Source organism: Amblyraja radiata, chromosome 20 (genome assembly GCF_010909765.2).
Source record: "Amblyraja radiata isolate CabotCenter1 chromosome 20, sAmbRad1.1.pri, whole genome shotgun sequence".
NCBI lineage: Eukaryota > Metazoa > Chordata > Chondrichthyes > Rajiformes > Rajidae > Amblyraja > Amblyraja radiata.
The window spans coordinates 6,390,848-6,462,936 of NC_045975.1; the positions used below are offsets into that span (position 1 = coordinate 6,390,848).

The 72,089-nt window shown below is 45.6% G+C and overlaps 1 protein-coding gene and 1 long non-coding RNA gene across 2 annotated transcripts; both read left to right on the plus strand.

Annotated features, from left to right (window-relative positions):
- The first annotated feature begins 12,726 nt into the window (after window positions 1–12,726).
- On the plus strand, window positions 12,727–13,475 carry LOC116984433. Its single transcript, XR_004415013.1, has 2 exons — window positions 12,727–12,833; window positions 13,318–13,475. It is a non-coding gene; the product is annotated as an uncharacterized LOC116984433 (long non-coding RNA).
- A 1,216-nt stretch (window positions 13,476–14,691) lies between these two features.
- ccnd1 (cyclin D1) lies at window positions 14,692–43,014 on the plus strand. The gene is made up of 5 exons (XM_033038703.1): window positions 14,692–14,889; window positions 16,490–16,705; window positions 20,591–20,750; window positions 27,190–27,338; window positions 39,182–43,014. The coding sequence occupies exons 1-5, from the start codon at window positions 14,692–14,694 to the stop codon at window positions 39,335–39,337; spliced, it is 879 nt and encodes a 292-aa protein (XP_032894594.1). The 3' UTR covers window positions 39,338–43,014.
- The last annotated feature ends 29,075 nt before the right edge of the window (window positions 43,015–72,089 follow it).

Consider the following 72,089-nt stretch of genomic DNA (forward strand, 5'->3'; position numbering starts at 1 on the left):
AAGCTATAGTGGTATCCATTTCACCTCTATCTCATTACAGACCTTGGACTTGTCTTTGGAACAGTTGTGCTACAATGCTGAGAATTATCTTCTGCAATTTATCTTTTCCTTAGCCTGAACTATTGTTCTTGAGTTTGGCTCGATAGTATAGTATAGGATAGGATAGGATAGTATAGTATAGTATAGTCATAAAGTCATAAGAGCAGAATTAGGCCATTTAGCCCATCAAGTCTACTCCGCCATTCAATCATGGCTGATCTATCTCTACTTCCTAACCCTATTCTCCTGCCCTCTCCCCATAACCCCTGACATCCAGGAATCAAGAATCTATCTATCTCTGCCTTAAGGATATCCATTGACAGCCTCCACAGTCTTCTATGGCAAAGAATTTAACAGATTCACCACCCTCTGACTAAAAAAAATTCTGCTCATCTCCTTCCTAAAGGAAATTCCTTTAATTCCAATTCTGAGGTCCTAGTCCTTGACTTTCCCATTAGCGGAAACATCCACTAGTATAGTATAGTATAGCATAGTGTAGTATAGTATAGTATAATATGATTAATTAGATAGCATGCAAATCAAAGCTTTTCACTGTACCTCATTATACATAACTCAATAAACCTAAACCTAAACCTTGGTTAAGATTTGTATTTTTTTTACAGAAATAAATCAGGTTAAAAATAAAATAATTTTCAGTTTGTCCTCTGATTTTGTTTCCTTTCTCTCAGAGAGAAAAATACGTCATGTGGGGATTTGGTGTCTTGTGGTGATAAGTCTGGTCCCTTCTGGTGCAGGAGGGACTATGATCATTGTCATACAGGTTGCCAAGTCTACCTGGAAACACACCTGGAGACATGAACCACCATGGCCAGGTACACTGTCCCACGATACTCCCATTGGTGATTTAACACACCAAGCGGGATAGTGGCACAGCGGTAGAGTTGCCACCTCACAGCGCTTACAGCGCCGGAGACCTGGGTTCGATCCCGCCTACGGGTACTGTCTGTACGGAGTTTGCACGTTCTCCCCGTAACCTGCGTGGGTTTCCTCCAAGATCTTCGGTTTCCTCCCACACGCCAAAGACGTACAGCTTGGAAGGTTAATTGCCTTGATATAAAATGTAAATTGTCCCTAGTGTGCGTAGGATAGTGTTAATGAGGTGGAGATCGCTGGTTGATGCAGACTTGGTGGGCCGAAGCGCCTGTTTCTGCATAGTATCTCTAAACTAAACAAAACTGAATTAAGCTAAATTAACTTTGAATGAATTTGTCTTCCTAGAAAATCCTTTGTCACTGTTCGGACTTGTTTCCATTCCAGTTTTGTGCTTTCTGGATTGGGTGATGTCAGGTGGAGTAGATAAACAGAGTGAACAAGGTTTGTGCCAGTCTGAAGAAAGGTCTCGACCCAAAACATCACCTATTCCTTCCCTCCAGAGTCGTTGCCTGACCCGCTGAGTTACTCCAGCATTTTTTGCTATCTTCGGCGTAAACCAGCATCTGCAGTTCCTTCCTACCCATTTTGCCTGCTTGTTTTGGTGCTGAATTCCAAAACCAAACTAAACTAAACTCAAAGGTACACAAAAATGCTGGAGAAACTCAGCGGGTGCAGCAGCATCTATGGAGCGAAGGAAATAGGCAACGTTTCGGGCCGAAACCCTTCTTCAGGCTGATGCGGGGTGGCGGGGAGAAGAAAGGAAAAAGGAGGAGGAGGAGCCCGAGGTTCTTCTTGGTTTCTTGGTCCTCCAAAATATTCCAAATGGAATTTAAACTGGAGGTGGGCTGAGGGATGGGAGGAGACAACCCGAGGGCTGAGGGAGAGATAGGAAGGGGAGGAAACAGCAAGGGCTAACAAATTTGGGAGAATTCAATGTTCATGCCCCTAGGATGCAGACTCCCCAAGCGGAATATGAGGTGCTGTTCCTCCAATTTCCGGTGTTGCCCACTCTGGCCATGGAGGAGACCCAGGACAGAGAGGTCGGATTGGGAATGGGAGGGGGAGTTGAAGTGCTGAGCCACCGGGAGGTCAGGTAGGTTCTTGCGGAACGAGCGGAGGTGTTGGGCGAAACGATCGCCCAGCCTCCGCTTGGTCTCACCGCTGTGAGACTAAACTCATCCTCCCGACTATTTATACCAGTTCTGGATTAAGTATCTTCTCCAAAGTTTAAAACGATGCTGATTTTCTCCAATCTGGCCCTTTGCCAAAAATCAAAAATTGCAATGGTTTTAGTATCGACCCCTAGGGGACATCATTGCACATTTCCCTCCAGTGTGGGAAAAAAATCACTTCTGTTGTCTGTTCCTGTGCCAATTGTGTTTAGTTTAGTTCAGAGATAGAGGCCGTTCGGTCCACCGAGTCCGTGGCAACCAGCGATCACCCGTACATTAGTTCAACCCAACACACCAGGGACAACTTGCAGAAACATAGAAACATAGAAAATAGGTGCAGGAGGAGGCCATTTGGCCCTTCGAGCCTGCACCGCCATTCAATATGATCATGGCTGATCATCCAACTCAGTATCCCGTACCTGCCTTCTCTCCATACCCTCTGATCCCCTTAGCTACATGTTCCCAATGTTGGGGGAGTCCAGAACCAGGGGCCACAGTTTAAGAATAAGGGGTAAGCCATTTAGAATGGAGACGAGGAAACACTTTTTCACCCAGAGAGTTGAGAATCTGTGGAATTATCTGCACCAGAAGGCAGTGGAGGCCAATTATGACAATAGACAATAGGTGCAGGAGTAGGCCATTTGGCCCTTCGAGCCTGCACCGCCATTCAATATGAATGTGGCTGATCATCCTACTCAGTATCCTGTACCTGCCTTCTCTCCATACCCCCTGATACCTTTAGCCACAAGGGCCACATCTAACTCCCTCTTAAATATAGCCAATGAACTGGCCTCAACTACCTTCTGTGGCAGAGAATTCCAGAGATTCACCACTCTCTGTGTGAAAAATGTTCTAAAAGATTTCCACCTTATCCTTAAACTATGACCCCTTGTTCTAGACTTCCCCAACATCGGGAACAATCTTCCTGCATCTAGCCTGTCCAACCACTTAAGAATTTTGTAAGTTTCTATAAGATCCCCCCTCAATTTTCTAAATTCAATTTTCAGAAGCCATTTAACCTATAATTCCTGCATGTCTTTGGAGTGTAGGAGGAAGCCGGAGCACCCGGAGAAAACCCACGCGGTTACAGATAGAAGATACAAACTTCGTCCAGACAGCAACGGTAGTCGAAGATCGAACCCGGGTCTCTATCTCTTGCAGACCCTGCCCTATTGCAGATGCTGGTTTACAGAGTGCTGGAGTAACTCAGCAGGTCAGGCAACGTCTCTGGAGGGAAGGAATAGGTGATGTCTTTAGTTTAGTTAAGATTAGAGATACAGTGCGGAAACAAGTATATCGGCGCACCTAGGCCATTCTAACCAGGGATCCCCGCACACTAATGGCCCTGTCCCACGGTGCGATTCATTCCAAGAGCTCTCCCGAGTTTGCCCTGATTCGAACTCGGAGATTTATGGTAATGGCCGCACGTCGGTACTCGGGGCTCTCATGGACATTTTTCAACATGTTGAAAAATCTTCACGAGTCTTCCCGAGCTTACCTGCCGTTAGCGAGTCTTCCCGAGTACCTGCCGTTAGCGTTACGAGCTGCTAAGAGACGTCCCCGAGCTCCGACGTACCCGCTACGTTCATTCTCCGTGCTTACCACGAGTTTGATTTTTTTTAAACTCGGGAGAGCTCTTGGAATGAACTCTTACCGTGGGACAGGGCCATAACACTATCCTACAAACACTAGGGACAATTTATAATTTACAATTACGAGCCAATTTACCTACATACCTGTACGTCTTGTGAGGAAACTGAAGATCTCGGGGAAAGCCCACGCAGGTCACCTGAAGAACGTGCAAACTCCGAACAGACAGCACCAGTAGTCGGGATGGAACCCGGATCTCTGACGCTGCAAGCGCTGTAAGGCAGCAACTCTACCGCTGCGCCACCGTGCCGCTCTTTTTGAAGGGTTTCAACCCAGAACGTCACCGATCGTTGATGTTTCGGGTCAAAACCCTTCTTCAAACTCCAGAGATGCTGCCTGACCCACTGAGCTACTCCAACAATTTCCGTCTATCTCTGGAAAACATTGATAGGTAATGTTCTGGGTCGGAACCCTTCTTCACCCTGAAACCTTCTTCATTCACAAAAGGAGGTTTTGGCTTCAAAGACATTTGTAAAGAAAGAAGCATTAGTTGACTTAACAGAAGCTCTCATTATAATACTGAGTTCATTTGTCTACATTCATTTATTATTAGTATAGGAAGGAACTGCAGATGCTGGTTTACACTGAAGATAGACACTAATCAGTGTTATGATATGTAGGTTCGGCAGTTATTGAACAAAATGCTGGAATAACTCAGTGGGTCAAGCAGCATCTCTGGTGAAAAGGAATAGGTGACATTTCGGGTCGAGACCCTTGGAGTCATAGAGTCATAGACTTTGGCCAAACTTGCCCACACCGGCCAACATATCTCAGCTACACTAGTCCCACCTGCCTGCATTTGGTCCATATCCCTCTAATCCTGTCCTATCCACGTACCTTTCTAACTAATTCTTCAATGTTGGGATAGTCCCTGCCTCAACTACCTCCTCTGGCAGCTCATTCTATACACCCACCACCCTTTGTGTGAAAAAGTCACCCCTCAGATTCCTCATCAATCTTTTCCCCTTCACCTTAAACCCATGTCCTCTGGTCCTCAATTACCCTTCTCTGGGCAAGAGACTCAGTGCACCTACTCGATCTATTCCTCTCATGGTTTTATACCCATCCTCAGATTTTTTACGTAGGTCTATAGATGCAACGGCCATTTCACACTGTCTCTGTAAAGTCGACGGGATCCAAAAATTGTCTCTCGCGTCCTAACCTGTGCCAAGTTCCATACACCTCCCACACCTGCTTGCTCACATTTAGACTACCTAGAAAGGGATGCAGTGATCCTTGTCGGAGTTTGGCCGAGCAGCTGTGGAACACAGGGCTCTGTTCTTTGCCGACTGTTCCCAGGCAGACAGGCTGAGCCAAGCAGCGACTGGTGCTGGAAAAGAGTGAGCGACACGCCTTGGTCAGCGCAGGCCCAGTGGGTCGTACAGCGTGAGGAACACAAGTGCTGCCGACCACAACATCCCATGGTATAGGAGTACATGCTGAGGGACGTGTGTGTGTGTGTGTGGGTGTGTGTGTGTGTATTTATATGTGTGTGTGTTTATATGTGTGTGTGTGTCCACACACACACACACACACACACACACACACACACACACACACACACACACACACACACACACACACACACACACACACATATATATATATATATATATAACTAAAATTCTCATCTTGACCACTTCCTGTCTGCGCTGTATATTGATTTTAGAAAGAACGCTACCGTATACCGCTATGATTTTTGGCCATCTTATTCACAGTCCTCCGCTGCTGAGGCAGCCCAGAGGATTTTTCCGATCAATGAAAAATAAAAAAGTTATGAGTTAAAAAAATCTTGAGATCAGCTGATTGGTCCTCTCGCTTGTCAATCACCATGATGAATGTAACGCCCCTTCCGGCGGCGGGGGGGGGGGGGGGGGGGGGGTGGGGGGTGGGGGCAGGACTATAAAACCCCGGATGCCTGGACGTGAGTCAGTCACTCTGGAAGATCGCGACGGAGATGCCACAACTGTGATTCTAAGCTGTGAATCAACTGAACTGTGAGTCTGCAATTAGCCCTAAATGGAAATGTAATGAGTTGTTTGGCCTGCCCTGTGCTTGAAACTGCAATGGAAATGGAAATGAAATGAAAATGCAATGAGCTGTTTGGCTTGCCCTATGCTTGAAACTGCAATGGAAATGAAATGAAAATGCAATGAGCTGTTTGGCCCGCCCTGTGCTTGAAACTGCAATGGAAATGGAAATGAAAATAGAACAATGAAAGTAAGAACTTCATCGTTCTATCTGGGACACATGACAATAAAACTCTTGACTCTTGACTTTTGAATAGGGCGGCACGGTGGCGCAGCAGTGAAGCTTCTGCCTTACAACGCTAGTGACCCGGGGTCGATCTTGACTATGGGTGCATTCTGTAAGGAGTTTGCACGTTCTCCCTGTGGCCGTGTGGGTTCTCTCCGGGAGCTCTGGTTTCCTCAACTTTCTCACAGTTGCAGCATCTGCAATCTCCTGTGTCCCCCGTGACTTTATAAAATTTCGAATTAATATTTTGTAGAAGGGAACTGCAAATGCTGGATTTCACCGAAGATATATACAAAATGCTGGAGTAACTCAATGGAACAGTTTCGATGAGGGGGGACCTCATTGAAACGTACAGAATACTGAAAGGCTTGGATAGAGTGAATGTGGAGAGGATGTTTCCACTAGTGGGAGAGTCTAGGACTAGAAGAATTAAAGAGCGTTCTAGGCCTCAGAATTAAAGGGCGTTCTTTTAGAGAGATGAGGAGGAATCTCTTTCGTCAGAGGGTGGTGAATCTGTGGAATCTTTGCCACAGAAGGCTGTGGAGGCCAAGTCAATTGATATTTTCAAGGCGGAGATAGATAGATTCTAGATTAGTACGGATGTCAAGGGTTATGGGGAGTAGGCAGGAGAATGGGGTTAGGAGAGAGAGATAGATCAGCCATGATTGAATAGCGGAGTAGACTTGATGGGCCGAATGGCCTAATTCTGCTCCTATCACGTATGAACTTATGATCTTATGCCAGGCAGCAGTTCTGGATGGTAATCAGGAGACAGAAAAATGGCAAACTCCCTGTTTACAAGCACGATAGAGAGTTAACCCTGGATGTTAACTTGAATGATAGAGGTAGAACCTTGAGTGGTTTTACAACATAAAGGATGCAATATACTTGAAGCATGTACTGCTTTATTGTTGCACATAAAACCTAAAAGAGTGCCGCAATGTTAGAAGCGTAATCTTTTGGGTAAGACATTAAGATTTCAAAGGTTTTGGAATTGATACTGATATATTGGCACTATTTTAAAGAATAGGGGGATTTTCCAAGTGTTATGCCTGAAATCAACGCAATTAACAGCAGGTTATCTGGTCATTACCACCTTGTTATTTTTAAGACTTTTTTTCTCTGCACAAATTGACTGTTGCTTCTACCAGTGAGTACATTTCAACAATGAGTCATTGTCACAGTGGTTAAAGTGATAAGTGGCTTTAATAGAGCCCAGTTTAGAGATAAAGTATGGAAACCTTTGATGGTTCTTCAGCCCACTGTGTTAGGGCTGACCAGCGATCACCCCATACACTGGTTCTACCTTCCTCTTCTTGAGTTTGAGGCAGCAGAGGTTATGTGCAAAGATCCTATAGTGGAGCAAGATAGAACACTCTGCTAAATGCAATGGGCTGAGGTGTAGTACACAACGGAGCGGAACGTGGGCCATTTCCGTAACCCGACCCGACCCGACCCGACCCGACTCGCAGTGTAATCAACGTTGCGGGGGAACACTTTGTTTTATTAAATTTAAATTCTGAAAATGAGGAGAAGATTTATACCAAATAACTTTTATTTTTACGAGGATGTTTCCGTAACCGGTTTCCGTCTCCGCACTATTATCATTGCTCCGCTACGGGATCTTTGGTGCGGAGACGGAAGCCGGTTACGGAAATGGGGCCGAAAATTACCCACGAATCTGCCCATGACCGTACTACGTCTTTTTCGTCGAGTGATCTATCTTGTTTGCTATAGGATCTTTAGTTATGTGACGCCCTTCAGGCACTGTAGCCAGTTCAATGTGCTGCTGTTGAGGGCTGTGAGGTCTACCCCTCAGCCAAGGTTCTATCTTACACACTAAGGACAATTTACAGAAGCCAATTAAGCTACAAACCTGTACGTCTTTGGAGTGTGGGAGGAAATGGGAGCACCCGGAGAAAACCCACGCGGTCTCAGTGAGAATGTACAAACTCCGTACAGATAGCACCCGTAGTAAGAATCGAACCTGCGTCCTTTGGGAGTGGAACCAGATGGCGTTGTTCAAACAAAGGCAAGTGAGAATCGCCCAAATATACTTTATTTGTTACTCACACCTGGAGTATTGTGCGCAGTTTTAGTCCCCTAATTTAAGGAAGGACATTCTTGCTATTGAGGGAGTGCAGCGTAGGTTTACAAGGTTAATTCCCGGGATGGTGGGACTGTCATATGCTGAGAGAATGGAGCGGCTGGGCTTGTATGCTCTGGAATTTAGGATGAGAGGGGATCTTATTGAAACATATATTAAGGGTTTGGACACGCTGGAGGCAGGCAACATGTTCCCGATGTTTGGGGAGTCCAGAACCAGGGGCCACAGTTTAAGAATAAGGGGTAAGCCATTTAGAACGGAGATGAGGAAACGCTTTATCACACAGAGAGTTGTGAGTCTGCGGAATTCTCTGCCTCAGAGGGTGGTGGAGGCCGGTTCTCTGGATACTTTCAAGAGAGAGCTAGATAGGGCTGTTAAAGATAGCGGAATCAGGGGATATGGGGAGAAAGCAGGAACGGGATACTGATTGGGGATGATCAGCCTTGATCACATTGAATGGCGGTGCTGGCTCGAAGGGCCGAATGGCCTACTCCTGCACCTATTGTCTATTGTGTACCGAGGTACAGTGAAATTCATTTTTGTATACCGTTCAGTACAAGTACCACTGTACATAAACACTTAGATGGCCTTCTCAGTAGCACCAAGGTATCACTTGGCTGACATTTTGATGGGCCCCCCAGTCGGATCCTTCCCATACCATTAGAGTCTTGATGCATGTTGCCCTCGGGACGGCTGCAACAGAGAGGAGACAGTTGCCCACCTCTTCGCAGAGCGTGGATTTGCAAAGAGGGTCTGAAGAAGGATGCAATGATAGGCGTGAACAACACGGAGAATGACACCGTTGAATGTACAGACACTGAGAATGTACGAAGAGTTTTTGCAAATTTTTAAGCTTGTACATTTATTTTAATTCTGAATAAATTCATTTCCACTAAAAAATAACCGTGTTCTGGGTTCCAAGTAAAGGGCAGCACGGTGGCACAGCGGTAGAGTTGCAGCCTTACAGCACCAGAGATCTGGGTTCGATCCTGTCTGCCGGTGTTGTCTGTATGGAGTTTGTACAATCTCCCCGTGACCCGCGTGGGTTTTCTCCGGGTGCTATGGTTTCCTCCCACACTCCAAAGACGTGCAGGTTCGCAGGTAAATTGGCTTTGGTCAGATTATAAAATGTCCCTGGTGTGTGTAGAATAATGCTAATATGTGTGATCGCTGGTCGGCACGGACATGATGGGCCGAAGGGCCTGTTTCCACGCTGTATCTCTAAACTCAAGGTTTCTAGAAGTGTACAGGATCATTGCTGATTTAAATAGAATACAGAGGGTTGTGGGCAATTGTGATTGAAACGTACTTCATTCATCAACTATTAAAATGGCGACACTGTTCTTTTTATATTGTGTTTTAAAAATATCTTTGAAGTGGCACTTGTGGTTAAAACTGTCTCATTCCTCTCAGGTGTGAAATAAGACTGTGCTGGAAGCACATATAATATAAAGCACATCATAACTGAGTTTAGTTAATTTATCACATGTACCGAGATGCAGTGAAAAGCTTTTGTTGCTCGTGACATCCAGTCAGCGGAAAGAAAATTGTCTATTGTCTTTCGAGCTATAAATTCATTAGTTCTAGGAGGAGAATTAGGCCATTCGGCCCATTCAAAGGTAGACAAAATTGCTGGAGAAACTCAGCGGGTGCGGCAGCATCTATGGAGCGAAGGAAATAGTCAAGTCAAGTCAAGTCACATTTATTTATATAGCACATTTAAAAAAACAACTCTCGTTGGCCAAAGTGCTTTACATTTGTTATAAGAATAGTATAAACAAACAAACTACTTACATATATACATATAGCCCTCACTCAGTGGACGTCAGGAAAGGCTTAGGAATATAGCTAAGTTTTTAGTCTTGACTTAAAGGAGTTGATGGAGGGGGCAGTTCTGATGGGAAAGGGGATGCTGTTCCACAGTCTAGGCATCGTTTCAGGCAATGTTTCGGGCCGAAACCCTTCTTCAGATGTTTCGGCCCGAAACGTTGCCTATTTCCTTCGCTCCATAGATGCTGCCGCACCCGCTGAGTTTCTCCAGCAATTTTGTCTACCTTCGATTCTCCAGCATCTGCAGTTCCTTCTTGAACACTTTGCCAATCAATCATGGCTGATCTATCTTTCCCTCTCAACCTCATTCCCCTGCCTTCTCCCCATAACCCCTGCCTTCTCCCCATAACCCCTGACACCCCATACTAATCAAGAAACTGTCAGTCTCCACCTTAAAAATATCCATTGACTTGGTCTCCACCACTGTCTGTGGCAATGACTTCCGCAGATTCACCACCCTCTGACATTATAGGCTGCAACTCCGAAGAAAAGGAATCGGTGACGTTTCGGGTCGAGACCCTTTATGTCGAGACTGACAGTCTGGTGAAAGGGAAACAAGAAAGAGATCTAGACGGTGATATAGAACAATAGAACAAATAAATGAATGATATGCAAAAAGTATCGATGATCAAGGAAAGATTGAGCCCACAATGGTCCATTGTTGCCTGTGGGCTAGATGATAATGAACAATACAGACAGGCCCACCTGCCTGCGTTTGGTCCATATCCCTCTAAACCTGTCCTATCCATGTACCTGTCTAAATGTTTCTTAAACGTTGCAGTGGTCCTGAAACGCTGTAACTAGCTTTATTCCAATAATATTTGCTATCTTGAATCTGCAGGTTAGGTTCCTGAGCCGAAATATCCAAATTAATCTTTCCTCTTGGTATAAATATTCGCAAATGATGCTTGGAAGCGCTTCAGTTATTTTCCATTTACCTGGAGCTATCCCGACCTACCTGCCCGGCGCGCACACCCAGTACCGTATTGTCCCGAGTAGACCTCGCGACAAAGACTCGACCGCATTTCTCCTGAACAAAAAAACTAAATCCCCCAAACGCTGTCCCATGCAAACGTCTGGCGTTGAAGCACAAACTAATTTGGGGGGGGGGGGGGGAGAGAGTCAGGAAATGAATTACTGCAACAACAAAAAACAGCACATGCAGCAGACACACCGAAAATCCCGGAGAGAAGGAATGGGTGACGGAATAAGAACCTTCTCCCCAGAGATGCTGCTTATCCCGCTGAGTTACTCCAGCTTTTTGTGTCTATTTTAGGAGAAATTGTGAGGCAGTTCTGGGCCCCATATCCGAGGAAGGATGTGCTGGCGTTGGAGAGAGAGGGCCCGGGGGTGGTTTACTCCAGCATTTTGTGTCTATCTTTGGTATAAACCAGCATCTGCAGTTCCTTCCTACATAGATAAAGAAAATTGATTTATTGTATTTTTTCTGAAATGCAAAGCGGGACTGGCGGCCTGGATGGTCTTTTTGCCCTATAAAAAAATCAGTTAAAAAAAAATTTGATTTATGTAATTTTGAAGCTGCCCGTTGATAATTATTCGCATGCAAAATAAAAAATGGATGTTGAGTTCAAGCGGGACCTGTGGGTCGGATACGAAGACAGTGGCTTGCGTTGGGTGTTAAGTGAAATGCACAGATTTTTGTGTAGGAAGGAACTGCAGATGCTGGTTTACACTGAAGAAAGACAGACATATGCAGGAGTAACTCAGCGGGTCAGGCAGCATCTCTGGAGACAAGAATTGGCCGAGACCCTTCTCCAGAATAGTGTCTCGTGTGGAATCAAGAGTGCTTCATTGTCATATAACCCCAGATAGAAGAATGAAATCATAGAATCCTCTTGCAGGGAAATAGGCCATTCGGCCCATCTTGCCCATGATGACCAGTTGGCATTCCTTCTCTCCTGAAATGCTGCCTGCCCCGCAGTTACGCTAGTGTTTTTGGGGTCTATCTTGGGACTAGCTTGGATGGGACATCTTGGTGGACATTGAGGAGTTGGGCCGAATGGCCTGTTCTCGTGCTGTATTATTCTATGACTCTTTAAGATCACGACTCCCGGGTGTAAAAACAAACCATTCCTTCTCTCCAGAGATGCTGCCTGTCCCGCTGAGTTACCCCAGGATTTTTTGGGGGGGGGGGCGGGAGGGGGTCTCCTTCGCATCCGTTCTGGAGTGAGATGAGAAGATCTGGCGTGTGTGTGTGTGTTTTTATTTTTTGTGTGTGGCAAGATCAGGCTTTTCCCCAGGAACAACAGCTTAGCTGTATTACGGTAAGGCGATGCAAGCGGACCATGTGGAGCGGCGCAGTGTTACTGTGGGCGGCGCAGTCTGGAATGCGAGGAATGTCCCGGCTCCTATTAATGATCATGCGGCAAGATTCACAGAGAAAGAGAGAGCGAGAGAGATGGGGGTTAATAAAAAAAACCTTCAGACCCTAAGAGCAATGTGGAGAGGAAGAGAGAGGGGGGGGGGGGGGGGTCAGGAAATACCTCTTTGCGAATTAAAAACAAGAAAATATTTAATGCAACCGCCACGCAGAAAATCCCCAGTTTCCTTCCATTTCCTGAAATGCAATCATTTGCAACAAGCGGAGAATGTTTTAATATTTGTTTTAAATTTTGCAAATTCGCAAGTTGCTTGCAGTTTAAGGTGGGGGTGGGTGGGGTGTAAGAAAACAAGGCTGTCTTCTTTCTTTCTTTATCAGATGCATTGAGAATGCACAGAGGTAGGTGATCCCTCTTTCCGATTGCTCGACCCACAAATAAAAACCCATTGGGTGCTTTCACATTCCACAGCACAAAAGGGGAAGGTTTGAGAAGCCAGCGTGATAGATGGCAGCCTGGACTCTCAGCGCTTCCCTCGTCTGCCTGGTAACAGCCACCGCCTTCATTGGTTATGCTAATACCGCCGCTGCTATTTCTACCAAAGATCTTAGATTTCTACCGGCCCGAGGAGTTCCGCTGACTGATCGAGGACATGTTGCCAATTTAACTTTCTTTCCTGTCTCTCCCCTCCCCTCCCCTTTCTCTCTCTTACCCCCTCTTTCTCCCCTTCTCCCCCCCCCCCCATTCTGTCTCTCTTCCCCCTCTTTCTCCCCTTCTCTCTTTCTCTCCCTTCACCCCTTTCTCTCCCACCCTATCCCCCTCTCTCTCCTTCTCCACCCCCTCTCTTCCCCCCCCCCCTTCCTCTCTCTATCCCCCTCTCTCTTCCCCCCCAATCTACCATTCTCTCCCTATTCCTCTCCCCTCTCTCTCACTCTTTCCCCTCCCCACGTGTGTGTGAGAGAGAGCAAAAAAAAAGTGTATCCACCCCGGCCAGTAGCGTCTTAATTTTATATATGGATGTGTCCCACAGGCGGGATGAACTGTTGCAGGAAGCCGGGATAAACTGACTTGACCCCTAGTGAAAAGCGGCTGCAAACTGGAAACAAAAGCATCCGCATGCCCTGAAAAACCCTCGCGTTGCGCGGATCGTTGCAATTGGCGTGAAAATAGCAATCTGCGATTAAATTTTTTTTAAATGAATCCAGTGTCGGAAAATAATTTTAAGGGCTGAAATATGTGCGCTAGGGAGGGGGCGGTATGAAGAGGAGCGCATGTTTACTGTGAAGTTAGACACAAAAAGCTGAAGTAACTCAACGGGACAGGTAGCATCTCTGGAGAGAAGGAATGGGTGACGCTTCGGGTCGACTTTCCTCTGACTTTGTCCCCACTTTCTTACGCCCTGAGTTATTTCCCAGCTGTCGGCCAGGCCGGCGTGGATTGGCAACATCGACTGCAATTTCCCACTGTATCCGAATAAAGCCTCTTTTGTAAATAAATATATGTATATATTTCTATTATATCTAATATATATTCTAATATATCTATTGTGTAGTGCCTATCTCCCTCCCCCTCATTCTCTCTCTCTCCCTCCCTCCTATATATATATGTATTTATAACATATATATATATCCCTCTCCCCCTCTGTCCACCTCCCTCTCTCCCCTGCTCATATATCATATAAATATAATATATATATCCCTCCCCCTCTTTCTCTGCACCCTCTCTTCTACACATATCGCTCTTCACCCCCCTCTCTCTTCTCATCTATATATGTGTATATATATATATATATATATATATATATATATATATATATATATATATATATTCCTTTCCTTCGCTCTTTCCCCAGCTCTCTTATTCCCTCCCCTAGATACAACATATATACATTGATACAATGATTACATACCGTATGTATATAATCAATACATTTTATTTTTCAATGAATAAACAAGACGTCTGCTAATGTGCACATTCACAACTGCAGAAGAAAAAGCTCTATGTGTCGGCAATCGATAAAAGTTGAATTTACATGGATGAAGCCAGCCTCCTCTGGCTGCCATTGGAGCTGCTATGTCGACTGCCCCTGTGTTGGCCTCTCCTATTTCTCCTTTGATCTCGCAGTTCCCAGCTGCTCTGCATAACAACAGCGGAGAGAGAGGTAATTGCGTCACTGGTGGGCACGCTATAGTTAAGTTTTTTTTTTCCTCTCTCCCCTTGAACTGTAGGCTCCGGAGGCAGGAACAGCATCCTCTGTTTTAGTCAATGCAATAAGGAGAGAGAGAGAGAGAGAGAGAGAGAGAAAGAGAAAAAGAGAGAAAGAGAGTGTGTGTGTGTGTGTGAGTGACTAAGAAAGAGAGGGGAGAGAAAAAAAGGCAAAAATAACAAGAGAAAATCCATAGCAATGGAATATCAGCTGCTGTGTTGCGAAGAGGAGACCATCAGAAGGGCTTACAAGGATCCCAACTTAATCAATGACCGAGTACTGAATAACATGCTAAAAACCGAAGAAAACTCTCTTCCCTCTCTAAGTTACTTCAAATGCGTCCAGAAAGAAATCATGCCCTCCATGAGGAAGATTGTTGCAACTTGGATGCTGGAGGTTGGTGGCGACAATCAGAAAATTATGTGTATACATATATATATATATAAAATATATTTATATTATCGATATGGTATATTGTGTTTACATGCATTGTACATGTTGGCACTTTTTTTTTGCAGAGTTTGTATCGGTCACCCCCCCCCCCCCCCCCCCCCCCCCTCTTTGACCGAGTGAAGGATTTTAATATTTTTTGACGCTCGATTTTGGGGGGAAGAAAAGAGTATGTTCCACTTGACAGTAAACGGGGGAGAAGGGGGAGATGAGACACTTCCCCATTTGCAAGTTTTATTTCATCCCCTCCCCGTCGTTTCCCTCATATTTTACCCGTTTTCTGTTGATTTCTCCCCCCCCCCCCCCCTCCCTTTCCCCCCAAAACGTGTCGTTCCTTCCCCCTTTTAAGTTCGGCGAGGTGGCAAAACTGTCCTCCTTTCTCGCGTTGAGACAGAGAAAGGTGATGGTGAACCTCTCAAAGGCCACCTTGGAAGACAGGGTGCAAGAGAACGAAAAGGCGTGATCCCCCTTCCCCATTCCTCCTCATTCTCCCCCAGCCCCTCTCCCCTCTCCCCCTATTTTTTTGCGCTCCCCCGTCCCCAGAAAGTTTCCCCCCTAGTTTCTGGGGCTGAGAAATTAATTTTAAAACCTTAAATAACCTTGTACACGTATGCAGTTCTGTGCGTGCCAGTATTATACGCCATCTTTGTTCTGTGGACTCTTTTTCCCCCCCGACTCTTTTTATTCGCGATTAAAAGTGGGTGAAATGTTTGGGGGCTGTGATCTGGGGAGGGTGAACTGGCAGCGGGAGATCGCGGGGGAGAAGGGTGGTCGATTTCCAGGCATTTTATTTCGCGCTAGACTGTGTGAAATTGACCAGATTCTTTGTTGAAATTGACCAGAGAGCGCCCACGTCGCGTCCTCGCCAGAACTTTCACACAAACTTCGCGGGTTTGAGGGGCCAACAAAAGCCCGATTTGGGGGCAAACCACGGGGGCTACACGTCCAGAACACCCCGGGGCTGAAAGATGAGATCGTCTCCTATATTTTCGTGCCCTTTTCGCCCGTTTCAGACCACGGCTTCTATTTTTAATTATTTTTTGAAGTTGAGCTCAGCCCTCGTCCTGACTGAAACATACACGCTCAACACTTCACAGCACCTCAAGCATTCCCCGATCTCTACCCACCAACAACCCCCCCCGGGCACCCGATTTTAGTTATTTTCACGGGGTTCCCCGGGTGGAAATGCCCCGTGTCCAGCTGCGATGGAAAGAGTTTCGCCCGGGGAGGGTTTTCATCTAAATTTGATCGCCCGGGCTAATTTTTAAATATTTTTAAATATTTTTTGAAAATATGACGACGTGAAAATTGAACTCCCAACTCGTCCAGGGAGTGAGAGAGAGAGAGAGAGAGAGAGAGAGAGGCGATATCTCAGCTTGTGACACTCGCCCGTTTAGAATTCGTTGTTTGCAAAAATGTTTAATGGTTAGGACTTTGACTGTCAAAGCTGCGGGAATATTTATCTCCGGTAGTTTTTGTGTAAAAAGTAAAACTTTTAGCAGCTGTCTAATTCCGTGCGTCCTCCCACGTAATCTTGTGTCCCTAGGTATGCGAGGAGCAGAAATGTGAAGAAGAGGTGTTTCCAATCGCTATGAATTATTTGGACCGGTATCTCTCGATCGAACTAACGAAAAAGTGCCACTTGCAATTACTGGGAGCTACCTGTATGTTCCTAGCATCGAAAATGAAGGAAACCATTCCTCTAACGGCGGAGAAATTGTGTATCTACACCGACAACTCCATCCGACCCGAAGAATTACTGGTAAATGGCGAATTTCAACTCCCCCGTCCCCCTCCCTACTCCCCCTTCTCACCATCTCAGCCCCCTCTCTCCCTCACCCCTTCTGCCCCTCTCACCCCCTTCTGCCCCTCTCACCCCCTTCTGCCCATCTCACCCCCCGTCTGCCCCTCTCACCCCCTTCTCCCCCTCTAACCCCCTCTCACCTTCTCGCCTCTCCGTCTCACCCCCCTTCTCGCCTTCTCACCCTCTCGCCCCTTCTTCCCCTCTCACCCCCTTCTCCCCTCAAACCCCCCTCACCTTCTCGCCTCCCCCTCTCTCCCCCCCCCCTTCACCCCCCCCCCCCGTCTCTACCCATTCGCAGCCAGTCCCCCACCTTTTCCCCCTTCACCCCTTCTCCCCCCCCCCACCTTTCCCCCTCTCACCTCACCCCACCACCCTCTCCAACCCCCCCCCCCTCTCACCTCCCTCCTCTCCACCCTCCCCCCCCCCCCCCATCTCCCGCACCCCTCTCTATCAGCCCCCCCCCCATCGGGTTCTTCTACATATTCCACCCGGACTGGACGTCCTCTCTCCCCCAACCCACGGTGAACCATCGTCAACTTTCCATGTCGCTCGACCACCTCTCCTCTCTCAATCCCAACGTCTGTCACCAACGCTCGCCGCAGTCCTTCCTTACAGTGTGTCCCCGCTTTCCCTTCGGAAACTCCGGGTCACTTCCCTGGCCGCCGGCCGCTTGGAGATTTTTGGTGTCCACTTTGCTGCTGACTCCAAACATTGCTGGATCAGCGTTCTTTTTTTTTGGGGGGGGGGGGGGGGGCAACATTTTTGGGGGGCGGAGGGCAACATTTTTTTTTGGGGGGGGGGGGGCAACATTTTGCCAAGGTTGCTTGGAGGTAACATACCCAGATCCAAGCCCCTCAAAGATGGTTTTAATTTTGGGAGATTCGCCGCGGTATTTGTCTTACCGCTTGATGCAAACAAAAATATTCACTTTTCTTTTTTTTTTAGGTATTATTTAAAATAAAAGATAATTCGGAATATTTCCTATTTCCATTCAATTTTTATGGAATGGATATTTGTGAGTTGTAATGGAACCCCCAGTGCAAAGTGGATTTTTGGTCGTGGGGGGTTTGCAATGAGAATGAAAAATCTGCAAACAGGGTGGCAGAAATGTGCCTTTCTCAATAGCTCCCATTCCCCCCCCAATGTCTTAACATTTCTTTCTATAAAGCGACTCTGTTCTCTAATGTGGGTCGTTAGCGCCCTCTATTGGCATGAACGCCCGTAGCAGCGAGATGCTTCCCTTTCATAGAGTGAAACTGGCGTGGAAACTGCGTGGAAACCGGCCTAACTTGCCCACACCGGCCAGCTACACTGGTCCCACCTTCCCGCGTTTGGTCCATATCCCTCCAAACCTGCCCTGAATCGTTTCCTAAATGTGGGGATCGTCCCTGCCTCAACTATTTCCTTCGCTCTATAGATGCTGCTGCACCCGCTGAGTTTCTCCAGCATTTTTGTGTACCTACCTCCTCCAGCAGCTCGTTCCATACACCCACAACCCTTTGTGTGGGAAAGTTACCCCTCAGATTCCTTTTCACCTTTCCACCAATCTCCACAGCACCCTGTCTGACCTTGCTAATGATCAATGGGGAACATCATTTCTTAAACGTTTATTCTACCCCTCTCTTATCTTAAAATAGACGCAAATTGCTTTAAAAAAAAAAAGAGCTGGATGGGATGCAGAGAAGATGTTGCCAGGACTCGAGGGCCTGAGCTATGGGGATAGATTGAGCTGGCTGGGACTTTACTCGCTGGAGTGCAGGAGGATGAGGGGTGGTTTCATAAAATCATGTCTTAAATCATGAGAGGAATAGATTGGGCGAGTTGCCACAGAGTCTCTGGCCCAGAGTAGATGAATCGAGGACCAGAGGAAATAGGTTCAAGGTGAAGGAGGAAAGATTGAAGAGGAATCTGAGGGGTAGCTTTTTCACACAAAGGGTAGTGGGTGTATGGAACAAGCTGCCAGGTGAGGTAGTTGAGGCTGGGACTATCCCAACATTTAAGTATAAGAAACATTTGGATAGGTACATGGATAGGACAGGTTTAAAAGGATATGGGCCAAACGCAGGCAGGTGGGACTAGTGCAGATGGGACTAGTGCAGATGGGACATGTAGGTCGGCGTGGGCAAGTTGGGCCGAAGGACCTTTCAACACTGCATGACTCTGACAAGCAGAGAAATATTTGATGAGTCTGATATTTGAATCAGTCTGAAGAAGGGTTTCGGCCTGAAACGTTGCCTATTTCCTTCGCTCCATAGATGCTGCTGCACCCGCTGAGTCTCTCCAGCATTTTTGTCTACCTTCGATTTTCCAGCATCTGCAGTTCCTTCTTAAACAAGAAATATTTGATGATCTTTCCACTTTGCAATATTTATCACGAGGAGTTTAAAATTCATCGTCCAAAATATTACACTCAGTGGCAGTTTTTATAATCAGTTTCTATCGTCAGTCTGATCTGCTATTGAATTGGAGATGGAGAGAAAAGAGACTGCAGGTTCTGGAATCTTGAACAAATAATAACAAGCTGCTGGAAGAACTCGGCAGGTCAGGCAGCATCTGTGGAGGGAAATGTCTGCCCGCTTCCTTCCACAGATGCTGCCTGACCGGCTGAGTTCTTCCAGCAGATAGACACAAAATGCTGGAGTAGCTCAGCGGGACAGGCAGCATCTCTGGAGAGACCCTTGTTGCTCGCGTTGGGTGAAAGTCTGGGGTTATTGTACAGCAAAGGCCATTTACTTGGTTTGTAGACAACAACAAAAATTTCGGAGACCCCCGCTACCTAAGAATGAGGACATCTTCGATGCCCTGGTTTGGAACACCTCATCCTGGGTGCAGAAGCAGCATAGACGGAGGAATTGGGAGTAGGGGATGGAGTCCGGTTTAGTTTAGAGATACAGCACGGAAACAGGCCCTTCGGCCCATCGAGTCCACGCTGATCAGTGATCCTCGTACACTAACACTATCCTACACACACTCTCAATAGGCACCATTTAGAATTATTCCACACCAATTAACCTACAAACCAGTATGTCTTTGGAATGTGGGAGGAAACCAGAGCATTCAGAGAAAAACCATGCAGGTCACGGGGAGAATGTACAAACTCCTGTACAGACAGCAGCCGCAGTCAGGATCGAACCCAGGTCTCTGGCGCCGTGAGGCAGCAACTCTACCGCTGCGCCACAGTGCCGTGGTGGATAGTCTATTAACGGCGTGGAGAAGGTGAAATGATGACAGAAACATTACCTACATCCCGCAATGGAGAAAAGGGCAGTGGGTGAAGGACGGTACTGGAGAAATTAAATGCAGCAGGTCAAGCTGGACATGCGGTAAAGATAATGCAAAGGGCAGGAGCTGCATATGCTGGGTTAAACCAAAGATAGACACAAAAAGCTGGAGTGACTCAGCGGGTCAGGCAGCATCTCTGAGATTAGCATGGGTTGGCTAATGATCAAAAATAGACGCAAAAAGCTGGAGTGAACACCAGGGGTCAGGCAGCATCTCTGGAGAGTTGATTGAGAGTGGGATTATCCAATTTTCCCATTATTGCCTGGGAATATTGCAGTTTGCAGCCTTTTACCATTCGTGCATCATCCCTGCTGTCAATCCACCTACACAGGCGTAATTATGTATCTTCTAACCAACAGACCCCAGTCTGTTAGGTTAGACAAGCACACCTCTTCAACCCTCACCCTGAACACCTGTATGTACGTATATATATTTATTGCTCATTATTCTATGTTCGCTCTTCTGGGGGAGATGCTAACTGCATTTTGTTGTCTCTGTACTGTACACTGCACAATGACAATTAAGTTTGAATCTGAATCTGAATCTGAATCTTTCTTTCAGCAAATGGAGCTGCTGGTCCTCAACAAACTGAAGTGGGATCTGGCCTCCGTGACCCCCCACGACTTCATCGAACACTTCCTCACCAAGCTCCCCATCCCCAAGGACAGCAAGCAGATCATCCGCAAACACGCGCAGACCTTCGTGGCCCTGTGTGCGACAGGTACGCCGCGCCCTCTTCACTTCAACTCCGCTTTAGTTCATTGTCACGTGTACCGAGGTGCAGTGAAAAACCATTGTTGCGCGCTGTCCAGTCAGCGGAAAGACAATACATGATTACAATGAAGCTGTCCACAGTATACAGGCCCAGGTTAAAGGGAATAATGCTCTCCCTGCAGACGAAACATGATTACATACAAGTAATCTACAGTGTATAGATACATGATCACGTTTGGTGCAAGGTACAGCCAGTAGAATCCGATCAAAGATAGTCTGAGGGTCACCAATGAGGTAGATAGTAGTTCAGCACTGCTCTCTGGTTGTGGTAGGATGGTTCAGTTGCCTGGTAACAACCGGGAAGAAACTGTCCCAGAATCTGGAGGTGTGCGTTTTCACATTTCTACACCTTTTGCCCGATGGGAGAGGGGAGACGAGGCAGTGGCCAGGGTGAGACTCGTCCTTGACGATGCTGCTGGCCTTGCCGAGGCAGCGTGAGGTGTAGATGGAGTCGATGGAAGGGAGGTTGGTTTGTGCGATGGGTCTGGGCTGCGTCCACGATTTGCTGCAATTTCTCGTGGTCTTGGATGAAGCTGTTCCCAAACCAGGCAGTGATGCACCACGATCTGTTCAATCAGGCACGTCAGACGTGGGGGGGGGGGGGGGGGGGGTTGGGGCTCGATGCCTGGGTAACGTGCCTACCCGTTAGAGCCCACCCCCCATCCAGCTGGGAAGAGTTAAACGTTCCCTGAGTCTGAAGAAGGGTTTCAGCTGGAAACTTTGCCTATTTCCTTCGCTCCATAGATGCTGCTGCACCCGCTGAGTTTCTCCAGCATTTTTGTCTACCTTCGATGTTCCAGCATCTGCAGTTCCTTCTTAAACATTCGCTTGATGTGTTAATGTAAACAGTTTCAATACCAGTTTCCTTAGATGTAAAATGTGGCAACTAACAGGAATGTCCACCTTCGCCGATTGTCCGCAGCACAAATTCATAAGTGATAGGAGCAGAATAAGGCTATTCAGCCCATCAAGTCTATTCCGCCATTCAATCATGGCTGATCTGACTCTCCCTCCTAACCCCATTCTCCTGCCTTCTCCCCATAACCCCCGACTCCCGTACTAATCAAGAATCTATCTAAGTCTGCCGTAAAAAAAAATATCCATTGACTTGGCCTCCGTAGCTGTCTGTGGCAGTGAATTCCAGAGATCATCAGTGAATACAGTGCATAAATGTGCAGCCAGCTCTGGATAGTGAAGGAATTGCTGCCTGGTTGACTGTGGCGAAATGGGTTACAGGTTCGGTACCTCCTCTCTGGGTATAGCTGACAAATTAGCCAAAGTCTACTCCTATATCCTGGTCCTTAGTTTTGCCAAGATTTATGAGTTGTTCATTTATTGATCAGCAAACCTGTACCCCTTTGGGATGTGGGAGGCAACCGGAGCACCCGGAGAAAACCCACGCGGTCAAGGGGAGGACGTACAAACTCCACCCAGGCAGCACCTGTGGTCAGGATCGAACCCGCGTCTCTGGCGCTGTGAGGCATCGGCTGCGCCTCTCTGCTGCCCCCCATCAGTATAAAATAGAATTGCAGATGTACTCTCCGATTTCCTTCTCTGAAGTTGGCCCTATTAAGCCACGCTGGGAAAAGTTGTGGTGTTGCTCCTTATTTATGCTAAAGGGCTGGAATCATGTCGGAGTCGCCACTCCTTCCTTAGTGCCAGGCCCTAGTTGGTGTGCAGGTTCTCACACACTGTGTGCTAGTATTGCATCGGAGGCCCTTCAGCCCTCGAATGCATTACTGATACTGTTTCCCATCCGGTTCCTCAACCGGTTTCTGCACTTCTAGACTTTAGAGATACAGCGTGGAAACAGGCCCTTCGGCCCACCAAGTCCACGCCGACCGGCGATCACCACCAACACTCTCTCCTCTTCCTAACCCTATTCTCCTGCCATCTCCCCATTACCCCAGACACCCGTGCTAATCAAGAATCTATCTCTGACAAAAAATATCCACTGACTTTGCCTCCACAGCCTTTTGAGGCAACAAATTCCACAGATTCACCACTCCCTGACTAAATAAATTCCACCTCATCTCCTTCCGAAAATAATGTCCTTTAATTCTGAGGCTGTGACCTCTAGTCCTAGACTCTCCCACTAGTGGATGTCACGAGGTTGGACATCAGTTAGTTTAGTTTTCTGCCACTCGCACCAAGCTCCAGTGAAAAGATTTTGTGTTGCGTGCTAACCAGTCAGCAGAAAGACAATGCATGATTACAATCAAGCTGTAATTGGTTACAATCCAGCCATCCAGCTTGGCTTAGTTTAGTTTATTGTCACGTGTACCGAGGTACAGCAAAAACCTTTTTTGTTGCGTGCTAACCAGTCAGCGGAAAGACTGTACATGATTACAATCGAGCTGTCCACAGTGTACAGGTGCAGGATAAGGGAAAGTAAATAGCGTTTAGTGCAAGATAAAGTCTTATTAAAGATAGTCCGAGGGTCTCCAATTACATAGATAGTCAGTCAGGACTGCTCTTTGGTTGGCAATATGACAGTCTGAAGAAGGGTCTCATCCCGAAATGTTGCCTATTCCTTCTCTGAAGAGCTGCTGCCTGTCCCATGGAGTTACTCCAGCATTTTGTGTCTACGGACAGTTCTGTTGCCGGATAACAGCTGGGAAGACACTGTCCCTGAATCTGGATGTATGCATTTGGACAGGTATATGGATAGCAAAGTTTCAGAGGGACGCAAAAGGCTGGAGTACTGAAGAAGGGTCTCGACCCGAAACGCCACCAGTTCCTTCTCTCCTGAGATGCTTCCTGTCCCGCTGAGTTACTCCAGCTTTTTGTGTCTATCTTCGGTTTAAACCAGCATCTGCAGTTCCTTCCTACAAGTTTCAGAGGGATGTGGGCCAAACATGGGCAGATGGGACCAGCTTAGATACTAGCTTAGATGGGGCATCCTGGTTGGCATGGGCAATGGGCCGAAGGGCCTGTTTCTGTGCTGTATTGCTCTTTATCCAGACATTGGAATATTGTAGTATTTTGACAGAAAGCGCTTCACCCCTGTTGAAGATGGCCTGTGGGACATGTTGTCCTTTTGAATAGTTGAGAGATGCGTGTTTTCGTGCGAGACTACTTGAGTTAGTGTCGCATCTTCCATTGAGGATGGCAAAAGGTTTAATCTAGCGATATGGTGCGGTAACAAGCCCACTGAGTCCCCGTGGACTAATTCTGGCTAATACTTAAAAATAAATCTTCCATTTACCAGAAGTTAGAATGGTGTTTGGGAGAAACTAAAGTTCCAATGGGTGAATCGAAATAGGTTCATGATTCATATCTAATTAGTTTCGTTTAGCGATACGGCGCGAAAACAGACCCTTCAGCCCACCCGCGTCCGCGCTGACCAGCGATCCACACACAATAACACTACCCTAAATACGCTGGGGCCAATTTACAATTTTGACCGAGGACAATTGACATACAAAACCTGTGCGTCTTTGTGGAGTGTGGGAGGAAACCGACGATTTCGGAGAAAGCCCCACGCGGGTCATGGGGAGAACGTGCAGATAAACACGCGTGGTCAGGATCGAATCCGGTCTCTGGCGCTGTCAGGCACCAACCCTCCCGCCGCGCCACTGTTTAGAAACTGTGTTTACAGCGCTTGAGCTGTGTTTTGCTGTGTCGGCTTTTCCAGCGCAGGGCTAAATCGGGACAGTTCGAAGGTCGCAGAGTGCTGACATTCCACTACTTTGATCAGTGGCGCCGGCTACTTTTTGTCGGAGGGGGTGAAGGGGGCGAGAAGAAATAGGCGCAGCTAATTCCTGCAAGACAACAGGGCGGTACGGTGACTCAGCGGTAGAGCTGCTGCCTTTACAGCGCCAGAGACCCGGGTTCGATCCTGACTACGGGTGCTGTCTGTAGCGAGTTTAGACATGGGTTTTCTCCGATATCTTCGGTTTCCCCCCCCCCCCCACACACTCCAAAGACGTACGGGTTTTTAGGTTAATTGGCTTGGAATACATGTAAAGTTGTCCCCAGTGCAGGTAGGATAGTGTTAGGTGCAGGAAGGAACTGCAGATGCTGGTTTATTTTTGATCATTTAGCCAAAACATGCTGTTGCTATCCGGCAACAGAACCGTCCATCGACACAAAGTGCTGGAGTAACTCAGTGGGACGGGCAGCATCTCTGGAGAGAAGGAATGCGTGATATTTTGAGTTGAAACCCTTCTTCAGTGATCAAACGTTAGTGATAGTACCTGGTACCTTGCACCTTCCGAAGGGTCCACCAGGGACTATACTGGAAGCTGGACAATATTTTTTACACTGGACAATTTTTAAAACATTTACCAAGCCAATTAACCTACAAACCTGCACGTCTTTGGAGTGTGGGAGGAAACCTGAAGATCTCGTAGAAAACCCACGGGGAGAACGTACAAACTCCGTACAGACAGTGCCCGTAGTTGGGATCGAACCCGGGTCTCCGGCGCTGTAAGGCAGCAACTCTACCGCTGCACCACCGTGACCGCATGGGTGAGAGTGTGATTAGTGATAGTCATAGTCACTGGTGATAGTGATGCTGTGTTAGTGTGCGGGGATGGCTGGTTGGTGTGGACTCAGTGGGCTGAAGGGCCTGTTTCCGCTCCAAACTAAACGAAACGTTTGATTCTCAGCGCTGGGCAGAATGCATGTCTACACCAGTGAAGCAATTACGCCTTCACAAAAGCCTGAACAAGAGGCGTGGAGGAGGGGTGGGGTATGCGCGACGGGGAGAGATGATTTTTAAAAGGCTTTTAATGGAAGGGATTACACTGAAGGTGGGGTGTGGGGCAGAAATCCTTTCTGTGCAACCTTTGAATTGACTACTTAATAGAGCTGGGTTTTATCTTTCCAAAGATCCTCGTTTATACTGTGGTAGGCCAAAATAAAACATTATTAACGTCGTTTGAAGTTAAAACATAATTGCCAGCTATGAATTGCTCCTGGCATGGACTAATTCTGGCTAATTCTTAAAAAGAAATCATTCGGATCTTCGAGCCAGCACCTTCGAGCCATTCAATGTGATCATGGCTAATCATCCCCAATCAGTATCCCGTTCCTGCCTCCCCATATCCCGACTCCACTATCTTTAAGAGCCCTGTCTAGCTCTCTCTAGATCTCAGAGAAAGCCCACGCAGTCACGGGGAGAGCGTACAAACTCCGTAGAGACAGCATCCTGTGGGGGGGGGGGGGAATGTAAGATTGATTTGGTTTGGGTGGGGGGGGGGGGGGGGAGCGAGGCAGGATGGGTGCCCTCCTCCCACACCAACATTTCCTCCCCTCCCCTCCCCTTCCAACAGCTGTAATCAGGCACTATCCTCACACCGACTGAGCTACCATCAATCTTGCTGGAGACCCTCGGACTATCTTTAATCGGAATTTATCGTACGGTACGATTGGACTTTATTCATTTATTCCCGAAGGGGAAATGGTCTGCCAGCAGTCAGAAGATACAGTTTCAAGGCATTGAAAGCATCTGGTGCATTGTACTGATAATGAAATTTAAGTGACCAGTTATTGCACGGCACATATGTAATATTACACAAATATGAAATTCAATCATCGAGTGGAGAGCTCCAGGGAGAGGGATGTGCAGAGATGAGATTGCACTAAACATTATTCTCTTTATCCTGTCTCTACGCTGTGGGCAGCTCGGTTGCAATCATGTATATAGTCTTTCTGCTGACTCGAGAGCACGCAACGAAAGGTGTTTCACTCTGCCCGCGCTGCATGCGACAATAAACTAAACTAACTGCTGGTTTAAACCGAAAATAGGCACAAATAGCTGTAGTAACTCCAGGTCTAGGGCAACTCTGCAGTGGCACAGCGGTAGAGTTGCTGCCTTACAGCACTTGGAGAGCCGGAGACTCGGATTCGGTCCCGACTCGGGGTGCTGTCTCTACGGAGTTTGTACGCTCTCCCCGTGACTGCATGGGCCTGCTTGGAGATCTAGAGAGAGCTAGATAGGGCTCTTAAAGATGGTGGAGTCGGGATATGGGGAGAAGGCAGGAATGGGGTACTGATTGGGGATGATCAGCCAAGATCACATTGAATGGCGATGCTGGCTCGAAGATCCGAATGGTCTACTCCTGCACCTAGTGTCTATTGTCTATATCTTCAGTCCCCCCCCCCCCCCCCACGCTCCAAAGTCATGCAAGCTTGCAGGCCAATTGGCTTGGGTTTGTGTACTTTGTATAAGTGTAAATTGTCCCCAGTGTGTGTGTGTCAGGACAGCGGTAGTGTGCGGGGATCGCTGGTCGGCACGGACTCAGTGGGCCGAAGGGCCTGTTTCCACGACTGTATCTCAAAACTAAAACTTACGAACGAGTCCTTGTCGCTCCTTGAATATCAACGCTGATTGGGCAAAACGTTTTTGGCAACTTTTTTTGTTTCATTCTTTTTTGCAGACGTCAAATTCATATCGAATCCTCCATCGATGATCGCGGCGGGCAGCGTGGCTGCCGCAGTCCATGGTCTCCACCTGGGGAACCGCGACACTTTCCTCTCCTCGCAGTCCCTCACAGACTTCCTATCACAGATCATCAAGTGCGACTCGGTAAGTCTGCCTCCTGTCCGAACCGAGATCTTGCTTGCTTGCCTCTCTCGCTTTCAAAAGGTCCCACAGAGTCGAGAGTGCGCAGTTGTCGTATGTACACGCTGACAATGAATTGACGACATTGTTACTTCCGGCAGCTTTGCACAGCGAGCTGAAAGCAAAAGTCGACACAAGGGACTGCAGGTTTAGTTTAGAGATTACTGCGCAGAAACAGGCCCTTCGGCCCACCGGGTCCATGCCGACCGGCGAACCCCACACACTCCAGAACCAGGGGCCACAGTTTAAGAATAAGGGGTAAGCCATTTAGAACGGAGACGAGGAAACACTTTTTCTCACAGAGGGTGGTGAGTCTGTGGAATTCTGGTGGAGGCAGGTTCTCTGGATGCTTTCGAGAGCTAATAGGGCTCTTAAAAATGGCAGTGTCAGGGGATATGGGGAGAAGGGAGGAACGGGGTACTGATTGGGGATGATCAGCCATGATCACATTGAATGGCGGTGCTGGCTCGAAGGGCCAAATGGCCTACTCCTGCACCTATTGTCTATTGTCTAACACTATCCGACACACGCAAGGAGCAATTTACAATTTACCGAAGCCAATTAGCCTACAAACCCCGCACGTACGTCTTTGGAGTGTGGGAGGAAACCGGAGCGGCCGGAGAAAATCCACACCGGTCACGGGGAGAACGTACCAACTCTGTACAGACAGCACCCGTAGTCGGGATCGAACCCGGGCCTCCGGCGCTGTAAGGCAGCAACTCTACCGCTGCGCCACCGTGGCAACCCCGTGCAGAAGCTGGAGTCTTGAGTAAACAAACACCGAGTGCTGGAGGAACACGGCCGGTCAAGCAGAGGACATATATAAGCTGCACGGTGGCACAGCGGCAGGCTTACAGCGCCAGAGGCCCAAGTTTGATCCTGACTACGAGTGCTCTCTGCACGGAGTTTGTACGTTCTTCCCCGTGACCACGTGGGTTTTCTCCGGGTGCTCCGATTTCCTCCCTCACTCCAAAGACGTACGTGTTAGGTTAATTGGCTTTGTTAAAATTGTAAATTGTCCCCAGTGTGCGTGTGTGTAGGATAGCGCGCGTGTACGGGGAGATCGCTGGTCGTCGCGGACCCGGTGGGCTGAAGAGCCCATTCCCATGCCGCATCTCTAGAGCCTAAAGACTGATGGTATGATTGTTGGTAGTTTGATTGGTCTGATGTGTTGGGGTGGGGGGTGTAAACCTGAGTGTTGCGATGGGGAGGGGAGGGAGGGACTGTCACAGAGATGGTGTGCTGTATTCAAGTTGAACTAGCAAGTTGAACTCGTGAGTGCTGGTGTTCAACGGTGTCGGGGAGAGTGATTTTCAATGGAGGGCCATTTCTTCTCCATCATCATTTAGGTCAGCGAGGAACAGGGCCTGTTTCCACGCTGTATCTCCAAACTATATCTCCTCGCAGCTCCAATGGTGCTCTGTTCGCTGTTGCCCACGGGTGCTGCCTGTGTGGCGTTTGCACGTTCTCCCTGTGCCTGCGTGGATTTCCTCTGGGTGCTCCAGTTCCCTCCCTCACCCCTAAGGTGTGCGGGGTTGTTGGTTAATTAACCTGGCGGTGTGTCAGGATGGATGAGAAATCGGGGCAGCATGGAGCTAGAAACAGGTGGTCAGGATGGGCCGAATGGCCTATTTCACTGTTGTATCTTTCACTATTGGCCCAGCACAGGGAACTTGGGTTTGAATATATAACTGGCTTAACGTGGCAAGTCGCATTTAGTCGTAATTCCAAGTCGGGAAACATCTTTACATACTGCAAGGGCAGGAAATAATTGCTTTCCCCAGTCTGAAGAAGGGTCCAGACCCGACACGTCGCCATTTCCTTTCTCTCCAGAGATGCTGCCTGACCCGCTGAGCTACTCCAACACGTTGTATCTATCGTCAGTAAATAATTGCCGCGGGGCTTCATGTCTAAAGCTAATGCCCCCGTCCCACTTAGGAAACCTGAACGGAAACCTCTGGAGACTTTGCGCCCCACCCAAGGTTTCCGTGCGGTTCCCGGAGGCTGCAGGTGGTTGTCGGAGGTTGCAGGTAGTGGAAGCAGGTAGGGAGACTGACAAAAACCTCCGGGAACCGCACGGAAACCTTGGGTGGGGCACAAAGTCTCCAGAGGTTTCCGTTCAGGTTTCCTAAGTGGGACAGGGGCATTATAGAGTGGACGTGAAATGTTCTGATATAGAGTTCCAAAACAAAAGGGATTTCAGTGGCTTGGTATAATGACCATGTCATGTACTTCACACAGACCAACCTCCCTTGCCTGCCATTGACTCCATCTACACTTCACACTGCCTCGGCAAGGCCAGCAGCATAATCAAGGTCGAGTCGCACCCCGGCCACTCCCTCTTCTCCCCTCTCCCATCGGGCAAAAGGTATAGAAGTGTGAAAACGCACACCTCCAGATTCAGGGACATTCTTTACTGAACCTCTGGCAATTAATAGTGTACCAGCAGAGACGAGAAAGGGTTCAGCTTAAAAGGAGAATAGGAAATGGCTCATCAGAAATGGACCTCATGGTGTGTGTGTGTGTGTGTGTGACCTTTGAACGTGGCCCTGTAACCCTCTTAATGACAAGTGGACCCAGTGTCTTTTTTCAAAGCTTCCCAATGGAATAGGAATAGGGGTAGAATTAGTCCATTCGGCCCATCAGGTCTACTCCGCCATTCAATCGTGGCTGGTCTATCTCTCCCTCCTAACCCCATTCTCCTGCCTTCTCCCCACAACCTCTGACACCCGCACTAATCAAGAATATATCTGTCTATCTCTCTACCTTAAAAAATATCCACTGACTTGGCCTACACAGCCTACAGTGGCAAAGAATTCCATGGATTCACCACCCTCTGACTAAAGAAATGACTCCTCATCTCCATCCTAAAAGAATATATTTTAATTCTGAGGCTGTGACCTTTAGTCCTAGACTCCCCGACTAGTGGAAACATCCTCTCCACGTCACACATCTCAGTCCAGTTTTATCGTCTCAGAAGCCACGCGGCGACATTACCGGTGACCCAACAGCACGGTGGCGCAGCGGTAGAGTTACTGCCTTACAGTGCCTGAGACCCGGGTTCGATCCCGACCACGGGTGCTTGTCTGAACGAGGTTTGTACGTTCCCACCCGTGACCGCGTGGGTTTTCTCCCGGATCTTCGGTTTCCTCCCACACTCCAAAGACGTAGAGGTTTGTGGGTTAATTGGCTTGGTGTAAATGTAAACAATTGTCCCTAGTGTGTGTAGGATAGTGTTAATATGTCCGAAGGGCCTGTTTCCGCGCTGTATCTCTAAACTAAACCAAATCCCCGTTGTTAAAGAGGAGATTTTTTTTTCCTCTCTCTCTCTCTCCCTGAGTGTCTATTCTTCTGCCTTGTCGGCCAGCAGGAGATGCGCCTCAGTAGGAAACAAGCAATAAAAGGCAGTCGGGAATGAATAGGGGAAGGAAGGAAGGAGGAGGTTTCTCATTTAACAAGCGCGAGGGCTCGATGCGAGTGTGCGGCGATCTCTGAGGCAACGGCAGGCTTTTTTGTTTCCTGCCACAATGCCCGGGCCAAACACCGCGATGGGTCAAGAGTTGCGAGCCCAGATTAAGTGTTTAAGAAGGAACTGCAGATGCTGGAAAATCGAAGGTAGACAAAAGTGCTGGAGAAACTCAGCGGGCCAGGCAGCATCTATGGAGAAAAGGAGTAGGTGACGTTTCGGGTCGAGACGCTTCCTCAGATTCAATCTTTAGCAGTGTGTGACGGACCAACAGGACCGGGGGCTAAAGCAAAGATTGCCTTTACAGCATTGGTGGGAAACTGAACAAAGAGAAATGTAAATGTGTCTCGAATTTGCAGATGAGGTGAGAAGTAGGACTGGCTTTTGATTTACTCAGTGGGGTGTAGTTTCCTGCTCTCTTTCCCATGACGTTTCACGGCTTTACTTGCCTGGCTTGGCTCTCTCTCGTCCCCGCCTCTCCCCAGCTTTAGCCCTCCCTCCCCTGCTGCAGTCATTCTGAAGAAGGACCCCGACCCGAATCCTCACCCTTTTGCTGTAGACTTTAGAGATGGGGCGCGGAAACAGGCCCTTCGGCCCACCATGTCCGTGCCGACCTGCGGTCCTCATACACTGGCACCGTGGGGCACGCGCTAGGCACAAGTTACCAAAGTCAAATTATCCTACAAACCTGCACCGCACGTCTTTGGAGTGTGGGAGGAAACCGGAGCACACTGGGGGGGAGACCCACGGGGAGACTGTACAAACTCCGTACACACAGCACCCGTAGTCAGGATGGAACCCGGGTCTCTGGCGCTGTGAGGCAGCAACTCTTACCAGCTGCGCCACCGTGCCGCCCTTCAATAGATATGATAGAAGTATTTAAATCTAAAACGAGCCGATTTGCACACCCTCTTCTGTTCGCCCATCTAATCCTTGCTGCCATTCAATGTTGTGGGCTGTCTAACTATTAAAGCAGATTGACTTTTGGTCGACATACCTGCATTTCAGTCTAACCTCCCAACTTCCTCACTAAGTGAATGAGGCTAAGATTTGCTACTGACTTGGCCTACTTTATGGTGGTGAAGAAGCGGGGGGTGGGGGTGGGGGGAGAAGAAATGGGGGTGTACTTGGGGCTAATGACGCAAGGAGTTTGCATGAAGATCCGAAGAAACATAGAAAATAGGTGCAGGAGTAGGCCATTCGGCCCTTCGAGCCTGCACCACCATTCAATATGATCATGGCTGATCATCCAACTCAGTATCCCGTACCTGCCTTCTCTCCATACCCTCTGATCCCTTTAGCCACAAGGGCCACATCTAACTCCCTCTTAAATTTTTTTATTCTTTGGCTTTCGACACTGGCTGAGGCATTGCTCCTGTTTTTAGTGCTTTTAATGTCTTTTAATTTTTAGTGTGTTTTTTATAGTCCTTCGTTTTACGGTTTTTAATGGTTTTTGATTGTTTGTAATAGCTTTTTGTTCATGAGTTCTCATGTACAGCACTTTGTGGCAACTGTAGTTGTTTAAAGTGCTTTATAAATAAAGTTATTATTATTATTATTAAATATAGCCAATGAACTGGCCTCAACTACCCTCTGTGGCAGAGAGTTCCAGAGGTTCACCACTCTCTGTGTGAAAGGTTTTTCTCATCTCGGTTTTAAAGGATTTCTCCCTTATCCTTAAGCTGTGACCCCATGTCCTGGACTTCCCCAACATCGGGAACAATCTTCCTGCATCTAGCCTGTACAACCCCTTAAGAATTTTGTAAGTTTCTATAAGATCCCCTCTCTAATCTCCTAAATTCTAGAGCGTATAAACCAAGTCTATCCAGTCTTTCTTCATAAGACAGTCCTGACATCCCAGGAATCAGTCTGGTGAACCTTCTCTGCACTCCCTCTATGGCAATAATGTCCTTCCTGAGATGTCCTTCCTCAGAAGAAGGGTCTCGAACTGAAACGTCACCCATTCCTCTATCCAGTGAAGCTGCCTGTCCCGCTGAGTTACTCCAGCATTTTGTGTCTATCTTCAGTGTAAACCAGCATCTGCTGTTCCTGCCTGCACAATAAATTGCAACTAGTTGGCCCTAGTTAATAATTGCAAAAGATTCAAGAAAATTGATAACCGAAAGTAGCTGTAAATTTGACTTCTCGTGATCAATAATCTAATCGAAACCCTGAAGCGCAGATTAATTAATTTAAAAAAAATAGAATTCATTAAAAGTGAAATAAACGGGATTTTAATTTTTGTTCTTTTGCCCACTTTCGCTTACGACTTCAGTTTGTCAAGTGTGCATGGGGCCGCTTTAGTTCCTAGATCAGTCGGTTTCAGCACTGGGTCCAATTTCCTGTTTTCCTTTGATCATTGGTAATTAGAGCCCAAATTAAGTATAATGGAACCCCATGGGAAGCCTCCTACTTTTCAAAAGGTCTCTTGCCCTCATTGTGTGAGGGCTCTGTATTTTGTTAGGTGTGATCAAGTTTCTAATTGTCTTTCGGCTTAATCTTTTGCCTGCCCACACACCTTTAGATTAGGCATCTGTTTTTTCTCAAGAGATTGTGGATGTGGGAACACTGAAGCCCCCCCCCCCCCCCCCCCTCCTCCTCCTCCCACCACTCTGTAAAATGGCCTGCGCTCTCCTGTCTACAGCGACCTTCACGTGGTCCGCCCTGTTTCAACAAATGCAATCAACCTGGCGTGCACAATCAAATACCATCAAATAGAACAAGTTGTCCTACAACTTTAGGCTGTGCACGCCATATGCAAGAAGAAAGTTTAGTTTAGAGATACAGCGCGGAAACAGGCCCTTCGGCCCACCGAGTCACCACCGACCAGCCATCCCCGCACACTTACAACTGTCCCACACACGCTATGTAAGATGACGATTTGAATTAAAGAGTTACTCCAGCATAATGCTGGAGTAACTCAGCGGGTCAGGCAGCATCTCTGGAGAAAAGGAATAGGTGACGATTTGGGTCGAGACCCTTCTCTAGACTGAGTTAGGGGAGAGGGAAGCTAGAGGCGTGAAAGCATACAAAGAACAAATGAATGAAAGGGCATGAAAAGAACAAATCAAAGCCAGCAACGATGATGAAGGAAAGGTGGAGCCCACAATGGTCCATTGTTGGCTGTGGAAAAGGTGATAACGAGTGATACAGACAGTGAAAGTATGCAGGACGACAGTGAAACTAGTACAATGACTGGGGGCAGGGGGGGAACATGTATCTATCTGGGCCTTAATGGCGTCCAAAAAAATAGCATTTTGACTCCTCCTCCTCCCCCCCCCCCCCCCCCCCCACCCCCCCCAAGTACAATGGTAAATCGTCACCTATGATTCCAGAGCAGGTCTTGAATTCACATCCACCTTGCTTGACACCCGAGGCAGTAATGGGCAGGGGGGATGGTCTAGTTGAGTTTATTGTATTAGTTTTGTGTATCGAGGTACAGTGAAAAGCTTTTGTTGCGTGCTAACCAGTCAGCAGAAAGACTATACATGATTACTATCGAGTCATTTCACAGTGAAGGGGACATGTTTTACAAATGACATGCACTATTGTGCTTCTTGCCTCTTGAGAGGAAGGAGGGAGAAAGAGCAAGGGAGAGAGAGGGAGGATTCCAAAATGGCTTCTACATCATCATCTGGTGCTAAAAGCAGGAAGCAGCCGTTCAAACAGCAGTATACAAAGAGATGGCAATGAATGCATTGTCAAGTAAGGTGCGTAGAAGACATGTCAATTGGGAGCAAAGTTATGCATTCTTGTACTCGTACATGGGTATGACCCCACATTAAAATAACACTTTTTTCAGCAAAATGGCACCACGTAAAAATACTGATTTCCTCAGCAAAATACTGATTTTCAGGTACTAGAATACTGAAATGCTCTGACAAAACTTGGCAGCTCTGACCCTATCAGTAAATTGATTTGGTCATTGAGGAAGAAGGATTGAGGGGAAAATAGATAAAATGTTGCCATAGATGGCCTTATTTGGTGATTAAAAAAATATTTGTTTCCAGAAAGGAATGTAAAGGCTTGACAACCTAACAGCGCCAGTATTCGGGATCGAACCCGTGTCTGTGGCGCTGTACAGCAGCAGCTCTACCCCTGCGCCACCGTAACGTCTCGCAGCCAGTACCGAAAACGCATTGCAATCCACGCAATTTGTGGAATTGCAATTCTCTCATCGTACTTTCTCTAAAGACTGGCACGTTTTGTTCGAAATGGCCACGGTATTTTGTGACTGTTTCGGGAATAACTTGTTGAAAAATGCTCGTGGGTTTTGCAAGTCTTTGGAAGAAAGAATTGGATGGCCAAGGTTAACGTTTGCCTTTAGATGGACAAGAAAAGTTGGAATAACTCAGTGGGACAGGCAGCATCTCTGGAGAGAGGGAATGGGTGGCGTTTCTGGTCGAGACCCTTCTTCAGTTTGCCTTTAATTGACGTCTTTAGTTTCCCTCCCCCCTCACTCCTCCCCTCTCCCCCCCCCCCCCCCCCCCCCCCCTCTCTGCCCCCCCTCTCCTCCCCTCATGCACAGTTGGTTAAATAGACTTGGAGGCTTTGAATGAATCTGTAGGGAGTAAACGTCATGGCTGTGAGGTGGGTCACCTGACTCTTTGATGTTAGACAATAGGTCACTATGTTTAAATTGTCGAGAGATATCATCAATGATCTTTGTTGGGGGGGGGGGGGGGTGAGAGATGGTGAGTTAATAGAATGCGCATTCTTATGTTGTTCTGCCTATATAAGGGTTGGGAAAGATTTAAAGGAATTGAGCGCTTTTTATTTTACACTGAGCGGTGAGTGCTTGGAACACTCTGGTGCTTGAAGCAGATACAATAGTGGCATCTAAGAGATTTTTGGATAGAAACATGGATATACAGAGAACGGGGGGGGGGGGGGGGATATGGATTAACTGCATGCATGCAGATGAGGTGGTCTTGGCGTCAGAGGTGAGGTGGTCTTGACAAAAAGTTTTGCACTGTACACATGACATTAAACTAACTGCAACTGATGGGCATTGTGGTCTTGGGGTTGGGCCCCATCTTGGAAGCATTATCTCATTGGTGACCCTTGAACTATCCTTGATCGAACTTTACTGGCTTTACCTTGTACTAAACTTTATTACCGTATCATATATCTATAAACTGTAAATGCCTCGAATGCAATCACGTATTGTCTTTCCGCTGACTGGTTAGCACGCAACAAAAAGCTTTGCACTGTACCTCGGTACACGTGACATTAAACTAAACTGCAACTGATGTTCGGCATGGACATTGTGGGCCGAAGGGCCTGTTCTTGTGTTGCACTGTTCTATGAATGGCTGAGGGGATCTCGGACCTTAAGTCTTGTAGTATCTGATAAATTGTTGGCGGTGAGTCTGGTACTGCACTGATATCTCCAAAGTCGGAACTGCTGTGAAATTGGTTCGGATTAACAGTGCCGCGTGGACTGAATCAAATGCTTGTGGCAGGGCTTCACAGTTTATCTATCTACCTAAAGGCAGGATCGGGCCGGGAATGAATTGAGAATGCATTACAATAAATCATGTTCTGTGCTGCGTGCACCGTGTCCCTGTGTTTGCATTTGATGTCACTGTTCCAAAGTTGACCATTGACTGTTTCTTCCCACTGTTATTTCTGGCACTGCATGAAGTGGATAATTCATAAGTTCATGAGTGATAGGGGCAGAATTCAGTCCATCGAGTTCACTCTTCCATTCAATCATGGCTGATCTATCTCCCTCCGAACTCCATTCTCCTCCTTTCTCCCCATAACACCCGTACTAATTAAGAATCAATTTCTCCCTGATTGTCCCCCAGTTGTCTCTATCTCAATTGTTCCTATTACAGAGAAGCATAGAAAATGGGTGCAGGAGTAGGCCATTCGGCCCATCGAGCCGGCACCGCCAATCAATATGATCATGGCTGATCATCCAGAATCAGTACCCCATTATGGGGAGAAGGCAGGAGAATGGGGTTAGGAGGAAGAGATAGATCAGTTATGATTGAATGGTGGAATAGACTTGATGGGCCGAATGACCTAATTCTACTCCTATCACTTATGACCTTATGAATGATGTATCTTCAAAATCCATCCTTGCACGCGAAAACATTTAAAAAAAAAATATTTTACAAGTAAGGCTGCTTTTAACACTGTCCTGCAGTTGACAGACTGAGCTGTGCAGAGCTTAGGTAGGGTTGCCGATTGTGGCTGGCAGTTCTTTGAAGTTGTCATCTCTATACCCCATTGTGGACATTGGACTTTGTCTGTGGAACTAATGCGCTGCAATGCCGAGCACCATGTTCTGCACTCAGTATCTTCCCCTTTTAGTTTAGTTTATTGTCACGTGTACCGAGGGTTCAGTGAAAATTTTTTTTGCGTAAAGACTATACATGATTACAATCGAGCCATTTGCAGCATATAGTTTTGGGTATAAAGATTTAAGAGTGTGGAGCGATTGTGATATGTGATTGTAGATCCGCTTCTATGACCAACACACAAAGAGTCGTGTGGCGAGTGGTCTACAATTGGAGGCGTGGGTTCGAATCCCACTTCTGACACCATGTTGAGTGTTGACCATACAAATAACGAAAACCTTACACCAGTATAAAGATCCAAAGATTTTATTAACTACATAACAAGCATGACTACACACTTGCACATTCAACTTACACTAAAGGAATTCAGCAAGCAATGATAACTGCAACACTAGTGGGCGTAACTACAGAAGCATGACTCATGAAATGAGTGACACTAATCTACAGCTTGGGTGCCATCTTGGAAGCAAGATTGCTCTTCCTATTGTACCGTGAGTTTGAGTTGATTGTATTTATGTGTGGTATTATCTTGATCTGTTTTAATAGCATTCAAAACAAAGCCTTTCACTGTACCTGGGTGCACATGGCAATAATTAACCTGAACCTAGAACTATCTAGAGACTGCAAAGAATGGATCCACTGGGCTTATATTCACTGGAATTTATGATGAGGGCGATCTAATAGAAACGTATAACAATTAAGGAATTGGACAGGATAGATGCAGGAAAAATGTTTTGAGTAACTCAGCGGGACAGGCAGCATAGCATATCTGGAGAGAAGGAATGTGTGACGTTTCGGGTCGAGACCCTTCTTCAGACTATCTTGTTACTTAACTATCGTCCAGGGATCTAGACTAAGACGTATGAGTGTGAATTTTGCCATGGGAGCCAAGGACATGCTGGTTTGTATGTTAATTCCCCCTAATGTGTGGGGAGTGAATGAGAAAGCAGGATAACATAGAACTGGTGTGAACGGGTGGATGATGGTTGGCGTGGACTCAGTGGGTCGATGAGTTTCTTTCCATGCTGTGTCTCTAAACTAAACTAGGGTGGCATGGTGGCGCAGTAACAGAGTTGCTGCCTAACAGGGCCAAAGACGCGGGTTCGACCCTGACTATGGTGACCGTCTGTACGGAGTTTGTACGTTCTCCCTGTGATTGTATTGGTTTCCCCGGGTTCTCCGATTTCTTCTCACACACCAAAGATGTGCAAGTTAGCCGGTTAATTGGCTCATGTAAAATTTGTAAATCATCCCTAGTGCGTTGGATACTGTGAATGAGCGGGGATCGCTGGTTGGTGTGGACGGTGGACAGATGGGCCTGTTTCCGCGCTGTATCTCTAAACTAAACTAAATCTAACGGGCCTGTCCCACTGTATGAGGTAATTCAAGAGTTCTCCCGAGTTTTCCCCTGATTCGACCTCGGGGAATGTCCATAGCGGGTCCGTAGGAGTTCGTGGATGTCTCGTAGCGGCTCGTACGAGTAACAGTAGGTACTCGGGAAACCGGTAAACTCGTGACGTTTTTTCAACACTGTGAGAAAATGTCCACGTAAAAAAAGACTCACGATGAAAAAAATTGTCACTTTTTACTCGTACGAGCCGCTACGAGACATCCACAAACTCCTACGGACCCGCTACGGACATTCTCCGAGTTCGAATCAGGGGAAAACTCGGGAGAACTCTTGAATTACCTCGTACAGTGGGATAGGCCCTTAAGCTTTAAATGAAAATGAATCAGATAATTCCTTGGAAACATTTTATTTAAAAAAAACTCCAATGCGGTATTTTCTGTCTCCTGTTTGAATTTTCTTTAAATTTTTTGTCTTCTTGTCTTTGCCTTCCATCACAGTGAGGAATGTGTGGGAGTCACTGTGGTGGATGTTCATGTTAAAATGTGCGTTTGAGTGATCTGTTGCTTTTAATTGTAAGACTGACCTGGCAAATGAAATTCCTCGTATGTTGCAAAACATACTTGGCGAATAAAGTGCGATTCCGATTCTGATTTTTCTCTACTTGTTCGCCTTCTACACAGGACTGTTTACGAGCCTGTCAGGAACAGATCGAATCCCTGCTGGAGTCCAGCCTCCGCCAGGTACAACACACCAGCATATCCCCGGAAACAAAAACTCTTGAGGATGAACTGGACATCTCGTACACACCGACCGACGTGCGGGACGTGAACCTATGATGACCGACAGCGCGATCACATGCAAACTCACAAGGAAATGCTCGCTATATATATATATTATATATCAAAAAAAAAACATCATGACCTCCCCTCCAAAACATCCAGCACATTGTAAAAAAGAAGGGAACGGCTTCCTTTTTAGCTTTCAGTGCTCCCATCCTTTCACCAAGCATTACATACGAGTAGTCTGAAAACTGTAAAAAGGCAAAGAAAGGCATTCGCAATGCTGAACACGAGACATGCCACAAAACACATGCCGATTATATGAGACGTTAATGAAATAGTGCTTTTTTTTATATATACAAAAAAAAATTAAGTGTTTATGCTTCTGCGTTTTATAATAATAGATAATAGAAAATGTCATTAGGGGAGCTATTAGATCTGATTTTTTTTTTGAGTGTGAATGAACCATTTTTAATGTAGAAGAGGGTTTTAGGTAGTAACAATTTTAATTGTTTATTTTTCTTTTAAAAAAAAGAAAAGGAAAAAAACATGTGAGGAAACAATGCATAGCTTTTACAGCGAATTAGACCTTTCTATACTTGCTTGTCTATGTGTTTAGTCACTTTATAATCAGTGTGTCCCGATGATGATTTGATTCCTTTGTGCTTATCCTCTTCACCTTATAAATGGTTGATGTAACCCATTTTTTGTGTATTTTTAGTTATCAGCATTATAATATGTATTCTATGGAGTCTGTGGATAGCCTGGACAAGATTGTTGCAAAGTTCCACATTATTCAAACAGGCCAATTTTACTACCCAAGGCTAAATACCTAATTATACACACACTTACTAATGCTATAATATCTTTTTAAAAGTCTTGGTCTTTATAAAATTTTATTTTTACTTTTATTTGTTTGGACAGAACAAACCTATATAAATAGAGTGCTAGCTGGAGTCTGCTCTTCCTGCTCGGTTAAGGACAGGTTTGATCAATGGCCTTTCTTTCTCAAACCATTCCATTTCAAAGCACTTTCAGTCGGTAGGTTTTTTTTTGGAAAAAGTCCTCTTTTTTGTTGTTTTTTTTTTCTTCCTTTTGTGTGGAATTTTTTTTTTTTTAATTTTGAGAAGAAAAAAAATGGAATGGTTTAGAAATATTAAGACGCTTGTGTTTTGCAAAGCAAGTAACGTTGACTATGGTGACGGAGAAGGGGAATGAAACTTGGATGTGACGTTCTGATGAATGGCATTACATTCCAATCAAAACTGCTGGCATTGCTGAATTTATTTTAAAGATAGAACGAACAGTGTTTAGAAATCATTCATGTGCCAACTAATTTAGAAATGGGGCCTGTTTAGATGTGTTTTTCAGGTTATATCAGCACGCATAGATTGTAACCATATTGTTCTGGAAGCTATTTACTTAATTATCCACAATGAAAGGAACTCCATGTAATTTATTTATAAGGTAATGTAGATCTATTTATTGTAAGACTGAGGTAGAAGAAGCTTCCAGTGGAAAGACATCAAAAGTTCAAGGCTTGTGGCGCAGTTGTAGGATCTTACACCTTGAGCAAAAGTGACATCCACCCAATAAGAGTTTTTTTTGAAAAAGTTCGAAATGCCGCGGGGGGCATTACAGAAACTAGAAATAAGAAGATCCTTAGGACAGGGATTTCTCGATGGTTGAGGGGGTATTCACGAGGTGCAGTTGTTATTGTGACTAACCCACCCCCCCCCCCCACCCCTTCCTCCCTTTGCAGACTTGAGTGTCTGCAATATTGTGTGCAACGGGGGGACAGATGCACAGACCCAGTAAACACTCACGAGGGGGTGAAGGGACACACTTGCACTTGATCTCAAAAGACGATGGTCTGTGGTTAACTGGCAAGTAGGGGGGGTGGGTGGGTGAAAGTTACACTTGAGAAAAACCTGTTTATATATTTTTTATCTCTGTTAAATGGCATTGCAAGTGGTTTTGGGATTGGGAGATGGTGGTGTTCACTACTCTGTCCGCCTAACCTCCATCAACATGGAAAATAGTCTGGGGATGACTCACCCGGTGGAGAAAGTGGACTGGCCACCTGCTATACAGATCGGCCAAACTAACCGGCATCTTCACCCGACGGGACTTCATTATTTTCCTATGCGAGTTTGGCCCGTTCTTCTTTGCTGCACCCAATTTATTATTATTTTTTTAAAGTTATTATTGTTATTTTTTTTTTTTCCTTTTGCTCTCGATAGTAACACGATTTGAAATAACCGGCTGGGAAGGGAACTTTTGAGCTGCCCTTTCTGGAGATGCAGGCCGCGGTCTCTCTCGAGGCCAGGCTCTCTTTATTCCCTCGTGTTCGGTTCGGTGTCGCGATGGAAGCGTGAGGCAATATTGGTGCTTCTAGGGCGAGTGCGATGAGGCAGAAATTCTGGATAAAGCTGCTGCTATTCTATGCCCCATGTGGAGAACGCTGGTGGAATGGACTCATTGTCAGTTTGTATGTACTTCTTTAAAATAAGAAAAACTTCAGGCCCCATTTTGAGTATCGATCGAGGTCAAGAACCGACGTAGGTTTTGTGTTTTGTAGATTCAGTCTTGGACAAAAAAAAAGAGGTGCGTTTTAAGTCGTTCCAGTGTCTTACATCCCGGCTTCTAGATATTGATAGAAAATTTGCACATCTTGGTATGTACTGATGCTAGATAGTGGAGGGGAGGTGGAGAAATTAAACTCAGACTGATGATGTGGTGTGAGGAGCATGTGATGGAGAGATATTTGTGTGAAACTGCCATTTATGGTGTTGATTGTAAGTTATGGAGTGGTCACTCCTAATGAGCTGCTACAGAAAAGTTCCCAGCTTGGTTTGAAATTAACATTTTTTTTTTTTTTTTTTTGCTTTTCCTCTTTTTATAAAAAAAAAAATTTTAATCCTTTTTTGTCATTGTGTTTTGCTGCTATTTTTGGATCAGTTTTTATTAATGCCATATACTGCCATGTTATAGGTTTTTAATTTTCACTTAGAAAATTGACATCAGTTTTGTAGATTTTTTTTTTGTTTTTTTTTTGTTAATGTGATCAGTTCTTCTTAATGTGATTACTGCTCTATTCCAAAAAAAAAGGTTCCTGTTCACATTACCTCAAACTACAGTTAACCTGACCTTTTTTACACCGTGGGTTTTTTTTTGTTTCACATATTGCCTCATAGTCCTGTTTTACTGAAAACTGAAATACGTTATACACTTATCTGAAATGTTTCTGCCTGGGAGAGGAAAAAAAAATCCTTTCAGGATCCAAGATGGTTCTGATGTATAATGTCTGAATTTCAGGAGTATTGCTTACCTCAAGTTATTTCTGCATTTGGCATCTCTGTTCTTCTGAACCTTCCAGTTTTTAAAACCATAATGCTGCACATACCACAGACGTTGGTTGTACAAGATTGTGTACCGAAAAAGGCAGTGTATTGTATTTTTTTGTATTAAAAAGAGGAGAATCTGTACTGAAAGGCCAAAAGCTCGATAGGGGCCTCGCATACCGACGATTATGTCTGTTTTAAAAAAACAAACAAATGTTTTCACGTATTTTCAGATGGTCACAATCTATATAAAGCATTCAATTACAAATTTGTACTTTTATATTTTACAAAATGTCACTGTTCATGGTCTGAAATGCACATTTTCACAAACAGACCTGTACTAGACAAGTTTTCAACAGAATAGAAATAAACAGAAATATTTTGAAGCTGTCTGTGTGCTTTTTGCTTTTTTTGTTTAGAGCTTTGGATGACACTTTATTATCACATGTAACTTGTCACAGTGAGGTACTGTGTTTTGCGTGCCAGTTAGGTTATTGTCACGTGTACCGAGGTACAGTGAAAAGCTTTTGTTGCGTGCTATACAATTCATGATTACAATCGAGCCATTTACATGATAAAGGGAATAATGTTTAGTGCAAGATAAAGCCAGTAGTGTCCGTTCCGTTCAAAGATAGTCTGAGGGCCACAAAAGAGGTAGATAATAGCTCTGGACTGCTCTCTGGTTGTGGTAGGATGATTCAGTTGCCTGATAACAGCTGGGAAGAAACTCCCTGAATCTGGAGGTGTGCCTTTTCACGTTTGGATACCTTTAGCCCGATGGGAGAAGGGAGAAGAGGGAGTGGCCAGTGTGCGACTGGTCCTTGACTATGCTGCTGGCCCTGCCGAGGCAGCGTGAGGTATAAATGGACTCAATTGGGAGGGAGGTTGGTTTGTGTGATGGTCTGGGCCACGTCCACAATTCGCTGCAATTCCTTGCGGTCTAGGATGGAACTTTCTATGGAGCATCTGTACCATACCCAAGGTATGCAAATAATTGCCACTTATAGGGTGCTGACAAAGTGACAAAGTATTCCATTTAGTCCCAATAGCCCCCCTTTGTTCTCGGAGCCCCCCACCCCGCACTCTGGGTCTCCCTTCGTTCTCAGTGGTGCGTCTGATCTCTGACGCCTGTGTTTTTTTGGCTTGCTTGCTTGCTTGCTTGCTAAAATGGCACTTGTGTAGCATGGGGCATTGTATAGAGTGCAACAGGTTTAGTTTTGAGTTACAGAGTTACAGTTAAATCCACGGCGACCAATGATCACCAGGTACCAGATTTCCTTCGCACCATAGATGCTGCTGCACCCGCTGAGTTTCTCCAGCACTTTTGTCTACCTTCGATTTTCCAGCATCTGCAGTTCCTTCTTAAAGACCTATGATCACCAGTTCTATGTTCACCCAGTTTTGCATCCTATATTCACGCAGCAATTTACAGAGGTCTATTCACCTTCAAACCTGCGCGTCTTTGGAATGTTTGTAGATACAGCGTAGAAACAGTCCTCACCGACTAACGATCACCAGTACGCTGGTTCCATCCTACACACACTAGGGACAATTTACAGATGTGGATTAACCTACAAACCTACACGTCTTTCGAGTGTGGGAGGAAACTGGAGCACCCGGAGAAAACCCACGGGGGTCACAGGGAGAACGTACAAACTCTGTCCAGACAGCACCCTCGGTCAGGATCGAATCTGGGTCCCTGGCGCTGTGAGGCAGCAAACTCTACCGCTGCGCCACCCCACAACATGGGTCGTCAACTATGTTGAATTTGGCACGAGGTAGAATCGGGTCAAGCACATGGGTTGTAGAAGCAAGTCTTCCTCTGAGAGGGCCACTGGTTTGCATTCATTCAGCTGGGGATTAGCGGGTCCCTTCCACTGTAAAGATCCTCTCCATCCATAAGCAGGGGTTGTGGGTGTTAATAGTGAAACTGTATATATTATGCTGACTTTTTAGTTTATTATTTTAATATTTCAAAATAGACTTTATTCGGGTAATAAATATATACAATACATGAACCGTGCAAATAAATTCATCCGACATTTTCGGAGGCTATACAAATTATTCAATACAGCCTACATACATTGCTCAAATTTCCCTCACCCTTGCCATTCATGTGGGATCCCTTCCCTTATTTTGAGGGGCATCTCCACCTCTTGAGCGGGAGATTAGCCACTGGCTGGATCGACTGCATTCTGGATGCTGAAGGAAGTTGCAGTCTTCACCCCTTCATGACACACTGGTCAAACCTGAGTAGCACCTTCAGTCTGAAGAAGGATTTCAGCCCGAAACGTTACCTATCTCCTTCGCTCCATAGATGCTGCTGCACCCGCTGAGTTTCTCCAGCATTTTTGTGTACCTTCAGCAGCAGACACTGGTTCCACCAAGATGCAGTACAGAACGCCACAGGAGATCCTTTTTCCTCATGGCTATCAGCTATCAGCTATCGCCCTGAAACTCCTCTCCCCCTTCTGTCGTGGGGTAGACTGACTCCCCTCCCCCTCCCACCCCCCCCCCCCAACTCCACCTATCCTTCCCTCCGTAGATGCTGCCTCACCCGGTGAGTTTCTCCAGCATTTTTGTCTACCTTCCACCTTCTCAACCTTTGCACATCCCCAATCCCCATTCATCTCTCATTTCATGTATCTTGTGCTTTTATGACTGTTTTGCAGACCAATTTCCCTCCTGGGATAAATAGAGTTCCATCGTATCATATTAATAGTTGTTCACGAGTTCCGACCGAACGATGATTTAGGAATCATGCGTTTCCCATGTGCTTTTATTACATGTGACCAGTCACAGTGAGATTCTTTGTTTCCCGTACCGCACCCAAGGTACACAAAGAGTCGCCACGTCTAGCATGCCGGCAGAGTTACATCGTGATCCCACTTCGCCCCCAATGTGCCTCCTTTGTTCTCTGTCATTTCAAGTTGGGATGAATTGCAACGCAGTGGAGCGCTGACTGCCGTTGTGTCCTCACGAGGACTTAACTGGAAGTTGCTGTTGAAGCACTGGCAAGACACGATGGCGCAGCGGTAGAGTTGCTGCCTCATAGAGCCAGAGACCCAGGTTCGATCCTAACTACGGGTGCTGTCATTAATTTTACTTTTAGAGACAGAGTACTGAAGCAGGCCCTTCGGCCCACGGAGTCAGTGCCGACCAGCGATCACCGCATATTAACACTATCCTACACACACTAGCGACAATTTACACATACACCAAGCCAATTGACCTACAAACCTGTACGTCTTTGGAGTGTGGGAGGAAACCGAAGATCTCGGGGGAAACCCACGCAGGTCACGGGGAGAATGTACAAACTCCGTACAGACAAGTAATCATAGTCGGGATCGAACTCAGATCTCCGGCACTGTAAGGCAGCAACTCTACTGCTGCACCACCGTGCCAACTGTATGGAGTTGTACGTTCTCCCCATGACCTGCATGGGTTTTCATCGGGATCTCTAGTTTCCTTCTCACACTCCAAAAACGTACAAGTTTGAACGTTAATTGGCCTCTGCATAATTGTAAATTATTGTTAATTGGCCTCTGCATAATTGTAAATTGTCCCTCGTGTGTGTAGGATAGTACTAGTGTACAGGTGATTGGTGGCTGGCGCAGACTCAGTGGGCCAAAGGGTCTGTTTCCGCACTGTATCTCTAAACTAAACTAATAGTCACATGCCATGGTATGTCTCGAATTCGTTCCACAGCTCAAGATGCCATTGTGAATATTTCACAAAATACTGTGTTTAGTTTAGTGGTTGTAGAGAGATTTTAGACCATACAAGTCTATTTCTTTATTTGGACAGCACCAGTTAAAAACAACAGATTTTTCTTTCCCCTCTGAAAGACTTTAGTGAGAATTAGTTTTTACAGTCACTCAGTAATTTAATGTCCAGATTTACAAACACACGACATATTAAGCCAAATTTCCAAACACAGGCCATATTTTCAGATATTTAAAATATTTAAATTCTCAATCTATACTGTTTGCGTTTGAAGTCAAAATCTATGGACTTTAACCTCTGAAGGAAAAACTTTAGAAAGAATTCTAGTAAGAAGGTCAAAATGGCTTCCCTGTGTGTGGTTATTTGAGATGGGCAGCACAGTGGTGCAGCGGATAGAGTTGCTGCCTTTCAGCTCCAGAGACTCGGGTTCGATTCTGACTACGGGTGCTGTCTGTATGGAGTTTGTACGTTCTCCCCGTGACCTGCGTGGGTTTCCCCCGGGTGCTCTGGTTTCCTCCCACATTCCAAAGACGTGCGGGTTTGTAGATCACTTGGCCTTTATAAGTTGCCCCTAGTGTGTAGGATGCGAAACTGGCAATAACATAGAACTGGTGGCGGGCGGGTGATCGATGGTTAACGTGGACTTGGTGCGCCAATGGGCGTGTTTCCGCCCTGTGTCGCAAAACTCTGAAATAGCCACATTTTCTGGATTTGTGCACGGAAACTGATCATTTGAGAGAAGGCTGTGGAGGCCAAGTCAATGGATATGTTTTAGAGTGGAGATTGATGGATTCTTGGTCAGTACGGGTGATAGGGGTTAAGGGGAGAAGGCAGCAGAATGGGGTTGAGAGGGAAAGATAGATCTGCCATGATCAGTGGCGGAGTAGACTTTTTTTTTTTTTCTTTCTTTTTTTAAATTTATTTTATTAGAAGTTAATACAGTACAAAACAATACAGTGGCAACTATGTCATACCGTAATCCATTCTATGTACAACCTCTAGTTTTATGTTATGAGAAGGAAGTAAGCAAGTAAACAAGAAAAAGAAAACAATAGAAAGGGGAAAAAGTGGAAAAATAGATGGTAGAGAGTAGAAAAACGTGAAGTGTGTATATAAAAAAATCAAAAATAAAAAAAATAAAAAAATCAAAAATAAAAAGGAGGAAAGTAGAAATAGAAGAGAAGGCCCCTTAAAAGAGAATTTTTCAAATCTATATTCGGAGATGTAAATCTATCCACGTCATGAACTGAAATCAGCAATCCTTATGGTACCGCTGCATCACATGATTCCAAAAAGTCGATGAAAGGAGACCAACTCCTTAAGAATTGGTCATATTTATCTATTAGTCGGAGTCTCATTTCTTCAAGGCGTGCTATGTCCATCATATTCCTAATCCACATTTTAACAGTTGGTATGGTTGTATTTTTCCAAAATTTAAGTATCAATTTCTTTCCAATTATTAACCCATAATTAAAAAAAACATTTTGGTCTTTATTTAAATTGGTATCTTCTCCTATTATTCCAAATATAATCCATTCCATTTTGGGTTCTATTCTTGACTTGAAGAGCTTTGTAAATATATCAAATATATCACTCCAAAATTTATTCAACTTTGTACATCCTACAAATGAATGTGTTATATTAGCGTTTTGAAACAAACATTTATCGCATCTGGGAGAGACGTTTGGATAAAATTTATTCAACCTCGTTTTTGAATAATATAGTCTATGTAATAATTTGAATTGAATTAAATTATGTCTTGCATTAATAGAACAGTTGTGTATTCATCAAATACTTTTCCCATCTATCCTTCGAGATCTTTATCATTAGCTCACGTACCCAATCTTCCCTTAGTGCTTCTGTTGAGGGTGATTCTCTATATAATATATTATTATAAAAGTATGATATTAATTTTTGTGAATCAGCCTTAATATTCATTGCTTCTTCTAAAGGGTCTAAAAATATAGTTTGAAATCTATGTGTATATTTCTTCATAAAGTCACATACCTGTATATATTTAAAATATTGATTATCCTTCAATTTTAATTTTAATTTTAATTGTTGAAATGATAACAGTTTGCCCAGTTCATACATATCCCCTACTTTCCTAATCCCCAGTCTATCCCATTGTTGATATGTGTTGTCGATGAGAGAAGGTGTGAATGCGGGGTTGTTCAATAGTGGGGTTAGTACCTGTACTGATAAATTATTTAATTTCATGGATACTTTTATTTGTTTCCAAATTCTTATTATATTGTGAATAATTGGGTTCTTCTTATATATTATACTATTCAATTTTATCGGTGAGAGCAGGATCGTTCCTATATCGTGCGGATAGCACTCCTCTTTCTCCATTCTTATCCACTCCAACTGCTGAGTGGGACTATCCAGCCAGTACATTATGTTCTTAATATGCACTGCCCAGTAGTAATACATAAAGTTAGGTAATGATAAACCCCCAACTTCTTTAGATTTGCACAAATGCTTTCGTTGAATTCTATGTGTTCTGTAATCCCATATAAAATTAGTGATAGTGGAATCTAGTTTTTTGAAAAAATATTTTGGAATATATATTGGGATCGCTTGAAACAAATATATTAATTGTGGTAAGAAAGTCATTTTTATAGCGTTAATTCTACCTATCAATGAGAGCGGAAGCGTTTTCCAAAATGTAATCATATCATTCAGTTTATTTAATAGTGGTATAAAATTGGCACTAAATAATGATTTGTGTCTTCTCGTAATTTGAATACCCAGATACTTGAATTTTTCTGTTGCAATTTTGAAGGGGAATTTTAGTAAGTGTCTCGAATCCTGTGGTTTTAAAGACATAATTTTGCTTTTATTCCAATTTATTCTATATCCTGAAAAAGAGCCGAATTCCTCAATCAGTGTTAATAAGGTGGATATACTCGTTTGTGTATTAGTAATATATAAAAGGATATCATCAGCATATAGTGAAATTTTATTCTTTGAGTCCTTAGTGTTATATGCGTGAATATTCGGGTGATTTCTAATCCTTTCGGCCAACGGTTCTATCATAAGGGCAAATAGCAATGGTGATAAGGCACACCCTTGCCTATTACCCCTTGATAAGTAAAATTTTGGAGATAGCGTATTGTTAGTTAGTATTCTTGCCGTAGGTCTATCGTAAAGTAGTTTAACCCATCTAATAAAATTCTCTCCCATATTGAATTTTTGGAGTACCTTGTATAAATATTGCCATTCTACTTGATCAAATGCCTTCTCTGCATCCAGCGTGACAACTGAAATATCTTCATTGTCCTCATTATGAGAGTACATTATATTGAAAAGCCTTCTCAAATTATTAAATGATTGTCTTTTGGGTATAAATCCCGTTTGATCCGTATTTATTAAATTGTTAATATAATTATTTAGCCTTCTAGCTAGAATCTTTGCTAAAATTTTCTGATCCGTATTTAGTAGTGAAATAGCTCTATAAGAACCCGGTTCATCTAAATCTTTATCTTTTTTTGGTATAAGTGTTATTGTTGCTTCTGCTAGAGTTTCTGGTAGTTTATTTTCAGTATAAGCCTGCGTGTATAAATTGAATAATCTTGGTACAATTGACTCTTGAAATCTTTTATAAAATTCATTACTAAAACCGTCTGGTCCTGGGGTCTTCCCATTTTTCAGTGAGTTTATTATTTGTTTTATTTCTTCATTAGTAATCCGTGCTCCTAATTGCTCTTGTTCTAAACTATCCAATTTTGGGAGCTTGCAATTATCAAAAAAATTTGTAATTTTACTTACATCTGTATTTATTTTAGATGTATATAAATTGTGATAAAATTGGGCAAACCTCTTATTAATATCCTTAGGCAGTGTTAAAAACTCACCCTTATCCGATTTAATTTTAGTAATAGTTTTTCCCTTTTCTCGTTGCTTCAGTTGCCTCGCAAGTAGTTTATGTGGCTTATCCCCAAATTCGAAGTGTGCTTGTTTTGTAATTTGGAATAATCTTATTACTCTAGCCGATAGTATTCTATTGACTTTATATTTCAATAAAGTTATCTTATTATGTTTATTTATGGTTGGGTCAGTTGCATTGTCCAGTTCTAGTAGTTTTATTTTCTGTTCTATCCGCTGAAGTTCTCTTTTATTTTCCTTATTTTGAAAACTTTGGTAAGAAATTATGACACCGCGAATATATGCCTTGAAGGTTTCCCATAATACCCGGCGTGTCATTTATTTCTAAAAAAAGTTTTATTTGTTCTTTTATATACTCATAACCCTGCGGGTTATTTAATATATGTACATTGAATCTCCAAAAAGGTTTTATACTCGGCATTCCCTCAATTTTAAGTATAAAAGTCAATGGTGAATGATCAGAAATAATACTATTATGATATGATGGTTTATTCGTATACGGGATTAACTTTGTGTCCAATAAAAAATAGTCAATTCGCGAATAAGTTTTGTGAACTGATGAATAAAATGAGTATTCCCTACCACTTGGATTTGCTATTCTCCAAATATCAGCTATGTTATTATTTTTTATATAAGTATTTAAAAATTCACAGGTCTTAGTTTTAACAAGACGCTTCCCTAGCTTTATTGATTTATCTAAGTATGGATCTATAACACAGTTAAAATCTCCCCCCATTATTATATTTGTGGCGGAGTAGACTTGATGGGCCGAATGGCCCGATTCTGCACGTACAAGTTATGAAATATAGATGGACCCAAAAACTCTGTGGGACTCTAGCTTGGTATCAACCAGGCCAGAAATGAAAATAAGTGAGGAAGCTACAGAAAAAGGGCGCAGAGAAGATTTATGAGGATGTTGCCAGAACCTGAGGGCCTGAGCTATAGAGCTATAGAGGTATAGAGAGATATTGAGCAGGCAAGGACTCTATTCCTTGGAGCGCAGGAGGCTGAAGGGCGATCTTATAGAGGTGTACAATATCATGAAAGCAATAGATCAGGTAAATGCACAGAGTCTCTTGCCTAGAGTAGGGAAATTGAGGACCAAAGCACAGAGATTTAAATTGAGGGGTGGAAAAATTTGATAGGAATCTGAGGGATAACTTTTTCATGCAAAGGGTGGTAGTTGCATGGAACGAGCTGCCAGAGGAGGTAGTTGAGGCAGGTACTATCGCAGCGTTTAAGAAACATTTACACAGGTACATGGATAGCACAGGTTTAGAGCGATATGGACCAAATGCAGGCAGGTGGAGCTAGTGTAGGTGGGACATGTTGGCCGGTTTGGGCAAGTTGGGCCGGATGGCCTAAGACTCAAAGACTAAAAACAGATCTCAATCTATTTTCACAGCGTAGCACTAATGGGGAGAACAAGCCTTCAGTTTGCGAAGTGGATAATGATTCTTCAATAGGCGAAGTCCCTCTTAATTTCCAAGGGGCGCAACAGTCAGCCAACATCGGAATGAGGCTTCATGGTGGAGTGCTTACACGGACATTGTTGAAGGATTTATCTTTCCCATTTTTTTATTCTGCTGACAACTGTGTAAGTGATCATTTCAAAGGTCCCAAGTCAATGGTTGCCAATGTCTATTGATGTTTACGGCTCTGTTAGACGGCTGTATGTGACCCAGGTTTCACAGTGTTGCCGAGAAGCCAATCCCATTGTTTGTTCCAACAAAGATAACATGAGCTCGTGTCAGGTTTTTTTTAGGTTATGTTACCTTGCAGGACATTAGGTTGGTGTTTTTCGTCCTTTCTTAGTACAATTAGCAGCAGATGTGAGTCTCAACACCGGTCCCAGTGGAAATAAACCCCCTGGATTCAAGTGCCTCTGCATATGGTGAAACTTATTATTAATAGCAATTAAAAAATGAGTGGGGGGGGGGGCGGAAATTGAACTTTTTTAACAGCTTGCCCTGGCAGATATAGGGAAGAAAGAGGAAACGATCGAGTAAATTTATACTTCAAAATGACTTGTGTCTCACTTTCATTCAGTGTAAGTGAGCTGAATAACATCAACTAATATGAAAATCAGATTATTTCCAAAATGCACCATACACAAGGAAATTGGCCAGATGGGAGGCTTTCAACAGGTGGAGCCGGCCTGTCTTCCTTCTCACTTAGAGTAATGGAAGCAATGTAGTGATAGAGTCATAGGGTGATCATCGGCGGGCACTCGAAAAAGTATGACTGTCCTCTCATGGAGGATGCCTGTGCGTGACTTTGTTTAACGTGGGGAGACTGGTGCACAGACAACCACCACACGGTCCTTGACAGATCTGGGTCAGGATCCAGTGGCATGGAGTCCAAGACGACCGGAGACCCTTTTCTGCTGCAGCCTTCATCCGCCTTCCCAGCCGTTGTGACGCTCCACTAAGGTCAGCCATCATCCTCCACCTGTTCCACCGTTGAGGTCTTGGTTGGATTGCTCTTTGTCAGAGACTTCCCCCTCGACCTTACCGCCATGGGTGGCCCTATCAGTAGCATAGCTCCAGACGGCATCGCTCTCAGGATCTCAGGACCACACAAGCTTCTCCACCACGCCAAGGTGACAAGAAAGTGATACAGCATGGAAACAGGCCCCTCGGCCCAACTTGTCCACTCTGGCCAACTTGTCCCATCTACACTAGTCCCACCTACCTGGGTTTGGCCCATTTCCCTCTAAACCTGTCCAATCCATGTACCTGTTCAAATGTTTCTTAAACGTTGCGATAGTCCCTGCCTCAACTACCTCCTCCCGCAGTGTGTTCCATACACCCACCACCCTCTGCGTGAATAAGTTACCCTTCAGGTTTCAAGTGGGGTCCCTTCTTCAGACCCAGGAATCGTTAATTATCCACGTTCTCCAGAGATGCTGCCTGACCCTCTGAATTACTCCAGCACTTTGTGTCCCATGCAAGATGCCAACATCTGCAGTTCCTTGCGTTTAAATAAACCTTACTGTTCCAGTTTGTGTTGACCTTTGGTGCTGAGAGAGCTGCTGGACACTTAACTCCCCCACTGAACATATTTACCAAGGCGAGACGGTCAACTAAATGCCAACTTGTGGTTGACCCATGTCTAGTACACCAGCATACCAGCTTCATAGCTCTGGGCTAGAGGTTAGGATCACGAACCTGTACTAACCAGAAAATGTTGAATCCAACCCTGGTTGCCAGGGAAATTAAATTCAAATAATTCATTAAATTTGGAATTTGAAAACAAGCCTGTCTCAGCAATAGTGACCAAGAAACTATTGGATCCATTAGATATAACTTCAAAACAAAACTAGTTTGCTCATGACTTCAGGTAAGGAAAGATGCCTTTCGAACCATCTGACCTGTATCTGACCCAATGTGTTTGACTTTTAACCCTCTCCTCAATTTAAGGGCAATTAGGGCCAAATTATAAATTGTTAATCTAGCATTTTGTGTCTTCAACTTCCCTCCCATTCCCAATTTGACCTTTCTCTCCTGGGCCTCCACCATTGTCAGAGTGAGGCCCAGGGCAAATTGGAGGAGCAGCACCTCATATTTCGCTTGGGTAGTTTACACTCCAGCGGTATGAACATTGACTGCTCCAATTTCAGGTAGTCCTTGATTCCTCCCTCCTTCCCAGCTCTCCCACAGGCCTACTGTCTCTGCCTCTTCCTTTCATCCCCCCCTCCCCCCTGACATCAGTCTGAAGAAGGGTCTCGACCCAAAACGTCGCCTATTCCTTCTCTCCATAGATGCTTCAGATAGCCCTTGCTTTCTCTCTCCATCCCCTTCCCCTTCCCAGTTCCCCCACTAGTATCACTGTCTCCGACTACATTCTATCTTTGTCTAGCAGTTTTAATTATTCATTATCCCCTGGCATCAGTTTGAAGAAGGGTCTCGACCTGAAATGTTGCCCATTCCTTCTCTCCAGAGATGCTGCCTGTCCCGCTGAGATACTCTAGCATATTGTGTCTACCCAAATTATAAATACAGGCATTTCCTTTACAATAATCCTTTATAATCAAACGGTTCCTTCCCACATACGTCTTTGGGATGTGGGAGGAAACCGATGTACCAGGAGAAAACCCACGCGGTCCCGGGGACAACATACAAACTTTGTATTGACATAATACCATAGTCAGGATCGAACCCGGGTCTCTGGTGCTGTAAGGCAGCAACTCTACTGCTGCACCCCTATTGTGCCCGTTCCTTGTGCTTACAGTATGTCATTGTAAAAGTACAGATCAGAGTGGGAGGCAGCAAGGGATTTAAAGGCACTTGAGCAGATCAGAGTTATATTGCCTCCTGGAGATTGCGGGAGATTTAATGATGTTTTAGTCAGAAAGCCGCCCATAACGTGCCATAGTGTCCAGACACATCCACTCCCTTGACAGCTGCACACTAGACTGGCACGGACAGACCTAACGGAATGTGTGTGATGTTTGAGCTGTGGTTCTGAAGCAGAGCTCCACTAGCTGTGAACGCGGTGCCTTTATTAGGTAAAGAGGGAAATGTTCCCCGCGTTCTAATTTGTACTGCTCCTTAACAACTGAAAATCATTAATACGTCGTCTGCTGCCTATGCGAAAGTGGCCGCTGAAAAGAAATTGCGGCACCGTTCAGGAAGAACACGGTGTATTATGTGGAATATGAAACAAGTAATTGATGCAAAAGTGGGATTACGTAGAGGAGGCACACGATGGTCGGCATGGACTCGATGGGCCGAAGGGCTAGTTGCCATGCTGTAGACTTTAGACTGTAGCCTTTAGAGATACGGTGCGGATACAAGCCCTTCGACCCACCAATTCCACGCCGACCAGTGATAGCCCCCCCCCCTGACCAGTGATTGCCCCACTAGCACTATGCTACACACCAGCTCAATCTCAATGCTGCTCTGGGACAATTTACAATTTTTACAAATAGTAAATTAACTTACAAAGCCGCGAATCTTTGGGCTGTGTGGGGGAGGGACCGAGCACCCGGAGAAAACCCACGCGTTCACTGGGAGAACATCCAAACTCCGTACAGACAGCACCTGTGGTCAGGATCAAACCCGGGTCTCTGGGGCTGTAAGGCAGCAACTCTACCACTGTGCTGCCCCATAAACTAAATCTCTTAAACTAAAACTAAATCTAAAGTATCATACTGCTTTCAGATGGATGTAGAAGGTGCCATGCAGTTTCTGGAAGAAGCGATTTATCCCTAGTATCCAGCCAATATTTCCCAATAAGGTACACAAAAAAGCTGGAGAAACTCAGCGGGTGTAGCAGCATCTATGGAGCGAAGGAAATAGGCAACGTTTCGGGCCGAAACCCTTCTTCAGACTTCGCTCCATAGATGCTGCTGCACCCGCTGAGTTTCTCCAGCTTTTTTGTGTACCTTCGATTTTCCAGCATCTGCAGTTCCTTCTTGAACAATATTTCTCTCTAAGCGGACATCGAACATTACTGATCACCTTACCATTATTAACTGTTGGAGCCTATTGTGTAAAGATTGGCTCTTGTATTTTTCGTACAGTTGTACTTACAAAGTACTTAATTTCCTGTGAAACCTGTGGGAATTTTTTCCTGTGGTTTAGAGACACAATGTGGAAACAGGCCCTTAGGCTCACTGAGTCCACGCCAACTATCGATCATCTGTACATTGTTCATTGTTATCCCAGTTTCAAATCCCACAGCAGTCACGGTGGCGCAGCGGTAGAGTTGCTGCCTAACAGCGAATGCAGCGCCGGAGACCCAGGTTCGATCCCGATTGCGGGCGCTGTCGGTACGGAGTTTGTACATTCTCCCCGTGACCTGCGTAGGTTTTTTCTGAGATCTTCGGTTTCCTCTCTCACTCCAAAGACGTACAGGTGTGTAGGTTAATTGGCTTCGGTAAATGTAAGACAAAAATTGTCCCTGGTGGGTGCAGGATAGTGTTAATGTGCGGGGATCGCTGGTCGGTGCGGACCCGTTGGTCCGAAGGGCCTGTTTCCGTGCTGTATCTCTAAACTAAACACTGGGGGCAATTTACAGAAGCCAATTGACCTACAAACCTGCACGTCTTTGGAACGTGGAAGGAAACCGGAGCACCCAGAAAAAAACCCACGCGGTCACGGGGAGAACGTACAAACTCCGTACAGAGAGCACCCGTGGTCAGGATCGAACATGAGTCTCTGGCGCTGTAAGGAACTAGCTCTACCGTCATGAAAGGTGCTATATAAATGCAAACATTTACGTTTAAAAACATTTCAGTGGAAGTGTGTGTTCCCCTACCCTGACATGAATGTACCAGATATTGTAAACCCATAGGTAGACAAAAATGCTGGAGAAACTCAGCGGGTGCAGCAGCATCTATGGAGTGAAGGAAATAGGCAACGTTTCGGGTCGAAACCCTTCTTCAGACTATTTCCTTTGCTCCATAGATGCTGCTGCACCCGCTGAGTTTCTCCAGCATTTTTGTGTACCTTCGATTTTCCAGCATCTGCAGTTCCTCCTTAAACACTGTAAACCCATAATTTGTTTTATGGTAAACATTTAATTTTCAGACAAATGACAGGCTGTTCATATGCTACACATTCCAGAGGAAATCCATACCTGAACTTAGCGAGGTATTTGTTTCATCATAAATTTGTGGAGAGCATGCTGAGGTGAAACCCAACAAGAAGTATTTGCGATCATGAATGGGATTGATTGTTTAGGACGTGCAGGAATATGTTTCTAGTTTTGAGGGAGACCACGATTAATGGCCGTGAGTTTAAGATGGCCGCAAATCCATTACGGAATTTGGAGAAGGCTTCTTCCTGAAGCGGGTGGTTTGATTGAGGAGCCTGCCTGCCACCACATGCACGAAATGTGTGGGAAACACACAGATAAAAGAGAAAGGGAATGGACTAATATGTGCGGTTGTGTTCAGAGCAAGACTCTTGTGAAGCAGTGGCACTGGTATGAACCTGCTCGTCTTGTTATAAATACTCCACCATATCTGATACCCTCACCGAGGGATTAGTCTTTTAGCCGCCACTGACAGGAAGGCTTATGTACAAATAATCTTCACTCGAGTTAGACATCAGGGGGTCGTTGGGTGCAAGGTGACCCAAAGGTGGCCAAAACCAACCTCACCCTATGAAGTGTTTCAGAAGGAACTGCAGATGCTGGAAAATCGAAGGTAGATAAAAAAATCTGGAGAAACACAGCGGGTGAGGCAGCATCTATGGAGCGAAGAAAATAGGCAACGTTTCGGGCTGAAACCCTTCTTCTGTCTGAGGAAGGGTTTCGGCCCGAAACGTTGCCTATTTCCTCAGTTCCATAGATGCTGCCTCACCTGCTGTGTTTCTCCAGCATTTTTGTCTAACCACCCTATGAAGAATGCTTGCAATCCTTTTCACCCCTCAACCAAAGATTCCAAAAGCAGTTTCATCGGTAGATTCTCTTCTTCTTGCGTATGGCGTGCACAGCCTAAAGTTGTAGGGCAACTTGTTCTATTTGATCTTACTTGATTGTGCACGCCAGATTGATTGCATTCATCGAAACAGGACAGGCCACATGAAGGTTGCAATCTCCCACCCCATCGGTAGACTGAAAGATGCAACATGGAAACAGGACATAAGGTCATGATTAGGAGTAGAATTAGGCCATTCGGCCCATGAAGTCTACTCCGCCATTCAATCATGGCTGATCTATCTCTCCCTCCTAACCGCATTCTCCTGCCTTCTCCCCATAACCTCTAAAACCTGTCCTACAGCCCAGCGAGTCCACGCCGACCACCGATCCACCCATTCACACTAGTTTTCTCGGACTGGGACCCTTCTTCAGGCATTTCAGAAAGAGTCTGAAGAAGGGTCCCCATCTGAATCGACAGTCTGAAGAAGGATCGTGACCTGAAATGTTATCCATCCGTGTTCTCCAGAGATGCTGCCTACCTGCTGAGTTACTCCAGCAGTTTATGTCTTTTATTGTAAACCAGCATCTGCAGTTCCTTGTTTCCACACTATAGTAAACCCTTGTGTTAATAGACCTCTTTATAACACACGTCTGTTATAGTAGATGGACGTACCGATGGCTGCCAACGCTGCCCCCAGATCGTGCCGCTTCCAGGCCCGGACCTACTGCCACCACACTCATGTGGCCCCCGGGGTGATATCCCTTCCCTTGTTTGAGGGGCGTCTCGACCGCACACTGCCCCCTCCCCCCCAATGTGATCCTCCCCACAGAGCCTTGGCGTTGGCTGCACCGAGCTTCAGTGCGTCCCTCAGCACGTACTCCTGCAGTCTGAAGCGGGCCGGTCGGCAATATTCCCCGACGGACATCTCGCTCCGCTGGGAGGTCAACTAGGTTTGGGCCGACCAAAGAGCATCTTTCACCCTGTTGATGACCTTCCAGCTACAACTGAAAAGGCACAGAGTCTTTTGCCCAGAGTAGGGGAACCGAGAACCGGACGACATTGGTTTAAGGGGAGGGGGGGAAAGATTTAATGGGAACTCGAGGGGTAACATTTTCACGCAAAGGATGGCGGGTGTATGGAACGAGCTGCCGGAGGAGGTAGTTGGGGCAGGGACTATCGCAATGTTTAAGAAGCATTTAGATGGGTACATGGATATGACAGGTTTAGAGGGATATGGGCCAAATGCAGGCAGGTGGGATAGTGGTGTTGGGACATGTCGGTTGGTGTGGGAAAGTCGGGCTGAAGGGCCTGTTCCCATGCTGTAAGACTCTATGACTCTAAAGGGTCTCGACCCGAAACATCACCCGTTCCTTCTCTCCAGAGATGCCGCCTGTCCTGCAGAGTTACTCCAGCATTTTGTGTCTATCTTCAGTTTAAACCAGCATCTGCAGTTCCTTCCTACACACTCTATAACATGAATTGGGACAGGATGCTAGGCTTCAATTAGATTGTGGAAGAGCAAGGAAATCTCTTGGGAGGGAGTGGGAAGGAGAAAAATGCTAAACTACAAAACAAAACCAAAAAATAGTTTCCCACAGTCTTCACCACTTTTACTTTATATAAGAATAGCAACAGGAAAGTCATTGCTTTATTTACGACCGCAAAATAAGACCATAAACTGAAGGATCTGTCTGTTTTCTCATAAATGTTCATCTATTTGCTACTGAATAAGCGCAGTAGGCCGGCACGTTGGCGCAGTGGTAGAGTCGCTGCCTCACAGCGCCAGAGACCCGGGCTCGATCCCGACTACGGGTGCTGTCTGGACGGAGTTTGTAGGTTCGTTCTCCCCATGACCCGCGTGGGTTTTTCCGCGGGTGCTCAGCTTTCCTGCTACACTCCGAAGATGTCCGGGTTTGTAGGCTAATTGGCTTTGGTAAAACTGTAAATTGTCCCTAGTGTGTGTAGGATAGCGTTAGCATGCGGGGGTCGCTGGTCGGCGCGGGCCCGGTAGCTCGATGGGCCTGTTTCCGTGCTGTACCTGGAGACTAAATTAAAACTAAACTTAAAATAACACAGAACTGCTCCCAGGGCAGTTACTGGGAAGTAAGAATTACATTGCCATGATTTGTATTTTGTTTTTGCATGAATCAGCCACTCCCCCCCCCCCCCCCCCCCCCCTTTCTCTCCCTTTACAAGTTTTGAAGTCTTTCTGTGCAGTCAGCCTTGCATTGTGTGACAGGGTATACAGTATTAGTTATGCAAGGAATGTCTTTGATCAGGAATTTATGGAAAGCCAAGGAATTAATCCACTTCAACAGACTGCTACCCGTGGGCGATGCCACCGGTACAAACCCTCATCTGGCTACAGAAATAAAGTGAATGAGAACAGGGCGGCGCGGTGGTGCAGCGGTAGAGTTGCTGTTACAGCACTTACAGCCCCACAGACTCGGGTTCGATCCCGACTATGGGTGCTGTCTGTACGGAGTTTGTGACGATTTCTCTGAGAGTAAGAATAAGGGGCTGGCCATTTAGAACGGAGATGAGGAAAAACTTTTTCGCCCAGAGAGTTGTGAATCTGTGGAATTCTCTGCCTCAAAAGGCAGTGGAAGCCAATTCTCTGGATGCTTTCAAGAGAGAGTTAGATAGGGCTCTTAAAGATAGTGGAGTCAAGGGATATGGGGAGAAGACAGGAACAGGGTACTGATTGTGGATGATCAGCCACGATCACAGTGAATGGCGGTGCTGGCTCGAAGGTTCGATTGGCCTACTCCTGCACCTATTGTCTATTGTCTGTTGTCTATCTTCGGTCTCCTCCCATACTCCAAAGACGTGCAGGTTTGTAGTTTAATTGGCTTGGTGTAAGTTGTCCCTTGTGTGCGTGTAGTGTAGTGCTGGGCGGCACGGACTTGGTGGGCCGAAGGGCCTGCTTGCGCGCTGTATCTCTAAACTTAACTACACTAAACATAATGTCAGGAGTTACATTTTACTGAATTCAACGTTAAATAATCAAAGGGAGTGAAAAGTCACAGAGTGGCGGATTATTCTGATACAACCACTCCCAGACGGAAAGGATTACAGTTTCACACTGTCTCCGATAACACACACTTAATTAGAAAATACTCTTTTCCCTCCTGGTCTCTTTAGCATTTAGTATTCTTGGAGATATTAAGATACAGGAAGCATGCTTGAATTCTACTACTTATTGGCATAAGGTTCGGAGGAATGTATATACAAACCCAGCAGAGCTTTCCGACACCATTCACTCAGCTTCATAAAGGACTAATCTGAGCATGATCTCAATCTGAGTATTAAGTTGAATGAGTCCGATGGTTGTGTATTGATCGTAACTCAACACTACCAAGGAGTCAAGAGCTGGAATACGATACCGAGGAGGTCGTGTCTGTATTTTGATCATCAAGTTACAAACACCACAAGCTTCAGATAACCAACGATGTTGGCAAACCCGGACCAATGTTCTATTGAATCTCCCTCTTTTGAAATATCCATCTCTTTCAGTGTCTGACTGGTTTGTTGTGTACTTTGATTTAAAAAAAATATTGTTTCAGATCAATAGATCTGATTATTTATTACTGTATGGAGGGGGGGGGGGGAAGCGGGAAACAAAGAGGGACCCGGCGTGGGGGGGGGGGGGTCACCGAGAGACAAGGAGGGACTGGGGGGGTGGAGGGGGGGGGGGGGGGGGCGGGGGGTGGGGGAGTGAAGGAAGAGAGATTATAATGAACACATTTGTGCCTTTGTCAGCGCCCTTTACGTGGAGACTCGTGCACATTTATCCTGTACGCAAACAAAGAATCTCACCTGATAATAAAGTACCAATCAATCAATGTGGAGAAACACCCTTGGTCACCCTTGATCAGCCATGATCACATTGAGTGGCGGTGCTAGCTCGAAGGGCCGAATGGCCTACTCCTGCACCTATTGTCTATTGAGTCCAAAGACGTACAGGCTTGCAGGTTAATTGGATTGGTATTATATGTCAAAACAATTGTCCCCAGTGTGTGTAGGGTAGTGTTAATGTGCTGGGATCGCTGGTCGGTCCGGACTCGGTGGGCCGAAGTGCCTGTTTCTGTGCTGTATCTCTAAACCAAACTAAGCATGAATGCTCTGTATTTTAAGCGAGGATCGCCTGTTTTTGTTCCCCTTCCCCCTTTGCTATACAGTCCACTGTTCTGCGATCACTCCGACCAGTTCCCAGCCTAAGAACACAAGCTTCATCTCTGTGGCTCATTTCAGAACAGCGTAATTCATTGAACCGCCAAGTCAATGAAAAAGGAAGGATTTTCAATTTAAAAAAAATATATATATATATGTAATTATTAATACGACTGTACAAATCGCCCTCTGTGAAGCGAAACAAAATGTAGCAGCTCAACCTTAAGAACTTGATGGAGTCTTATCAAAGAGCAGGGAATGTTGAAAGGGGCATTATCTGATTTGTGCTGGCTTTGAAATAAAGCCTAGGTGGATTGACAAAGAGAATGCTTACAGGTTGCGTGCTTTCACAGAGGTTAAAGGTGAGCATTCACCAGGCCACCAGCCTTCCTAATTGCCACAGCACAGTGGTAATAAAAATTCTTTCATCAGCTTCATTTGATATATGTTGGTGGACAGATCATTTATCAGCTTCCTGCACTTTGCAAGAGCTTTTGTCGTGAAATTTCATTCAAATAGAAATTCCATCTTGACGAGAAGAAACACCATTTTTTTTGTTTCTTGTGGCCGACACATTCCTGATGCAAATGTACAAAGGGACATATTAACCCCAGAAAACAAACATTCAGCGAGGTGGAGATTTGTCGACATATGGAAATCTCATCTGCTTTTTGTTGCTCTGTGTCCTGACTTCCAAAATCGTTTTGGGTTTGAGTTTAGTTTATTGTCACGTGTACCGAGGTACAGCGAAAAGCTCTTGTCTCGTGCTAACCAGTCAGCGGACAATACATGATTACAATCGAGTGTATAAAGGGAATAACCGTGAATAACATCTAGTGTAAGATAAAGTCCAGTAAAGTCCGATTAAAGATAGTCGGAAACCTAATCCAAATCCACGAAGAAGGAACTATACGTTATAAACTTTCTCCAAGCGCTCTAAATCTACCCTTCGTGAAGCGATTATGTTAAGTTTACTTTCAATTTATTCTTGACAAATTGAAACAATGTCCATAAAGGCCCAGCTACGATGGTCAGGCTTTGTAAGGCATTTAGACAGACAATGGGTACAGGAGTAGGCCATTCGGCCCGTCGAGCCAGCACCACCATTCAATGTGATCATGGCTGATCATCCCCAATCAGTACCCCGTTCCTGCCTTCTCCCCATATCCCCTGACTCCGCTATCTTTAAGAGCCCTATCCAGCTCTCTCTTGAAAGTATCCAGAGAACCGGCCTCCACCGCCCTCTGAGGCAGAGAATTCCACACTCACAACTCTCCGTGAGAAAAAGTGTTTCCTTGTCTCCGTTCCTAATGGCTTGCCCTTTATTCTTAAACGGTGGCCCCTGGTTCTGGACTCCCCTGACATTTCTGTCCCTTGAAGCCATTAATCAACCAGGGAGGTTTTTACATTGTAGACACAAGGGACTGCAGATGCAGGGTGTCAGGGGTTATGGGATGAGTGCAGGAGAATGGGGTTAAGAGGGGAAGAAATGGGGTTAAGAGGGAAGGAAAGCTGCCATGATATAGTGGTGGAGTAGACTTGATGGGCCGAATGGCCTAAATATGCTCCTATCACTGAAGAACATGAACAAATGTAGACACAAAAGGCTGGAGTAACTCAATGGGCCAGGCAGCATCAATGGAGAGCATGATTACGGCAATCAGGCACAGTGGCATAGAGGTAGAGTTGCTGCCTTTACAGCGCCAGAGACCCAGGTTCGATCCTGACTATGGGTGCTGTCTGTAGGGAGTTTGACCGTTCTCCCGTGGGTTTTCTCTGGGTGCTCTGGTTTCCTCCCACACTCCAAAGACCTACAGGTTTGTAGGTTAATTGGCTTCGGTAAAATTGTGGATTGCCCCTAGTGTGTTGGATAGTGCTGGTGTACGGGGTGATCATGCTTTGGTGCAGAGAGAAGAAGGAATGACCGGGGTGGGACAGACTTTGAACACACACACACACACAAAAAAAAATCACAAACTCAATGGAATGCCAAGCCCTTTCTTTTATCTCGAAGACCAGAAAACAAGGGGTTATAAATTGTGCAATGGCTACAAAATAACTAGTTAGACCAAACTCGTAGTATTTCAGGATCTGTCCAAATGTTTTACAGTCAAGAAAGGTCCTTTTGAGGCATAGGCACAGTAATAATGGTGTTCACTGACTTGTTTCTGCAAAGCCAGGTTCCAAAATAACTCAGTGAGAATGAGCTATTGTTTTGTTTAGTTTAGAGATATGGCGCGGAAACAGGCCCTTCGGCCCACCGAATCCACGCCGACCAGCGATCCCCGCACACTAACACTATCCTACACACACACACGCACTAGGGTCAATTTACAATATTAATACAAATACCGAAGCCAATAGGTTCATGGTGTGTGGGAGGAAACCGGAGCAAACTCAAGCTGCCACAGGGAGAGCGTACAAACTCCGTACAGACAGTACCCGTGGTCAGGATCAAACCCGGGTCTCTGGCGCTGTAAGGCAGCAACTCTGCCGCTGCGCCACCGTGCCGCTGCCAGGATACAAATGATAACGTTCATTTGAAAGCATGAAAGCATGTTTAACATCCGCCAAAGGGGAGGCATGGTGGCGTTGCTGCCTTGCAGCACCGGAGACCCAGGGTTCAGTCCTGACTATGGGTTCGATCCTTACTACGGGCGCTGTCTGCATACACACAGAGTTTGTATGTTCTTCCCGTGACCTGCGTGGGTTTTCTCCAAGATCTTCTGTTTCCTCCCACACGCCAAAGACGTACAGGTTTGTAGATTAATTGGCTTGATATGAATGTATGGGGGGGGGGGGGGGGTGGTCGCTGGATGGCGTGGATCTCTAAAATAAACTCAACTAAGGAGAGAGAAGGCAGAGCCTTGATTTAATGATGCATCTGAACTAATATTAATATTGAACTAATCCTTAACATTGCTGCAAAGATTCAGAAGGAAGATTTACCACCATGATACTTGGACTCCAAGGGTTAATTTGTGAGGCCAGATTATTGAAACCACGATAACAGCATCTTACTGTCTTATTGCATATTACCAGAGCTAAAAATCTAATGTTGCTTCAATAGACTGTAATGAAACAGAACATGACACAAAGCAATGTAATAAGATATCATTGGGAAAGCTAAGTAAAAGCAATGGGTTTTAAGGAGTGCCTTAAAGGAAAAAATGGGTACACAGAGCCTGTGTGTGCGAAATGAACTGCAGATGCTGGTTTACACCGAAGTTAGACACAAAATGCTGCAGTAACTCAGCGGGGCAGGCAGCATCTCCGGAGAGAAGGAATGGGTGATGTTTCGGGTCGAGACCCTTCTTCAGACTGAGTTTCCAGGGAGAGGGATATTAGAGGTATGAAAAGGTATATATTTGTTTATTTATGTATTGTATTTATTTACCTTTCCTGGACATCAGTGGAGCTGCACACTAAATCTCGTTGCACTGATGTGCAATGACAATAAAAGATATATTATTATTATTATTATTATTATTATAGAACAAAACGAATGAAAGATATGCAAAATGCAACGATGATCAAGGAAAGGTGGAGCCCACAATGATCCGTTGTTGGCTGTGGGGAAGGTGATTAAGGAGTGATACAGACGGTGAAACTCAGCAGGACGACATTGAAACTAGCACGAGGACTAGAATGACTCTCATTCTGAAGAAGGGTCTCGACCCGAAACGTCACCCACTCCTTCCCTCCAGAGATGCTGCCTGTCCCGCTGAGTTACTCCAGCATTTTGTGTCTGTGCAGAGCCTGGGATGCTGAAGGAGGGATTTCCAGAGTTTCGGAACTCAAAAGGTGACGGCCAGGCGATGAATAGCGGGCTGATTAAATTCAGGGATAAATACTGGGATGAAAGTAGTTTGTACCATCTTCAACCATGACCCTCTTTTGGCATTCCAAAGCATCTTACAGCCACTGTAATTGTCATGTGGCTGCCAATTGTGGACTCCAACATCCCACAAGATGTCGCGGTGGCGCAGCAGTAGAGTTGCTGCCTTACAGCGAATGCAGCGCCGGAGACCCTGGTTCGATCCCGACCACGGGTGCTGTCTGTATGGAGTTTGTACGTTCTCCCCGTGACCTGCGTGGGTTTTCTCCGAGATCTTCAGTTTCCTCCCGCACATTCCAAAGACGTACAGGTTTGTAGGTTAATTGGCCCTGGTTAATGTAAAAATTGTCCCTAGTGGGTGTAGGATAGTGTTGATGTGTGGGGATCGCTGGTTGGCGCGGACCAGGTGGGCCGAAGGGCCTGTTGTCGTGCTGTATCGCTAAACTAATCTAAACTAAACTAAAAGATGATGTGATCACGCCCAGCTAACCTGTTTTGCAGTGATATAGACTGAGGAGTGAAGAATGGTCGAGATGGTGTGGATCGCATCACTGGTCTTCTTTGAAGAACCACAGATTTTGATTTTACAGTTTCACCTCCAAGATGTCCAGATTCTAGGGTGGGTTCTTCCCAGCTGTTATCAGGCAACTGAACCATCCTCTCACCAACTAACGAGTGGCCTTGACCTCCCATCTACCTCATTGGAGACCTTTGATCTATCTGTAATCGGACTTTACTGGACTTGCCCAAAACATTATCCCCTTAATCTATCTGTACACCGTACATGATTGTAGTCATCCTACACACTAGGGCAATTTATATTTTTGCTGACTCGGGGCAGCATGGTGGCTCAGCAGTTGAGTTGCTACCTCACAGCGCTTACAACGCCAGAGAACCGGGTTCGATCCCAACTACGGGATCTGTACGTGTGAAATTTGTACATTCTCCCCGTGACCGCATGGGTTTTCTCCGGGATCTCCGGTTTCCTCCCGCACTCCAAAGACGTACAAGTATGTAGGTTAATTGGCTTGGTATAAATGTAACGTGTCCCTAGTGTGTGTAGTAGGATGGTGTTAGTGTGCGGACCCGGTGGGGCCGAAGGGCCTGTTTCCGCGCTGAATCTCTAAACTAAACTTCACACGCATTTCATGCTCACTGGTTTGTGAAATGCATCACCGTTTGAAGAGACGTCCCACACATGTCGTACGTTAACAGGGTTCCGATGCCTCACCCAATGACATCAACTGCGATCGCGGTCCATCGCTGATTTGTCACGCTGATTTATCTCAGATACGGCTTCTGCTGCCATCTGTGAGAGGTGCAGGGGAGCTTTATCTTATTGCAGGCTTCCTTTCACTGTCTACGAGTGGTTATGAAACTCTATCTGCCCCACTTTACAATGTGCTTTTGACATGGTCTGCCTTCAGTTGATGCTTTTAACAGCAGGTAGGATCAGGAGTGCTTTGATTTGACATGGCCTTTATAAGCAGTGGCCCAGCGCAGATCACCGAGTGCTCCTTCACACCAGTGTTTGCTCGTCTTAAAGAAGGTGGTTTAAAAAATTGCTTGGAATTGGACTGCACAAGTCACATTACAGATTTGCAGTCTGAATAAAGGTCTCGACCCGAAACGTCACCCATTCCATCTCTCCAGAGATGCTGCCTGTCCTGCTGAGTTACTCCAGCATTTTGTGTCTATCTTCAGTGTGGGAAACTGACAGTCCTTGAAGCATCAGTAAAAATTGCCTCGTAAAAATTGTCCCTAGTGTGTGTAGGATAGTGTGGGGACGCTGGTCGGCGCGGACCCGATGGGCCAAAAGGCCTTTTCCGCACTGTATCTCTAAACTAAATTCATCAGCTGGTATTTGGACTAAGGCAAACGACAAACCTAGCCGCCCCCTTCTAGATTCTGAAACCCTTCTGTTATTTCCATTATAGTTTATTTTTTACTGTAAGCAGCCTGATTGCCTTTTGATAGTTTTGTAAGAAAATAACGAAAGAAAAGCATTTTCACCCATTCCTGTTGTTTGCTAATCAAGACACAAAATGCTGGAGTAACTCAAAGGGACAGGCAGCATCTCTGGAGAAAAGGAATGGGTGACGTTTCGAAGAAGGGTCTCGACCCGATCCGTCACCCATTCCTTCTCTCCAGAGATCCTTCCAGTCCTGCTGAGTTACTCCAGCTTTTTGTCTGCACCTGCAGTTCCTTTTTGCACATTGTAGAATTGTTTGCATCGAGTGGCAAAAATGTTGCTTGTTAGGATGACGACTTCATTCCTCTACCCTGTTTAATTTAGTCTAGTGTGACCACCCACAGCGCAGTACTAATATTTAATTTAGTTGGAAAGAAATGCAGATGCTGGTTTACACGGAAGATAGACACAAAATGCTGGAGTAACTCAGCGGGTCAGGCAGCATCTCTTGAGAAAATGAATAGGTGACGTTTCGGGTCGAGACCCTCTTCAGACTGAGTCTGACTAGTTTCACTGTTGTCCTGTTGATTTTCACTATTTGAATCACTCGTTATTGCCTCCCCGCTGCCAACAATGGACTATTGTGGGCTCCACCATTCCTTGATCATTGTTGCTTTTTGCATATTGTAGAATAGTTTGAATCGAGTGCTTTTCTATTCATTTGTTCTATGTGCCTTTTCATATCTCTCAATTCCCTCTCCCCTGGCTCTCCGCCTGAAGAAGGGCCTCGACCCGAAAAGTCACCTATTCCTTTTCTCCAGAGATGCTGCCTGAGTTACTCCAGCGTTTTGTGGCAAGTATTTAAATGCAATTTATTAATGTCATCATCGTAGATACGAATAACGCAGCCTCTCCAAACAGAATTTGATTTTGTCAGAAGCTCAAACAAATCTTTAACACAAAAAGCAGTGGTTTAGGTGGAGCATTCTGTCACGCAGTTAGACTGTGAATATTCACTTTCCCATGTATTTGCCATATCCCTTAAGTACTAATTGTCCAAGAAGTCTCAATTGAATCCACATGTACGCTCCCCAATACAAGTCTATTGTTTAGATATGACAATTACCTTGGAATCTCTAAAAATCAAACCTGATGGAAGTTCTTCAGTAAACTGCATTCTGCAAACAAACTTCTGCGAGTGTCCCGAGTAACAATTTCACTCATATAAGTTATCCATGTGGAAATTAAGCTTGAATCAACTTTAGACTTTGCTTTAAACTTTAGATGCAGCGTGGAAACAGGCGCTTTGGGCCACCGAGTCTGCGCCGGCCAGCGATCACCCCGTACACTAGCACTGCCCTGCACATAAGGGACAATTTACAATTTCACCAAAGGCAATTAACCTACAAAGCTGCACGTCTTTGGAGTGTGGGAAGTAACCGGAGCACCCGGAGAAAACCCACGCAGGTCACGCGGAGAACGGCACAGACAAGCATCCGTAGTCGAGATCTAACCCGGGTCTCTGGCGCCGTAAGGCAGCTACTCTACCGCTGCGCCACCGCGCCACCCTTCTGTAGGATGTGTTGTTGCCTATCCTGGCTGAAGGTGGAGCATGGGGTGAGAACGTCAAGGATCCAGTGGAAGATGAGGGTATGTGGGTTCGTTCAATGGACGGTGGGAGATTGCAATCCACTTTTTAAAGGCAGAAAGCCTCACCACTTTCAAAAAGATGAAGGTGAACGGTACAACCCACTGGACTTTTAACGGGGAAGTAGGATTGACCTGAAACCCATTCTTGATAGCGGACTGAAAGGCCTCCTTTCTTGCTGTAACATGCTGTGTGCAGTCCACAGACGATGGGAATAATCCCTTCAATAATGAGCATTCTGTCACTCTATTTGACTGTGAATATTCACTTTCCCATGCATTTCCCATATCCCTTAAGTACTAAATGTCCAAGAGGTCTCAATTGAATCCACATGTCTGCTCCCCAATACAGAAGATCTTTTGGCACCATTTTTAAGCTGAACAGCAAAGTTCCTCCCTTGGTGCGCTGATCACCGGCACCATCATCCAACTAAGATCGTCTCATTAGTTTCATGTCACGGACTGCAGGATCTTGCCATGCAGAGGTTGCATTGCTGGGATTTATACATTGCCACCAATAGCCAAGCTTCATTGGTAATCTCAACTCAGATGCAGCACAGTTTAAAGATGCACTTCCACTGTTTGACAGGTATTGGAATCGGCGCTGGTTCACATATACCCAGATACAGGGTGAAAATTTGTCTTGCTTGCTATCCAGGCAAATTACACCATACATACTATAGAACAACTATAGAAACAAGGAACCGCAGATGCTGATTAGGCAAAAAAAGAGACATAAAGCTCTGGCTTCACTCAGGTTGAAGAAGGGTTTCATTCCATCCCACAACGTCACCTATTCCTTTTAGCCAGAGATGCTGCCAGACCCGCTGAGTTACACCAGCATGGTGTGTCTATCTTCTGTATAAACCAGCATCTGCAGTTACTTCCTATACATTTCGTCTTCTCCAGAGATGCTGCTTGATCTGCTGAGTTACTCCAGGACATTGTGTCATCTTGAAAATGTCTTTAGCTTGCTGAAGTCACGCTGAAAGATATATTCTTCTATCAAGTCACCCCGCAACCTCTGACGTTCCAGAGAAACCAATCCATGTCTATCCAACCCCTCCCTGCAGCTGATTCCCTCTAATCCAGGCAATATCCCGGTAAACTGCACCCTCTCCAAAGCCTCCGCATCTTTCCTGTAATGGGGCAACCAGAACTGCACTCAATCCCCCAAATGCAGCCTATCCAAGGTCCTACAGATCTGCATCTGAAGAAGAGTCCCGATGTAAAACGTCACCTATCCGTGTTCTCCAGAGATGCTGCTTGACCCGCTGAGTTACTCCAGGACTTTGTGTCATCTTGAAAATATCTTTAGCTTGCTGAAGTCACGCTAAATGATAGACTTTACTGCACCAGGTAAGTTGAGAATCGATTCAGATCTTATCAAAGTGAAATGATTGGCAACGATGCTGGCTTGCAGATACCTGACTTGCCTGTATCAAGTCGTTCTCGCCTACTTTGATCAGCGTTTCATCCAGTTTATGTTAAATGGTTAGCAGTTGTCTCTGTCAAAATAGTGGAGGCTGGAATATGATATGAATGAGTTTATCCTTTGTGTGAGAACACTGTTTATGGTGCTTTTCAAGGTCTTTTGAGGGACTGAACTCACCTTGGTTACAAGATTTAAGTTAGAACGGCACAGTGGCGCAGCGGTAAAGGTGCTGCCTTACAGCGCCAGAGACCCGGAGTCGATCCTGCTAACGCAGTTTATGGTGTTTTTTATCGGGATGCATCACAGCATGGTTTGGGAACAGCTCCATCCAAGCGCAAGAAATTGCATCGGATTGCGGATGCAGCCCAGACCATCACAAACCAAGCTCCCTTCCATTGACTCCATTTATACCTCACCCTGCCTCAGAAAGAGGTACAGAAGAGGTACAAACACACACCTTCCCAGATTCAGGGACAGTTTCTTCCCAGCTGTTATCAGGCAACTGAACCATCCTACGACATCTAGAGAGCAGTCTTGAACTACTATCTACCTCATTGGTGACCCTCGGACAAACCTCGATCGGACTTTGCTGGCTTTAGCTTGCACCAAACGTTATTCCCTTATCATATATCTGTACACTGTAAATGGCTCGATTGTAATCATGTATTGTCTTTCCACTGTCTGGATAGCACGCAACAAAAACTTTTCACTGTACCTCGATGCACGTGACAATAAACTAAACTAACTAAACAAAACTAAACTTTTCAATGTCTTTTGAGGAACTGAATTCACATTGGTTATGAGACTTAAAATGTTCAGCTTTTCAATTGTCAAAATGAAACCCGTGTTTTTGATTAAAGAAATGTTACGATCAAGATTACATGCTGTGACCCCATCCACTGGCGACCATCCATATGCTCATTTCTCATTCCAATCGGTTCTGCTCTTCCAGCAACTTTGGGAATGTTATTGTTATGTTAATAAGAATGTACAGCAAGTTGTTTTTAATAAGCTGTTTAGTTTAGTTTAGAGATACAGCACAGAATCAGGCCCTACGGCCCACCAAGTCCGCACCGCACACTGCACGCTATCCCACACCAGGGACAATGTTTACACTTACACCAAGCCAATTAACCTACAAACCTGTACGCCTTTGGAGTGTGGGAGGAAACTGAAGTTCTCTGAGAAATCCCACACAGGTCACGGGGAGAACGTACAAACTCCGTGCAGACAAGCACCCGTGGCCAGGGTCTCTGGCGCAGTAAGCGCTGTTATGCCCCTGTCCCACTTAGGGAACCTGAACGGAAACCTCTGGAGACTTTGCACCCCACCCAAGTTTTCCGTGCGGTTCCCGGAGGTTGCAGGTAGTGGAAGCAGGTAGGGAGACTGACAAAAACCTCCGGGAACCGCACGGAAACCTTGGGTGGGGCACAAAGTCTCCAGAGGTTTCCGTTCAGGCTTCCTAAGTGGG

Bases quoted from the DNA above. Each gene is read 5' to 3' on its own strand.
- ccnd1 (XM_033038703.1), top strand. From the start codon at position 14,692: ATGGAATATCAGCTGCTGTGTTGCGAAGAGGAGACCATCAGAAGGGCT. The intron at 16,706-20,590 runs GTAAATGGCGAA...TCTTTCTTTCAG, and splicing joins TCCGACCCGAAGAATTACTG to CAAATGGAGCTGCTGGTCCT. The intron at 20,751-27,189 runs GTACGCCGCGCC...TCTTTTTTGCAG, and splicing joins CGTGGCCCTGTGTGCGACAG to ACGTCAAATTCATATCGAAT.